Source organism: Phyllobates terribilis, unplaced genomic scaffold (genome assembly GCF_046119375.1).
Source record: "Phyllobates terribilis strain yellow unplaced genomic scaffold, ASM4611937v1 Scaffold_185__1_contigs__length_3729836, whole genome shotgun sequence".
In the NCBI taxonomy this organism is placed as follows: Eukaryota; Metazoa; Chordata; class Amphibia; order Anura; family Dendrobatidae; genus Phyllobates; species Phyllobates terribilis.
The window spans coordinates 745,915-818,003 of record NW_027362945.1 but is presented as its reverse complement, the minus strand read 5'-3'; positions in this window follow the sequence as shown (position 1 = coordinate 818,003).

The following is a 72,089-nucleotide window of genomic DNA, read 5'->3' as shown; positions in this document are numbered from 1 at the left end:
ATTAATGCTTTTTTCCTAAATGTTGAAATTTGTTTAAATCCATCAGCTCAAAAAGGCTTTCTCGGACAGACTTGGCGCAAGCTACTCCATTCTGCAGATCCCAAGGGAACCCTGGCCTTTACCATTACACCCCTGTACAGGGATAGATACTTACCATAGGCCCAGGGTTGCATCTACAGAGTAGCTGCTGGCCGGAGGAGCGAGCTTGAGGCTATAGTGGTTGATTCAACTCTAACTAAAGCTTTTTTTTCCTAAATACTGGGATCTGTTTAAGGCTGTTGGCTCAAACAGACTTCCTCGGACAGACTTGGCGCAAGCTACTCCATTCTGCAGATCCCAAGGGAACCCTGGTTTTTACCATTACACCCCTGTACAGGGATAGATACTTACCATAGGCCCAGGGTTGCATCTACAGAGTAGCTGCTGGCCGGAGGAGTGCGCTTGAGGCTTGAGTAGTTGAGTCAATCCTAACTAAAGAAAAACCTATCTAATGACACTTTCTTGTTAGGACCTGTCTGAGGCCTATGGCTCAAAAAAGCTTCTTTGGAAAAACTTGGCAAAAGCCAGTCTATCCTACAGGTTCCAAAGGAACTCTGACCTTCACTCTTACATCCCTGTACAGTGATAAAGACTTATTACAGGGCCTTGATTGCATCTACATAGTAGATGCTGACTGGAGGGGCAAACTTAAGGTTAGAATGGTTCAGCCAACCCTAACTATTGCTACTTTCTTAAATGTTAGGATATTTCTGGGGCCGTTGGCTCAAACAGGCTTCCTTGGACAGACTTGGCGCAAAACACACCATTTCTGATGTTTCCAAATGAACCCTGGGCTTCACCCTTGAACCTCTATACAGGGACCGTTTCATAGTTTTAAGGTTGAAAGACACAAGTCTGTCAAGTTCAACCTAAAAGCTAATGTGTTGATCCAGAGGAAGGCAAAAACCCCATGAGGCAGATGCTAATTGCCCCATATTAGGGGAAAAATTCCTTCCCGACTCCACATATGGCAATCAGACTAGTTCCCTGGATCAACGTCCCATAACAAAATCTAGTACGGATAACCTGCAATTTTATATTATTTAAGAAAGGCACACACATGCCCTCCTTGAATTTTTTTTAGAAAATTAAGTATTTCAATTTCATGTGGTAGAGAGTTTCATAACCTCTTTGCTCACACAATAAAAATTTGCCAACTAACTTCCTTTAGACAAAGTGAATTAGGATCTTTATGCTAGAGTAATTGAATTAACTCTAACTGAAATAGATTAATGCTTTTTTCCTAAATGTTGAAATTTGTTTAAATCCATCAGCTCAAAAAGGCTTTCTCGGACAGACTTGGCGCAAGCTACTCCATTCTGCAGATCCCAAGGGAACCCTGGCCTTTACCATTACACCCCTGTACAGGGATAGATACTTACCATAGGCCCAGGGCTGCATCTACAGAGTAGCTGCTGGCCGGAGGAGCGAGCTTGAGGCTATAGTGGTTGATTCAACTCTAACTAAAGCTTTTTTTTCCTAAATACTGGGATCTGTTTAAGGCTGTTGGCTCAAACAGACTTCCTCGGACAGACTTGGCGCAAGCTACTCCATTCTGCAGATCCCAAGGGAACCCTGGTTTTTACCATTACACCCCTGTACAGGGATAGATACTTACCATAGGCCCAGGGTTGCATCTACAGAGTAGCTGCTGGCCGGAGGAGTGCGCTTGAGGCTTGAGTAGTTGAATCAATCCTAACTAAAGAAAAACCTATCTAATGCCACTTTCTTGTTAGGACCTGTCTGAGGCCTATGGCTCAAAAAAGCTTCTTTGGAAAGACTTGGCAAAAGCCAGTCTATCCTACAGGTTCCAAAGGAACTCTGGCCTTCACTCTTACAGCCCTGTACAGCGATAAAGACTTATTACAGGGCCTTGATTGCATCTACATAGTAGATGCTGACTGGAGGGGCAAACTTAAGGCTAGAATGGTTCAGCCAACCCTAACTATTGCTACTTTCTTAAATGTTAAGATATTTCTGAGGCCGTTGGCTCAAACAGGCTTCCTTGGACAGACTGGGCGCAAAACACACCATTTCTGATGTTTCCAAATGAACCCTGGGCTTCACCCTTGAACCTCTATACAGGGACCGTTTCATAGTTTTAAGGTTGAAAGACACAAGTCCATCAAGTTCAACCTAAAAGCTAATGTGTTGATCCAGAGGAAGGCAAAAACCCCATGAGGCAGATGCTAATTGCCCCATATTAGGAGAAAAATTCCTTCCCGACTCCACATATGGCAATCAGACTAGTTCCCTGGATCAACGTCCCATAACAAAATCTAGTACGGATAACCTGCAATTTTATATTATTCAAGAAAGGCACACATATGCCCTCCTTGAATTTTTTTTAGAAAATTAAGTATTTCAAGTTCATGTGGTAGAGAGTTCCATAACCTCTTTGCTCACACAATAAAAATTTGCCAACTAACTTCCTTTAGACAAAGTGAATTAGGATCTTTATGCTAGAGTAATTGAATTAACTCTAACTGAAATAGATTAATGCTTTTTTCCTAAATGTTGAAATTTGTTTAAATCCATCAGCTCAAAAAGGCTTTCTCGGACAGACTTGGTGCAAGCTACTCCATTCTGCAGATCCCAAGGGAACCCTGGCCTTTACCATTACACCCCTGTACAGGGATAGATACTTACCATAGGCCCAGGGTTGCATCTACAGAGTAGCTGCTGGCCGGAGGAGCGAGCTTGAGGCTATAGTGGTTGATTCAATTCTAACTAAAGCTTTTTTTTCCTAAATACTGGGATCTGTTTAAGGCTGTTGGCTCAAACAGACTTCCTCGGACAGACTTGGCGCAAGCTACTCCATTCTGCAGATCCCAAGGGAACCCTGGTTTTTACCATTACACCCCTGTACAGGGATAGATACTTACCATAGGCCCAGGGTTGCATCTACAGAGTAGCTGCTGGCCGGAGGAGTGCGCTTGAGGCTTGAGTAGTTGAGTCAATCCTAACTAAAGAAAAACCTATCTAATGACACTTTATTGTTAGGACCTGTCTGAGGCCTATGGCTCAAAAAAGCTTCTTTGGAAAAACTTGGCAAAAGCCAGTCTATCCTACAGGTTCCAAAGGAACTCTGACCTTCACTCTTACATCCCTGTACAGTGATAAAGACTTATTACAGGGCCTTGATTGCATCTACATAGTAGATGCTGACTGGAGGGGCAAACTTAAGGTTAGAATGGTTCAGCCAACCCTAACTATTGCTACTTTCTTAAATGTTAGGATATTTCTGAGGCCGTTGGCTCAAACAGGCTTCCTTGGACAGAGTTGGCGCAAAACACACCATTTCTGATGTTTCCAAATGAACCCTGGGCTTCACCCTTGAACCTCTATACAGGGACCGTTTCATAGTTTTAAGGTTGAAAGACACAAGTCCATCAAGTTCAACCTAAAAGCTAATGTGTTGATCCAGAGGAAGGCAAAAACCCCATGAGGCAGATGCTAATTGCCCCATATTAGGGGAAAAATTCCTTCCCGACTCCACATATGGCAATCAGACTAGTTCCCTGGATCAACGTCCCATAACAAAATCTAGTACGGATAACCTGCAATTTTATATTATTCAAGAAAGGCACACATATGCCCTCCTTGAATTTTTTTTAGAAAATTAAGTATTTCAAGTTCATGTGGTAGAGAGTTCCATAACCTCATTGCTCACACAATAAAAATTTGCCAACTAACTTCCTTTAGACAAAGTGAATTAGGATATTTATGCTAGAGTAATTGAATTAACTCTAACTGAAATAGATTAATGCTTTTTTCCTAAATGTTGAAATTTGTTTAAATCCATCAGCTCAAAAAGGCTTTCTCGGACAGACTTGGCGCAAGCTACTCCATTCTGCAGATCCCAAGGGAACCCTGGCCTTTACCATTACACGCCTGTACATGGATAGATACTTACCATAGGCCCAGGGCTGCATCTACAGAGTAGCTGCTGGCCGGAGGAGCGAGCTTGAGGCTATAGTGGTTGATTCAACTCTAACTAAAGCTTTTTTTTTTCCTAAATACTGGGATCTGTTTAAGGCTGTTGGCTCAAACAGACTTCCTCGGACAGACTTGGCGCAAGCTACTCCATTCTGCAGATCCCAAGGGAACCCAGGTTTTTACCATTACACCCCTGTACAGGGATAGATACTTACCATAGGCCCCGGGTTGCATCTACAGAGTAGCTGCTGGCCGGAGGAGTGCGCTTGAGGCTTGAGTAGTTGAATCAATCCTAACTAAAGAAAAACCTATCTAATGCCACTTTCTTGTTAGGACCTGTCTGAGGCCTATGGCTCAAAAAAGCTTCTTTGGAAAGACTTGGCAAAAGCCAGTCTATCCTACAGGTTCCAAAGGAACTCTGGCCTTCACTCTTACAGCCCTGTACAGCGATAAAGACTTATTACAGGGCCTTGATTGCATCTACATAGTAGATGCTGACTGGAGGGGCAAACTTAAGGCTAGAATGGTTCAGCCAACCCTAACTATTGCTACTTTCTTAAATGTTAGGATATTTCTGAGGCCGTTGGCTCAAACAGGCTTCCTTGGACAGACTGGGCGCAAAACACACCATTTCTGATGTTTCCAAATGAACCCTGGGCTTCACCCTTGAACCTCTATACAGGGACCGTTTCATAGTTTTAAGGTTGAAAGACACAAGTCCATCAAGTTCAACCTAAAAGCTAATGTGTTGATCCAGAGGAAGGCAAAAACTCCATGAGGCAGATGCTAATTGCCACATTTTAGGGGAAAAATTCCTTCCCGACTCCACATATGGCAATCAGACTAGTTCCCTGGATCAACGTCCCATAATAAAATCTATTACCACTAACCTGAAATGTTATATTATTCAAGGAACATTTTTCATCAAGCAGTTTTCACCGGAAATGTGTTGCACAACTGTTTGAATCTCAGTAAATTCCTGCGCAACTTACATTTAAATACTCTGACCTTTTTACACCCACTCTTTTAACTTCTTAAATAGTGAACAGAGCTTATCTGGACCGCTTGTGGCTTAGCTTTACCTGAAAACTTATTACAAATTAGGCTGGAAAAGTGGTGTAAACTAGGACTGAAATTGACTCCATCTTTTGACTGGAGTACATTTCTTGAGGTGTAGTACGTCAGCTTTAAGGGGATATTTCAATAAATGAATGACCCTGGCTGCAGGTATAAAGAATCAAACTGTGCTGTCCTGACCCATTCCTGGGATTGTGTATGGCACTGACATCACCTCAATACTGCCGCAGCCAACAAATGTAATCAGACGGACTGCCCAGCTGAGCGCACTGAGCTGCTGCAGCTCTGAGATGGTGGAACCTCTTTTTTTTAATTAAATTACCTGCAGCTAGGGACATTCATTTATTGAAAGGGAACAACCCCTTTAAGGATGAGTCAAGTTCATTAAGAGGTTTAGTCTTTTTAATGAATTTGGTGCACGTTCCTCCAATAGGCGCTTCATGAATGCTGGTATAGAAATCCACCAGCCTTGATGAATCGGCCACCATAGGTTTACATGGCATGAGCATATACAGAACAGTTGTGTAGTATACGTTACCAGGCCCTCATGATGCTCTTGGTCCTGGATGGCCTTCCACAGTCTGCTTTCTTGCTTCATCATCTTGAAGGGCTCCACTTTCTTTTCTTCTGGCTGGCATGGTGCGGCTCTATCATCCTGCTCCTTTAACACGAAGGGACGAATGACTGTAAAGCTGCCAGGAGCGTTTTTTTATCCCCTTAGATCATTGTGACACCACAAAGTGATGACATAGACAAGTGGGTGAGGCGCCTTTATTCAGTCATCGGGTGTGGTCAGAAGAAATTAGCATATTCCGTGATGTTACTACAATGAGAACAGACATGAACATTCTATTCGGAACCCGACCGCCATTATCAGCGGAACCTTCACTGCTGTCAGATTGGCACTAAAAACAAAAAGAGACAGCGGTGAACCTGGACAGTAACAATCTACAGGGACAGTGACTGCTAAGCGGACTTCATGTCAGATGTTATGCAGTTTTGTCAGAAAAAAAAACAATAAAATATATAAAAGACAGGCTCCAATAAACCTTAAACACTGGGCTGTAGTCACAGATTCTCCTTCCACCTGCAGCACATTGCTCCCCTGCCTAACCCTCCCCGTCCTGCAGCATGTTTCTCACCGCTTAATTCTCCCACTCCTGCAGCACATCACTCCCCTGTCTAAACCTCCCCCTCTTGCGGCACATTGCTCCCGTCTAATCCTCCCCTCCTTGCAGCACATTGTGCCCTTTCTAAATCTCCCCCTTCCTGCACCACATCACCCACTGCCAAATCCCCTCTTGCACCACATCGCCCACTGCCAAATCCTGCACTTCCTGCAGCATATCGCTCCCTGCCTAATCCTCTCCTATTGCATTACATCACTCCCCTGCATAAGCCACCTCTTCCTGCAGCACATCGCTTCCCTGCCTAAGCCTCCCCCTCCTGCATTACATCACTCCCCTGCCTAATCCTCCCCTTCCTGCAGCACACCACTCCCCTGGCTAATCTTCCCCCTCCTGCAGCACATCGCTCCCCTGACCCCCTCTTACGTGACATCTTTTCTATCAGTTACATTTGTGAAGTAACTGCTGTCTCCTGTGAGCAGTGGAGAGCGAAGCTGAGAGCCAGGAGGCTCTGCCCCTCTGCCCCTTCTTGCCACATCATCATCCATCTACATCAGGGCTGTCAAACTCAAATATATAGAGGGCCAAAAGGAAGAGTTTAACTCAGAAAAATAAGTCAACACTTTATCAGATGTTTCTGTGAAAACTTGAGTACAACAAATAAGATTTTGTTATTTTCCCTCAGTTATAAAAAAAATAGTTATGAGAAAAGTGTGACAAAAAGGAGTCATAAAATGCACCAAAATGAAATATCACAATTTATGGCTCAAATTGAGGTGAAGCAAGGAAGAGGTTGAGCTTAGCTAATGAGATGCATCAAACATACAGGTGCTTCTCACAAAATTAGAATATCATCAAAAAGTTTATTTATTTCAGTTCTTCAATCCAAAAAGTGAAACTCATATATTATACAGAGTCATTACAGAGTGATCTATTTCAAGTGTTTATTTCTGTTAATGTTGATAATGATGGCTTACAGCCAATGAAAACACAAAAGTCATTATCTCAGTAAATTAGAATAATTAACAAAAAACACCTGCAAAGGCTTCTTACGCATTTAAAAAGGTCCCTTTGTCTGTTTCAGTAGGCTCCACAATCATGGGGAAGGCTAATGACTTGACAGATGTCCAGAAGGCAGTCATTGACACACTCCACAAGGAGTGTAAACCACAAAAGGTCATTGCTAAAGAAGCTGGCTGTTAACAGAGTGCTGTATCCAAGCATATTTATGGAAAGTTGAGTGGAAAGAAAAAGTGTGGTAGGAAGAGGTGCACAAGCAACCGGGATAACCGCAGCCTTGAAAAGATTGTTAAGGAAAGGCCATTCAAACATTTGGGGAAGATTCACAAGGAGTGGACTGCTGCTGGAGTCATTGCTTCAAGAGCCACCACACACAGACGTATCCAGGACATGGGCTACAAGTGTCACATTCCTTGTGTCGAGCCACTCATCACCAATAGACAACGCCAGAAGCATCTTACCTGGGCCAAGGAGAAAAACACCTGGACTGTTGCTCAGTGGTCCAAGGTGTTGTTTTCCGATGAAAGTAAATTTTGCATTTAATTTGGAAATCAAGGTCCCAGAGTCTGGAGGAAGAGTGGAGAGGCCACAATCCAAGCTGCTTGAGGTCTCGTGTGAAGTTTCCACAATCGGTGATGGTTTGGGGAGCCATGTCATCTGCTGGTGTAGGTCCACTGTGTTTTATCAAGACCAAAGTCAGCGCACCCGTCTACCAGGACATTGTAGAGCACTTCATGCTTCCCTCTGCCGACAAGCTTTTTGGAGATGGAAATGTCATTTTCCAGCAGGACTTGGCCCCTGTCCACACTGCCAAAAGTACCAATACCTGGTTTACACAACAGTATCACTGTGCTTGATTGGCAGCAAACTCACCTGACCTTAACCCCATAGAGAATCTATTATAGAGAATCTATGGGGTATTGTCAAGAGAAAGATGAGAGACACCAGACCCAACAATGCAGACGAGCTGAAGGCTTCTATCAAAGCCACCTGGGCTTCCATAACACCTCAGCAGTGTCACAGGCTGATCGCCTCCATGCCACATTGCCGCATTGATGCAGTAATTGATGCAAAAGGAGCCTGGCCAAGTATTGAGGGCATTTACTGAACATATATTTCAGTAGGACAACATTTCAGATTTTAAAAACATTTTTCAAGCTGGTGTTATAAAGTATTCTAATTTACTGAGATAATAGCATTAACAGAAATAAACACTTGAAATAGATCACTCTGTCTGTAATGACTCTATATAATATGAGTTTTACTATTTGTATTGAAGAACTGAAATAAATTAACTTTTTGATGATATTCTAATTTTGTGAGAAGCACCTATAGTATGCTATATGCCCAATTTTAACAAATGTACTGCAATTTTTGCTGAATGTGTTCAGAAATGTACAGATGTGTAAGCAGACAAATGCAGAGACTTAGGCTATGTGCCCACGATGCAGAAATGCACCGGATTTTTCCTGAGCGTTTCTGCATCTCGCTGGCAGAAAAAACGCATGCGGATTGTACATGCGGATTGTACATGCGGATTGTACACGCGGATTGTACACGCGGATTGTACACGCGGATTGTACACGCGGATTGTACATGCGGATTGTATATGCGGATTGTACACGCGGATTGTACATGCGGATTGTATATGCGGATTGTACACGCGGATTGTACATGCGGATTGTACATGCGGATTGTACATGCGTTTTTCCTGCCAGGGACATGCAGAAGTGAAGCGCTCTTCACATGCATTTCCGCATGCGGGTTGACAAGCGCTTTACAAGCGATTTTAGCATCACTTGGAAAGTGCTTGTCAACTTGGTCACACTATAGAAATCCATGAAAACGGCATGGATTTATATAGTGTGACCCCAACGACTGGTTAAAAATAAAAAAATAAATCTATACTTAACTTCCGATGGCCCCCGCAGTCTTGCTTCGCTCCGTCCTGGCTGCCGGCAGATCGCGGTACACTGAAGGACCTGCCGTCACATGACTATGACGTCAGCGCTGGTCCTTCAGTCCATCGCGAGCTGCCGGCATGGGAGGACGAGCACAGCGGGGCCGTCAGAAGGTAAATATAACATTTATTTTTTATTTTATTCTTTATTTTGACAGGTTCTATGGTACCCGGGTCCGGAGGAGAGTCTCCCATCCTCCACACCCGGGTACCATCCGCACATTGAACGCATGTATTCCGCATGTGCTTATCTAGTGAAGCGGAATCCATGCGTTCCAATGCAAGTCAATGGCCAGGAAAACGCTGCGCTTCCGCAAAATAATTGGTAGTGCTGCGTTTTTTTCCGCAATGATAATCCGCAGCGGAAATTTCCGCAGCATGTGCACAGCACATGCGGACTATCATTGGGGAACATGGCAGACCTTCTAACATGCGTCTTTAAGCGTTTCTGCAGCGTTTTTGCCATGCGGAAACGCTTAAAATACGCGTCGTGGGCACACAGCCTTAGGCTATGTGCCCACGTAGCGTTTTTGTAGCGTTTTTGCGGCGTTTTTACGGCCGCGAAAACGCTTGTAAAACAGTCTGCCATGCAAAGCCATGTGAATTCGGATGTGCTGTGCACATGATGCGCTAATTTGCGCGCCGAATTCGCATTACTTTGCAAAACGCAGCATGACCATTTCTACTGCGATTACGCTGAAGCTTATTCGCGATGCGTGTGGTATCTGGGAGGAAGACGAGACTACAACTCCTCTTCATCCCGGCTACCACGCGGTGAAAAAAAGAAATAAAAAAGTTAAAAACAAACAAAACCTGTATATTCACCTCTCCGGCGGCCCCCGGTCTGCTCTCCGGTCTCCTCCGGTCTGCTGTCTGTACTGTCAGGACCTGCGCTGACGTCATTTAGTCAGGTGATGGTCGCATGACCGCTGACGTCGGCATCAGGTGATGGTCGCGTGGCCATCAGCTGACTAAATGATGTCACCGCAGGTCCTGACCGTACAATGCGGGACGCTGAAGAGAGAAGATGCGGCCGGGAGCAGACCGGAGGAGACCGGAGAGCAGACCGGGGGCCGCCGGAGAGGTGAATATACAGTTGTTTTTTTTTATTTATTAACGTTTTGATTCTTTTTTTTACTATAGATGCTGCATTTAAAGCATCTAAGTTGTTCACACATTATAGATCCATGTCGGTTGCATGGATTTATATTGTGTGATCAACTTGTCAAGCACTTTTCCAAGTGATGCTCAAAATCGCTTGGAAAATTGCTTGAAAAAATGCATGTGAAAACGCTTCTCTCTGGCAGAAAAAACGCATGTAAATCTGCATGAGAGAGGCAAAAACGCTCTGCATTAAATCTGCTAGGTGTGCACACAGCCTTATAGCTGGTTTTGCTCTGAGCTGAGATGTCCGGGCTGAATAATGCTCTGGGAGCAGAACCCATCAGCAGAATCTGTCTGTTTCCTGCCTTGTAGCAGTGGATCCCGGCTATTTAGCTCACAGAGCATTGTCTACACAAGATACAATTGTATCCAATTTTCAGCTGGGAACAGGACTATGGACAAGTTTTTCAGCAACTGCATTTGTGATAGGAAATGTTGATCAATCTAGATTTTCTTCAGTGTTCTTATTCATTGCAGAAAATCTTAAAAAAGCCGAGGAATGTGGGCAACATGGTGGGTCAATGATTAACGCTGTGGGGCTGGGTTCATATAATAGCAAGGACAACATCTGCAAGGAGTTTGTATGTTCTCCCCGTGTTTGTGTGGGTTTCCTCCGGGTTCTCCGGTTTCCTCCCACACTCCAAAGACATACTGATAGGGAATTCATATTGTGAGCCCCAATGGGGACAGTGATGATAATGTCTGTAAGGTGCTACGAAATCTAACGGCGCTATATAAGAGAGTAAAATAAATATATAACTAAATAAAATGAATGTATTAAAAGGCTAAGATTGCAAAGAGCTTGTAAAAACAAGAAACTTTGCAATTTCCTTCTTATTCAAAATCTTCTCTGTTCTCAAGAAGGAAAAGATTTTTAATTCTGCAGTGTACAGCTCATTGCTATGGTTACTGACCACCTGAGAAGTGGCCGGTCTCCTTGGCAAGAAGCGCTCACTTGCAGACTGGTGGACTTCAGTGCCCCTGTGCCTGTCCCATTCTGCAGAGGCAAAGCCGCCTCTGCCCGCAGAATGCAAGAGGGCACAATTCAGACAAGCGGCTCAGCCAAGCCACCGGCCAGAACTGTAAATCTTCAGCTTCTGATGAGAGGAACACAAGACCACCCCTTTAATAAAGGAGTAGAGCAGAACTCATACAGTGATTAGTGGGGGTCTGACACCTGAAATCCCCAGACATCAGCTACTTCTGCAAGATGATGTACACAGTGTTAAGAGCTGGAATAGCACAGCTCCGCACACTGTGCAATGGCTGGTTTCAGGTACTACAGCTCAGATCACAATCATTTCAATAGGAGCTGCAGTACCAAGATCGGCCACTACACAGTGTACAGCGCTGTGCTGTTTGGTCTCTACGCTGAGTATTTCCAGCTGCTGTCTTATTGGTGAGGGGGCCGTGTGTTGGAACCTCACTGATCTGATATTGATGACCAGGGTCGGACTGCGGTGTCTGGGGCCCACAGGGGAAATTAACTCTAGGGGCCCACCTACAGCAAGATGCAAATATCTGTTATCCGCTCTCGCTGTTATAGTGGAGCATTGACTGGCGGCTCCTGCACATCTACTGGGCGACACTCTAACTGGGATGGACATGTTTGCATTAAAGGGCTTCTTTGGTTAAAACTAGTGTTGAGCGAGTATGTTCTGTTAACCCTTTCGGTGAGTATGCTCGGGCCGAGCTCCGAGTATTTATAGCTGCTCGGTGATATGGTTGAATCGCTCCCGTGTGCATGATTTGCGACTGTTTGACGGTTTTAATACATGTGAGGAATGTGTAAGAAATAGACATTCCTCACATGTATTAACCCCTTAAGCCGCGGAGCATTTTCCGTTTTTGCATTTTCGCTTTTTGCTCCACTTGTTCCCAGAGCCATAGCGTTTTTATTTTTTGGTCAATATGGCCATGTTAGGGCTTATTTTTTGCGGGACGAGTTGTACTTTTTAACGCCATTACTAGTTTTACCATGCCGTGTACGGGAAAACGGGAAAAAAATTCCAAGCGCCGTGAAATTGCAAAAAAAGTGCAATACCACTGAGGTTTTTTTTTATTTTTTTTACCACGTTCACTGAATGCTAAAACTGACCTACCATTATTATTCTCCATGTCATTAAGAGCTCGTAGACACCAAACATGTATAGGTTCTTTTTTATTTAAGTGATGAAAAAAAAATCCAAAGTTTGGTAAAAAAAAAAAAAAAAAATGGTGCCATTTTCCGAGACCCGTAGCGTCTCCATTTTTCGGGATCTGGGGCAGGGTGAGGGCTTATTTTTTGTGAACCGAGCTGAAGTTTTTATAGATGCTATTTTGGGGTAGATCCGATGTTTTGATCGTCCGTTATTGCATTTTATTGCAATTTTACGGTGACCAAAAAACGTAATTCTGGCGTTTAGAATTTTTTTCTCATTACGCCATTTACCGATCGCATTAATTCTATTTTTATATTGATAGATCAGGCGATTCTGAACGCGGCAATGCCAAATATGTGTATGTGGTGTTTATTTTATGATTTTAGGGGGTGATTTAAACTTTTACATTTTTTTATTTTTTTTCATATTTTTTAAAACTTTTTTTTTCACTTTTTGCTTGCTTCTGTAGTCTCCATAGGAGACTTGAAGCAGCAACTGTCCGATCGCCTCTGCTACATACAGGGGACCAGCAGTTCCCCTGTATGCAGCAGAAATGGTCCTGTCCTATGAGCGCCGACCACTAGATGGCGCTCATAGCGACAGGATCATTACAACCACTGGTGTCTGCTGCAGACCCAGGGTTGTCATGACCACACATCGCCGACCCGCGATCATGTGACGGGGTCGCCGATGGGCGGGGTAAGTGACGCGCTTCCAGGAAGCGCGCATTAAATGCCGCTGTCGGAGATTGACAGCGGCATTTAATATGTTAACAGCCGCTGGTGGATCGCGATTCCACCCGCGCCTGTTGCGGGCACATGTCAGCTGTAATAATCAGCTGACATGTGCTTGGTTCAGTGCGGGCTCAGCGCCGGAGCCCTCACTGAACCGGAGGATAACGACATGCGCGTACTAATACGTGACATGTCGTTAAGGGGTTAAAGCTGTCAAACAGTTGCAAATCATGCACACGGGAGCGATTCAACCATATCACCGAGCAGCTGTAAATACTCGGCGCTCGGCCCGAGCATACTCGGACAGAACATACTCGCTCAACACTAGTTAAAACAAGTTATCACCGATCCATGGGCTCTACAGGATAGGTGATCACTTATTGAGCATTTGTGTCCGAACATTGGAAAACGCACCTATCGGAAGAATGGGGAAGTTTTATCCCTGACAGAACACTTATCCCTATTTTAAAATGCTGCGGCAGGTGGGACGTCTGACCGCAGCTCTATTCATTCTCTTAGAGACTTGCAAAAAAGAGCAGCGCTCACAGCCACTGAGAGAATGAATGGATCAGTGGTCGCATCTCACATGCCGCTCCAGTCTAATGGGGAGAAAAGCTCCACATTCTGCCGGTGTGTGCAAGCAGTCAGACCCCCACCAATCATTATTATCAATGATCCTGTGGAGAGGTGATTACTTGTTTTCACCGGAGAACCCCTGTAAGTGCATCTCTGCCGCTCTGGTCCAAGTATTTAATCGCTAAGGCCACGGCCCTACTATCAGTATTCGGTCAGTGTCCAGTCAGTATTTTTTCTCAGGAGTGGGAGCCAAAACAGGTGATGAACAATCAGAGAAAAGGTATAATAGAAACAAGTCACCAATTCTGCATTAATCAACCATTCCTGGTTTCGGCAGCCACTCCTGAGAAAAATACTGACCAAATACTGATGGTGGGGCTGTGGCCTAATGGAAAAAAATCTTTTCCTAGTTAAGATCAGCGAGAATAAAATGACCGCCATACACAACACAGTCCACTATATCAACACCAATAATACCACATACAAAAGGGACAAATATCGCCACACCTTGACTAGATCACATATTACCACTACATAGTGACCGAATAATACCACATACAAGGAACAAATATGGCCAAACTATGACCAGACCATATATTACCACCCCAAGGTGACCAAATACTACAATACTGATCATGAATACAAAACCACAATACTAACAACACTGTTATTACCACCAGCAACATTATACACAGGAGCTCTGTATATAGTGTCAGTGTACAGGTAACACAGTGATCACCAGTGACATTATAGACAGGAGCTCTGTATATAGTGTATAGGTAATACAGTGATCACCAGTGACATACACAGGAGCTCTGTATATACTATATACACACGTGGTCAAAATTGTTGGTACCCCTCGTTTAATGAAAGAAAAACCCACAATGGTCACAGAAAAAACTTGAATCTGACAAAAGTAATAATAAATTAAAAATCGATGAAAATGAACAAATGAAAGACAGACATTGCTTTTCAACCCTGCTTCCACAGAATTTAAAAAAAAATTAAACTCTTGAAATAGGCCTGGACAGAAATGATGGTACCCCTGAAAATAATGTGACAAAAGGGACATGTTAAATCAAGTTGTGTCCACTAATTAGCATCACAGGTGTCGACAATCTTGTAATCAGTCAGTGGGCCTGTATATAGGGCTACAGATACTCACTGTGCTGTTTGGTGACATGGTGTGTACCACACTCAACATGGACCAAAGGAAGCAAAGGAAAGAGTTGTCTCAGGAGATTAGAAAGAAAATTATAGACAAGCATGTTAAAGGTAAAGGTTATAAGACCATCTCCAAGCAGCTTGATGTTCCTGTAACTACAGTTGCACATATTATTCAGAAATTTAAGATCCATGGGACTGTAGCCAACCTCCCTGGACGTGGCCGCAGGAGGAAAATTGATAACAAATCAAAGAGACGAATAATATGAATGGTAACAAAAGAGCCCAGGAAAACTTCTAAAGAGATTAAAGGTGAACTTCAAGCTCAAGGAACATCAGTGTCAGATCGCACCATCCGTCGTTGTTTGATCTAAAGTGGACTTCATGGGAGACGACCAAGGAGTACACCATTGTTGAAAAAAAATCATAAAAAAGCCAGACTGGAATTTGCCAAACTACATGTTCACAAGTCACAAAGCTTTTAGGAGAATGCCCTATGGACAGATGAGACAAAAATGGAAGTTTTTGGCAAGGCACATCAGATCTATGTTCACAGATGGAAAAATGAAGCATATCAAGATAAGAACACTGTCCCTACTGTGAAACATGGAGGAGTCTCTTTTATGTTTTGGGGCTGGTCTGCCGCATCTGGCACAGGGTGTCTTGAATCTGTGCAGGGTACAATGAAATCTCAAGACTATCAAGGGATTCTAGAGAGAAATGTGCTGCCCAGTGTCAGAAAGCGTGGTCTCAGTCGCAGGTCATGGGTCTTGCAACAGTATTATGACCCAAAACACACAGCTAAAAACACCCAACAATGGCTAAGAGGAAAACATTGGACTATTCTGAAGTGGCTTCTATGAGCCCTGACCTAAATCCTATTGAGCATCTTTGGAAAGAGCTGAAACATGCCGTCTGGAAAAGGCAACCTTCAACCATGAGACAACTGGAGCAGTTTGCTCATGAGGAGTGGCCAAAATACCTGTGGAGAGGTGCAGAAGTCTCATTGACAGTTACAGGAGTCGTTTGATTGCAGTGATTGCCTCAAAAGGTTGTTCAGCAAAATATAAAGTTAAGAAGAACCATCATTTCTGTCCAGGCCTGTTTCATCAGTTTATTTTATTTTTTTTATTCTGTGGAAGCAGAAAAGCAATGTCTGACTTTCATTTGTTCATTTTCATAGATTTTTAATTTATTATTACTTTTGTCAGATTCAAGTTATTTCTGTGACCATTGTGGGTTTTTCTTTCATTAAACGAGGGGTACCAACAGTTTTGACCACGTGTGTAGTGTAAGTGTACATGTGTGTCACCCTGGCCTGGATGCCACAAGTGTAATTAAAGCTGTGTCTGAGAGCAGGGGGGAGGTTCTCTAGTCAGGGGAACATTAGCATGCAATGCCTCCTGTCTCAGGCCAGTAGGGGGAGCAGGCTGCCCCTATAAAAGCTGGTGCTGAGGGCAGGGTTAGAGAGAACCCAGATGACCTGTCTCAGGACTGAGACGTGTCTCAGCAGAGCAGGGACAGACAGTTGCACTGCACCTAAGAGGAAGTGTGGCAGGAGGAGAGCCACAAGCCAGAGACAAGAGGCGAAGCAAGCCTGTCTTGGCAGATAACAGACTTAATCTACCAGAGTTTGGTGTCTGAGGCTGGAAGGATTCCACATCCCCCAGCAGAGAACCAGTCCGCAAGGGACTGTATATTCCTTGGCCTAAGAAGCCTGGAGGCCCTGCCACAACAGAAGGGACCAGTAAAGCCATACAAGGCTGGGAGCAGAAAGGAACCCACGTCGCAGGCCATACAGGCGAGAAAACATGGAAAGCTCGGAAACGTGGGCTGTTACCCTATCAGGAGGAGATAGCCAGAAGGAGCGCAGAAAGCACGGTAGGCCTACACCCTCACCCTGACCAAGGCCAATTTCCCCGTTGCTCTCAGACATCCAGGTCCCCTCCTAGCCGGGACTGTTTGTGGGTCAGTTTACCTGTTTAGTAAAGACCCTAGACTGCAACCTGTTGTCTGTGTGCTCCTTGCTCCTCCAGCACTATCAGCACTGGGACTCCCACTACCATCACTCCCAACATCCATTATACTGCCCTGGGGCCGCACTCTTCCCGTGGAGAGTCACACTACCCTAGCTGCACACCTCATCAGCCCCAGCGGTCTGCATGCAGCGGCGGTTCCTAATAACCGCAATCCATGGGTGGCGTAGTCGGACATTATCAGCAGAACATAGCAGACTACCATTGGCCTGACCACCCTGAGCCACGGAACCGGGTCGCCACTACTACCCCCATCGTCTCCCTATTGCCCGGATCCGAGTGCCGCACTGCCCAGGGGGCGAGTCAGCTTTGGCGTAGTCGGCAGGATTTCGTGCCCGCAACCACCGGGTACTGCGTGCCTGAAAAAGACTTTTGTAACTTACCTGTGGCAAAGTTTCCCGCCGTCCGGAGTCTTTTCCCGCCATCCGGAGCCGATTCCCGCCATCGGATGCCATCTTGGACCGTTTCCCGCCATCTTCTGCCGCCTTCCCGCCATCCGCAGCTGCTTCCCGCCATCGGACGCCATCTTCAGGACGCCGCGCGGGAAGAAGAGGGGAGTGGACGTCAAAACCGCGCGAGATCCGAAGCTCCGCCCCACGCACCGACGCTGCGCAAGGTCCTGGAAGGGAGAGAAAGCGACGCTGACGTCATCAGGACGCGACGCCAGGTCCTCGTCCATAGCAGCAGCAGCGGAGCCGCGGCCTACAGAAGAGGATCGTCGGAAGGTAGGCCACGCGTAACTAGGGGGGGAGGAAGATGACGGACACAGAGGCGCCCACTACCACCAACGCAACTGCAGCAGCGGTGATGCCCTTTTCCTTGCCCTACATCCCTGGAGCGGCCTGGCTGCCCAAATACTCAGGGAAGCCCCATGCCCTAACTGACTTCAAGGAAAGGCTATACAGTTTGTTCCACGTTTACCCCCTGACAGAGGAACAGAAGGTCAGCATATTAACAGGGCAGTTAACTGGCGCAGCCCAGCGGGAGGTAAAATCATGGCCCACTGAGGAGAAAAGGACTGTGAAGGGTATTCTGGCCCGGCTGCGGGGTACCTTTGACACACGTACCTCCGCTGAGATTAAAATGAGGTTCTATGGATGTAAGCAGCGGGCACAGGACAGCATCAGAGACTATGCCCTAAATCTGCAGGAAGCCTTGAGGGCTATTCAACAAACTGACCCTGGCAGTGTGCAGGAAACGGATAAGCTGCTAACAGAACAATTCATAGAAGGTCTGCTGTCTAGCGCCCACAGGGCCCAACTGCGCCTCATGTTCTTTCAGAACCTCGACCTGACCTTTGCCCAATTTAAGGACAGGGCCATAAGGGTGCTCCGTGAATCTGCAACCAGTGGCGCTATAAACCCCCAGCGCCCTGCTATCACTTACCACCAGGAGGCGGCGCCCTCCTCTATGGACTCCGTGGAGGCTGATGCACAGGCCCTGAACCAAGCCCCGTCGAAAGATCTGCACCAACAAGTCCAGGAGCTGACCAGGAGCGTCGCGGCGTTGACCAGGACCGTCCAGGCGTTGCAAGTGGACCCGTCAAGACCCATCGAGCTGGCTTCAAGTCCGGAGGATGTCCCATGGCGTCGACAGAGGAGGATCCCGTCGTTCCGAGGGAGGCCCACAGACCGCTACGCAGAGGATGGACAGCCCATTTGCCGTCGATGCAACCAGCCCGGACACATTTCCAGGTACTGTAATTTAAACGGGTCCAACCTGGGGCAGAGGGCCAACCCCCAGGCATAAGATCACCAGGCCCTTACAATTGGCGTAATAAGTACGTTGGGGGGCGCCCGGTTTTACCCGTGGTGCTGGACGGTATCCCCATGAGCGCCTTGCTGGATACTGGGTCACAAGTAACCACTATCCCTTATGTACTTTTTAAGCAGTATTGGACTGATGCTGATATCACACGGTATCCAGACGGTAACTTGAGCATCATCGCCAGTAATGGCTTACCCTTGCCGCAGATGGGGTTCAAGGAGATGACCATTAAGATTGGTAAAGTTGAACTACCGGCACAGGGAGTGATTATTGTGGACATTGACCGTCGTGAAAGTCACCCTAAAATAACTGTGGGTACTAATGTAATTGAAAATTGTCTTTCAGAGGTAATTGTAATCTTACAACAGGTGGCGGTGAATGCTAGTTCCAGCCAACAGAGAGTTCTCAACAAGGAGATAAAGGCCCTGATGAGACGGCAGCAGGTAGAACTGTCTGGTGGTGAGATCGGTAGCGTAAGACTGAGTGACCCATTCCCCATTTCCATGCCTCCCAAAAGTGAAATGATGATCTGGTGTCGGACTGCAATCGGGTTGAGAGGTAGAGACTACCAAGCCATGGTAGAACCCGTGTACTCAGACAGCAGGCCCACCATTTTGACAGCCCGGGGGGTGGTTGATGTCCGTCATGGGAGGGTGCCCGTCCGCATCCTCAACATTGGGGAGAGGGAGGTACACTTACCCAGGTACGCTACACTCGCCAAGCTGTTTGTGGTCGAACACAAAGCTATCAGGGCCGTGGAACCCTTGCCTCCATCTCCTCAGGCGGAGGGTAATGGCTCCCAGAAACAAAAGGAGGACTGGTGCCAGAAACTCCACGTGGGTGCTGACTCCACTCCCCTGCACCAAAAACAAGGAGTCTACCGGGTGGTACAGGAGTACGAGAGAGTCTTTAGTAAGCACCCGCTAGACTTCGGCAGAGTAAAGGGGATAGAACACCACATCCCCACAGGGAGCCACCCACCGATAAAAGAGAGGCACAGACCTGTACCCCCTGCACATTATCAGAACGCAAGGGGCATGCTAAGAGAGATGAAAGAAGCTGGGGTTATTAGAGACAGCTGTAGCCCCTGGGCAGCCCCCTTGGTTCTGGTCAAAAAGAAAGACGGCACCATGAGAATGTGCGTCGACTATAGACAAATCAACCGTATCACTCACAAAGACGCATATCCGCTGCCTAAAATAGAGGAGTCTTTAGCCGCACTAAAATCAGCTAACTTCTTTTCTACTTTGGACCTTACTAGCGGGTACTGGCAGGTTCCTGTGGCAGAGGCTGACAAGGAGAAGACCGCCTTCACCACCCCGATGGGACTGAGCGAATTCAACTGCATGCCTTTCGGGCTCTGCAACGCACCAGGGACCTTCCAGCGGCTGATGGAATGCTGTCTAGGGCACCGAAACTTCGAGACGGTCCTCCTTTACCTGGACGACGTGATCGTCTATTCGAAGACCTACGAGGACCATCTGAAGCACCTGGCCGAGGTGTTCGAAGCCCTGGCAGGCTATGGCCTGAAGGTGAAACCATCGAAGTTTCACCTGCTGAAACCAAAGGTCCAGTACCTAGGGCACGTGGTAAGCGCGGAAGGAGTGGCCCCCGACCCTGACAAGGTCACGGCAATCAAGAGCTGGCCAAGCCCCTCGAACATCAAAGAGGTGAGACAGTTTCTCGGGTTGGTAGGCTACTACCGAAGATTCATCCCCGGGTTCACCAAGATGGCAGCTCCTATGCAGGACCTCCTGATCGGACAGTCTAAGTCCAGGAGGCAAAAGCCGCCCTTCAAGTGGGATAAACCGGAAGAGGAGTCCTTCCGCCAGCTAAAGATGGCCCTCACAGGGGATGAGATCCTGGCCTACCCTGATTATGGCCAGCCTTTCATTCTCCACACAGATGCCAGTAATGTGGGACTGGGAGCCGTATTGTCCCAAAACCAACAGGGCAGAGAACGGGTGATCGCATACGCCAGCCGGAAGCTGAGGCCCACCGAGAGGAACCCGGAGAATTACAGCTCCTTCAAGCTAGAATTCTTGGCGGTGGTGTGGGCCGTGACGGAACGCTTCAAGCATTACCTGGCCTCCGCAAAGTTCACCGTGTACACGGACAACAACCCGTTGACACACCTGGACAATGCAAGACTGGGTGCCCTGGAACAGCGGTGGATGGCCCGTCTCTCCAACTATGACTTCGTGATCAAGTACCGGGCAGGCAAAACCAACTCCAACGCGGACGCCCTATCAAGGATGCCTCACTTACCTGAAGGTGACGAAGACCCAGAAGAGCTGGAGGAGGTAGAACTCCCCGCGTTTCACCGGTATGGAGCCGCTCAACACTCTCACCGCGTGAAGGAGGAGGATCTAACAACTGTGATGATGAATCCCCTACCTCACCACAGCTGGGCCGAGACCCAAGATAGTGACCCTGCAGTCCGCCTGGTGAAAGATCTGCTGACCCGGGAAGACGCCCGCTTAGATCCAGATGCCCCAGAGGAAGCCAAGCAGCTATGGAAGGAGAAGAGCAAGCTGTTCCTCTACGAAGGCAAGTTGTGCAGAAGGATTGTCAACCACCGGACGCACGAGCTGACCTGGCAAGTCGTGGTCCCAAGGAGGGATGCAGCTATGGTCCTTGGGGGCTTACCATGACAGAGCGGGACACTTCGGTTGGAAGAAACTGGAGTTCCTACTAAGAGGAAGATTCTTTTGGGTCGGCATGAGAGGAGCTGTAGAAAAATGGTGCAGAGACTGTGGCCCTTGTCACCTAAGGAGGAAGGACCGTGCCAGCCAGAAGACACCCTTGAGGCCCATCATCACCACGCAGCCTCTTGAGCTGGTAGCTCTGGACCATGTCAAATTGGCTCCCAGCCGGTCAGGATACATCTATGCCCTGACAATCGTGGACCACTATTCCCGTTTTCTAGTGGTGGTCCCGGTAAAGGACTTGACAGCCCAAACAGCGGCCAGAGCCTTCCAGCAATATTTCTGCCGTCCACACGGGTATCCGGAACAGGTCCTGACAGACCAGGGTCCAGCGTTCGAGGCTGAAATCTTCCAGGAGTTCTGCAACCTCTATGGCTGTAAGAAGATTCGTACAACGCCTTACCACCCCCAAACCAACGGGATGTGTGAGAAGATGAACAATATAGTCATTGATCTCCTGAAGACGTTGCCCCTGGAGGAACGCAGCCTGTGGCCAGAAAAACTGCCGGACCTGATAGACCTATACAACAATATCCCGGTGAATGCTACAAACTGCACCCCGGCTTACCTGATGCGAGCTAGACCAGGAAAGCTGCCCGTAGACCTGGAGATGGGAGTCCTAATACCTGAGGACACCTCCCCGGATGCGGACTGGGATACGGAAAGGCAACTGCAGTACAAGAAGGTACAGGAGAGTGTGGAGAAGAGCCTGGCCCAGGTGAGAGAGAAGCAAGAAAGACTCTTCAATCAACACGCCCCTGCTAGTCCCCTAGAACCTGGTGAGCAAGTCCTAAAGCGAAAAAGAAGGCTACATAAGTTGGACGACCAGTGGGAAAGGGAACCCTACACCGTACTGCAGTCTGACCACGACAACCCAAAGGTGTGCGTAATCACCAAGGACGGAGGAGAAACCACTAGTGTCGTCTCCAGAGACCATCTCAAAAGGTGCCCCGAGCAACTCCGTAGTGCAGAAGAGGATCAGAGTGACCTTGAACCCGCAGAGGACAAGGAAGAAATGATCAGCACCGTTCTCGGAGAGTTTCCTCAGTCCTGGACTCGCATAAATGATGCCATAGTGGTACCTGTCCTGCATTTCCTGCAACCGGCACAGCAACAACCAACACCAGAGCCGGAAGGTGAAGAGGAGCAAGCAGTTCCAGAGGCAGAAGAGCCTGTACCAGCAGCCCAGGAGAGTCAACCCTCTGCTGACAGTGAGCCTGCCATGCCTGCGGTAAGCCAAAGGACCCGCAGACAGCTGCCTGCCCTACCTGTACACCCAGCTGGTAGCTGCACCCCTAACGCTAGTGGGGAAAGCCAAGTAGGTCCACCACCAGACAGTGGGCTACGTAGGTCAACCAGGAGCACAAAGGGACAGATACCCGCTCGCTGGAGAATATAGAGTGTACTAAAATTGTAAATAACCCTGTTGCCAAATGTTGAATTGTTTGCAAAGTTACATGCATGTTTGGTAATACTCTGTTTCAGTTTCTTGCAGCTACCGTAAGGACTCACAGGTTATGGACTTTTTATAACCGGGACCTTGTATGGACTGCGTTCAGAGCCTAACCCAGGAATGAACTAAGACTGTGAAGGACTTGGGGTAGGACAGACCCCCACCTGGTTAAGGCTCCCCGTTGTGCTGGTGATATGGACACCCGGTCACAGGCCACACTGTGACCTTAAGAACTCAATTTGTGCGTCGTCTGTCTATTAATGTTTTATTGTTATGCATATTGTCTTTGTTTACTGTTTAGTCCCGGAGTACTAAATTTCACTAGGGGGGAATGTGTCACCCTGGCCTGGATGCCACAAGTGTAATTAAAGCTGTGTCTGAGAGCAGGGGGGAGGTTCTCTAGTCAGGGGAACATTAGCATGCAATGCCTCCTGTCTCAGGCCAGTAGGGGGAGCAGGCTGCCCCTATAAAAGCTGGTGCTGGGGGCAGGGTTAGAGAGAACCCAGATGACCTGTCTCAGGACTGAGACGTGTCTCAGCAGAGCAGGGACAGACAGTTGCACTGCACCTAAGAGGAAGTGTGGCAGGAGGAGAGCCACAAGCCAGAGACAAGAGGCGAAGCAAGCCTGTCTTGGCAGATAACAGACTTAATCTACCAGACTTTGGTGTCTGAGGCTGGAAGGATTCCACATCCCCCAGCAGAGAACCAGTCCGCAAGGGACTGTATATTCCTTGGCCTAAGAAGCCTGGAGGCCCTGCCACAACAGAAGGGACCAGTAAAGCCATACAAGGCTGGGAGCAGAAAGGAACCCACGTCGCAGGCCATACAGGCGAGAAAACACGGAAAGCTCGGAAACGTGGGCTGTTACCCTATCAGGAGGAGATAGCCAGAAGGAGCGCAGAAAGCACGGTAGGCCTACACCCTCACCCTGACCAGGGCCAATTTCCCCGTTGCTCTCAGACATCCAGGTCCCCTCCTAGCCGGGACTGTTTGTGGGTCAGTTTACCTGTTTAGTAAAGACCCTGGACTGCAACCTGTTGTCTGTGTGCTCCTTGCTCCTCCAGCACTATCAGCACTGGGACTCCCACTACCATCACTCCCAACATCCATTATACTGCCCTGGGGCCGCACTCTTCCCGTGGAGAGTCACACTACCCTAGCTGCACACCTCATCAGCCCCAGCGGTCTGCATGCAGCGGCGGTTCCTAATAACCGCAATCCACGGGTGGCGTAGTCGGACATTATCAGCAGAACATAGCAGACTACCATTGGCCTGACCACCCTGAGCCACGGAACCGGGTCGCCACTACTACCCCCATCGTCTCCCTATTGCCCGGATCCGAGTGCCCCACGGCCCAGGGGGCGAGTCACATGTAATACACTGACTCACCAGTGACGTCTCTAGGTGAAGTCCTTCATCTTCGCTTTTCTTCTTCATCTGGCACAGACGGCCATCACTTCTTCCAGCCAGGAATCATCTCTGCAGAAAATAACACACAGTTATCAATAACTGATCTCTTCTAGGGAATATTCCCACTCCACCCCCCGACTTCTACACTACACCAGTTGAAGAAAAAAAGCGATATAGTGCCGCCCTGCACAGTAACAGGAGCCCGCTTTTGTCCTATCCCATGGAAAACAATTTCCTAAAAAGTAAATTATATTACAGAAGTAATAATGTCTCTAATTGGACTCTAGAATAATAATGTTCCTCACTGGCCACCATAAACTAATAAAGTATGTTCCTCAATCTGGCCCCAAACAGTAATTAAGTCCCTTGTTCAGCCTGGCACCCCCATATATCCATCCTGGCCCCCCCTTCCCTGCATATATCCATCCTGACACCCCCCATATATCCCTTCTGGCCCCCATATGTCCAGTGTGACCCCTCCATATATTTATCCTAGCCCACGTGTATCGAGCCTGCCCCCTCCCATATACCCATCCTAGTCCCCATGTGGCCCTCCTGTTCCCCCCATATATCCATCCTGGCCCCCATGTGTCCAGCCTGCCCCCCCACATATCCATCCTGGCCTCCATGTTTCCAGCCTGCCCCCCCATATATCTGTCCTGGCCTCCATGTGTCCAGCCTGCCCCCTCCCATATATCTGTCCTAAAGCCCCATGTGTCAAGCCTGCCCCCCATATATCCATCCTGGCCTCCATGTGTCCAGCATGCCCCCCCTACATATCCTTCCTGGCCTCCATGTGTCCAGCCTGCCCCCCACAATATATCCATCCTGGCCTCCATGTTTCCAGCCTGCCCCCCATATATCCATCCTGGCCTCCATGTGTCCAGGCTGCCCCCTCATATATCCATCCTGCCCTTCCCCCCTGCATATATCCATCCTGACACCCCCCCATATATCCATACTGGCCCCCATATGTCCAGCGTGGCCCCTCCATATATTTATCCTAGCCCACGTGTATCGAGCCTGCCCCTCCACATATCTATCCTAGCCCCCCATGTGTCCAGCCTGCCCCCCACATATCCATCCTGGCCATCATGTGTCCAGCCTGCCCCGCCCCACATATATCCGGCCCCCCCATATATCCATCCCCCTCACATATCCATCCTGGCCTCCATGTGTCCAGCCTGCCCCACCATATAGCCATCCTGCCCACCCTTTCCCATGTGTCCAGCCAGGCTCCCCCTTATGTGTCCAGCCAGGCTCCCCCCCTTGTGTGTCCAGCCAGGGTTCCCCCTTGTGTGTCCAGCCAGGCTCTCACCCTTGTGTGTCCAACCAGTGTTCCCCCTTGTGTGTCCAGCCAGGGTTCCTCCTTGTGTGTCCAGCCAGGGTTCCCTCTTGTGTGTCCAGTCAGGGCTTCCCCTTGTGTGTCCAGCCAGGGCTCCCCCTTGTGGGTCCAGCCAGGGTTCCCCCTTGTGTGTCCATCCAGCTCCCCCCTTGTGTGTCCAGCCAGGGCTCCCCCTTGTGTGTCCAGTCAGGGCTCCCCCTTGTGTGTCCAGCCAGGGCTCCCCCTTGTGTGTCCAGCCAGGGTTCCCTCTTGTGTGTCCAGTCAGGGCTCCCCCTTGTGTGTCCAGTCAGGGCTCCCCCTTGTGTGTCCAGTCAGGGCTCCCCCTTGTGTGTCCAGCCAGGGCTTCCCCTTGTGTGTCCAGCCAGGGCTCCCCCTTGTGTGTCCAGCCAGGGCTCCCCCTTGTGTGTCCAGCAAGGCCCCCCTTGTGTATCCATCCGGGCCCCCCCTTGTGTGTCCAGCCAGGGTCCCCCCTTGTGTGTCTAGCAGGGCCCCCCCTTGTGTGTCCAGCCAGGGGCCCATCCCATTCTGCATCCACTCATATACACACAGACACACACACAGACACCTCTTACCTTCCTGCTCTCCCGTGCGGTGTCCTCCTTCTCCGGTGACGTCATACGCCGGCCGGGGAAGGGAGACGCGCAGCTTCAGCTGCTTCACTGGGACGTGTGTCGCGGCGGTTCAGGTAATGAATGCCGCGTGCGCGCGTCACTGCATACACTGTGCCTGCGCTTTTAAAGGGCCCGTGCCCCTTAAAACCGCAGGTTTTTTTATTTTTTCATTCTCTTCTCCCCCTCTCCTCTGCAGAAGGGTACCCCGCCAGCCCAGTCCCACCCTGTTGATGACTTATCCTAAAATCGGTCATTAATATATAAGTCCTGGACAGTCCCGTTAAGCTTGTTTTACCTAGTTATAAAAGCCCTTTAAGTCCTCATTATAAGGTAAGGTATGAATGGATCTAATTAAATTCTCCAAAGAGAACTATTTATACATTTTAGTCACTGTGAGCTTTCTACAAGATATTGCGGGCAGTATATAGCGAATATACGGACACAGAGCCATTCGCCGGCTCAGATTGCCAATAAGCACCTTGTAAATATGAGACCTTGACATCATAGGTTACTTGGCTTAATATGAAATTGTCCCTCATGTGTACCGCATTGTGGGCAGGGACTATATGTACATCACTGCAGAGTATGTTGGCAATAAAAAGTCAACAGAAATGAATATCATGCAGATCCTCACCAGGACTCCAGCAGTGTCACCATCCTGCCACCATACAGCTATAGAAGGACAATAAACCTGCAGGGTTCTCCCCTCAGTTATTTTTCCTTTAATTTTATTATCTGTTTCTTACTCACAGTGAAAGAACAGTCATCAGATATTTTATTGTTCACTTTTTATTTTACAGTCTCAGCTCTGAAGAATAGAACGTCTTATGAATAAATGACAGCTCACTTATTACAGTGGTGGCCAAAAGTATTGGCACCCCTGCAATTCTGACAGATAATACTCAGTTTCTTCCTGAAAATGATTGCAATCACAAATTCTTTGGTATTATTATCTTCATTTAATTTGCTTGCAAGGAAAAAACACAAAAGAGAATGAAGCAAAAATCAAATCATTGATCATTTCACACAAAACTCCAAAAATGGGCCAGACAAAAGTATTGGCACCCTCAGCCTAATACTTGGTTGCACAACCTTTAGCCAAAATAACTGCGAACAGCCACTTCCGGTAACCATCAATGAGTTTCTTACAATGCTCTGCTGGAATTGTAGACCATTCTTCTTTGGCAAACTGCTCCAGGTCCCTGATATTTGAAGGGTGCCTTCTCCAAACTGCCATTTTGTGATCTCTCCACAGGTGTTCTATGGGATTCAGGTCTGGACTCATTGCTGGCCACCTTAGAAGTCTCCAGTGCTTTCTCTAAAACCATTTTATAGTGCTTTTGGAAGTGTGTTTTGGGTCATTGTCCTGCTGGAAGACCCATGACCTCTAAGGGCGACCCAGCTTTCTCACACTGGGCCCTACATTATGCTGAAAAATTTGTTGGTAGTCTTCAGACTTCATAATGCCATGCACACTGTCAAGCAGTCCAGTGCCAGAGGCAGCAAAGCAACCCCAAAACATCAGGGAACCTCCGCCATGTTTGACTGTAGGGACCATGTTCTTTTCTTTGAATGCCTCTTTTTTTTCCTGTACACTCTATGTTGATGGTTTTTCCCAAAAAGCTCGACTTTTGTCTCATCTGACCAGAGAACATTCTTCCAAAACATAGTAACATAGTTTGTAAACATAGTTAGTAAAGCCGAATAAAGACTTGCGTCCATCAAGTTCGACCTGTTAGTTCTGTAATTGGTAAAGTTGATCCAGAGGAGGGCAAAAACCCCAAATGATTTGGCCAATCTTCACCTGAGGAAAAATTCCCTCCTGACTCTGAAACCAGCAGTCAGAATAAATCCCTGTATCAACTTACTATTTTATTTTATTTTTAAGTATATGCTGAAATCTGCCTGGTATCTAGAAATGCATCCAGTCCCCGCTTGAACTGGTGTAGTGAATCTGACATCACCGTCTCCTCACTCTGTGAATTCCATATTCTCACTGCTCTTACCGTAAAGAACCCCTCTAGTGACGCTTACCCAATCTGAGTATATTCCATTTATAACCACCCTCTGCCTTCTATCCCTTAGCCAGTTAGCTACCCACTTGCAGACATTTTCCCCCAGCCCCATCATTCTCATTTTGTATACCAACCTATTATGTGGCACGCTATCGAAAGCTTTTGAGAAGTTGAGATACACGACATCCACTGGTTCCCCCTGATCTACTCGAGAGCTAATCTCCTCGTAGAAGTCAATCAGGTTTGTTTGGCAGGAGCGATTCCTCATGAATCCATGTTGGTTCGGGATTAAAAGATTATTAGCATCAAGATGCTCCGTAATTGCCTCTTTAATGAAGCTTTCAAAAATTTTGCCCACAACGGACGTCAGACTCACCGGCCGATAGTTTCCGGCGTCACTTTTCGCTCCCTTTTTGAATATTGGCACTACATTCGCCTGTCGCCAATCAAGTGGCACAGACCCAGTCTCAACAGAGTCCTTAAATATAAGATATAACGGTCTGTCTATCACATTACTTAGTTCCCTTAGTACCCGTGGGTGTATGCCATCAGGTTCTGGTGATTTGTTTATTTTAATGTTACTGAGGCGTTTCTGTACCCCAGCTTGGGTTAGATTTGTCATACTTAGTGGAGGATTAAGCTTGTCACTTCTCATTTCTCCTGTTAGTTTGATTTCCTTTGTGAAAGTTGTCGAAAAAAAATTATTTAATAGATTAGCTTTATCCTCATCTTTCTCTATGATTTTGCCTTCCTCACTTTTTATTGGTCCAATATTATCCGATTTAATCCTTTTACTATTTATATACGTAAAGAACAGTTTGGGATTTGATCTACTTTCCCTAGCAATACGTCTCTCTGTTTCCTCCTTCGCTATTTTTATTTGTTTTTTACAGGTTCTCGTTTTTTCCTTGTAACACATTAGTGCCTCCTTACTGTTTTCCTGTTTTAATCTCTTGAATGCCTCTTTTTTGCTATTTAACGCCCCTTTTACGTTCTTGTTCAACCATATTGGTTTCCTCTTATTTCTGGCCCTTTTATTCCCATACGGTATATACCTCTCGCACTGAGTATTCAGAATTCTTTTGAAGGTTTCCCATTTACTATTCGTATTCCTTTGATTAAGAACTTTGTCCCAGTCAATAAGTTGAAGGCTTTCTTTCAGCTGATCAAACTTCGCCCTCCTAAAGTTTAATGTTTTTGTTGTTCCCTTATTGATAACCCTACTGAAGGGCATTTTGAAGTCGATAATATTATGGTCGCTATTACCTAGGTGCCCCCCTATCTGTACCTCAGTTATTCTATCAGGCCTATTAGTCAATATTAAGTCCAACACGGCCTTCCCTCTCGTTGGTTCCTGCACTAGTTGGGAGAGATAATTATCCTTAATATTTGTCAAGAACCTTTTTCCTTTCTGAGATCTACAGGTTTCTGTTTCCCAGTCAATATCCGGGTAGTTGAAATCCCCCATTACAATCACTTCATTATGTTTTGCTACTTTGTCTATTTGTCCTAATAGCAGATTCTCATTCTCCTCTGTTATATTGGGTGGCTTATAGCAGACCCCCAGTAATATTTTATTATTATTTTTAGTTCCCTCTATCTCTACCCATATGGACTCGACCCCCTCTTCTCCCTCTCCTATATCTTCCCTTAGTCTGGGTTTTAGACATGACTTTACATATAAGCAGACTCCTCTGCCTTTCCCCTGTTTCCGGTCCCTTCTAAATAAACTATAATCTAATAAATTTACCGCCCAGTCGTAGCTATCGTCTAGCCAAGTCTCTGTTATACCTACGATGTCATACCTCTCCTCCCATATAAGCGCCCGCAGCTCATCCGCCTTATTGGTCAGGCTTCTTGCGTTGGTCAGCATGCAAGATAAAACTTTGGGGTTATTTAGCATCCTATTCTTCTCTAACGATCTAACTGTACTATCCCCACCCCCCTCTCCACCCTCATTATATTCACTTCTCCCCTTCCCCCTTGCTTGCCTCACATCCCACCTATTTCCTTGGTTCCCCCCCCGTCTCTAGTTTAAAAACTCCTCCAACCTATTAGCTATCTTCTTCCCCAGCACCGCTGCACCCTCCCCATTGAGGTGCAGCCCGTCCCTACGGTAGATCCTGTATATGACCGCGAAGTCGGCCCAGTTCTCCATGAACCCAAACCCTTCTGCCTTGCACCAACTCTTTAGCCACTTATTCACCTCCCTAACTTCCTGTTGGCGCTCCTGTGTGGCTCGCGGGATTGGTAGTATTTCTGAGAAAACTACCTTGGAGGTCCTTGCCCTAAGCTTCCTACCTAGGTCCCTGAAATCATTTTTAAGGACCCTCCATCTACCACTCACTTTGTCATTGGTGCCGATGTGGACCATGACCGCTGGGTCTTCGCCAGCCCCACCCAGTAACCTGTCAACCCGATCCGCGATGTGCCGGACTCGAGCGCCAGGGAGGCAGCACACCGTTCGGCGATCCCGGTCTTTGTGACAGATTGCCCTGTCTGTCCCCCTAATAATAGAGTCACCCACTACCAGAACCTGTCTTGCCTGCCCTACACTTCCCCCCTCCCCCTCATTACTGGAGCATACACTCCCCCGGCGGTCAGAGGATCTGTCATGCTCCAATAATGCCGGTTCTGAACCAGCCTTCCTATACTTCTTCCCTCTATCCCTCCTTACTGTTATCCAGCTCTCTTCCTGTTCAGCCTGCACTTCCCCTCTATGCTCCACCCCCAGTATTGACCCATTGAGTGTCTGCTCGGTGAGCAGCAAACTCCGTTCTATGTTGTCGATGCTCCTCAGTACCGCTATCTGAGCACTTAGATCCAGAATTTGGGCTTCCAAGTGCACGATATGCTCACATCTCTCGCAGCAGTATGGATCCTCGAGTGGGTGCTCACGGAATGCATACATTGCGCAAGATGTACACTGCACGGCTCCGTCCAACATGGACGTCATTCTAAATATGGGGATACAGTCAGTATATATATACAAGTACAAAACACAATTATTTATATATAGGTGTATGGACGGGGATCAATTAGGGATGTGCAAGTGTATCAATTAGATATTGGCAGGGGATCAGTTAAGTATGGACGGGGGATCAATTAAGTATCAAGTATGGACGGGGGAATCAGCTAAGTAGGTCAGGTGGATTAATTAAGTAAAAAGTAAAGTAAAGAAAGAATGAAATACAGTCAGCAATTCAGTCCTAAGTCCTCCCTTCCAAACTCCCTGAATCCAAAGTCACTGAAAAACAAGTCACACACTTACTTTCGTTCTCACTTACACTCCGGACACACGCAGCTCGTTCACACTCGCAAACTAAGAGATTTAAAGTGTTTTTTTTTTTTTCCTTTTCCAGCAATGTACCCTTCACCTCAATGCACTTCCAAAGGACTTTATGCCCAACCAGCTGCCCCTTATAAACCCTTAATTATGACCCCTTCCCCTTAATTAACCCCTTGTGAGTAAATCTACACCTCAGGATTTTAGTGCAATGTAGTTAACCTTTAAATACACAGGTAGTAAACTAAGAAACTAAAACTGTAGTGAGAAAATAGATTTTAAAAAGCCCAATAAATCTAAACAGGTAGAAAAGCACTCAGCAGATCACAATGCAGCACTCACCGCAATTCACACAGGTATTTTCTGCAGGATTCCCAATACCTCTTCACGCAATTCACACAGGTATTTTCTGCAGGATTCCCAATACCTCTTCACGCAATTCACACAGGTATTTTCTGCAGGATTCCCAATACCTCTTCACCTTCACCTCAATGCACTTCCAGTTCTAGGCTTTATCAGGTAAGTTTTGGCAAACTCCAGCCTGGCTTTTTTATGTCTCGGGGTAAGAAGTGGGGTCTTCCTGGGTATCCTACCATACAGTCCCTTTTCATTCAGACGCCGACGGATAGTACGGGTTGACACTGTTGTACCCTCAGACTGCAGGGCAGCTTGAACTTGTTTGGATGTTAGTCGAGGTTCTTTATCCACCATCCGCACAATCTTGCGTTGAAATCTCTCGTCAATTTTTCTTTTCCGTCCACATGTAGGGAGGTTAGCCACAGTGCCATGGGCTTTAAATTTCTTGATGACACTGCGCACGGAAGACACAGGAACATTCAGGTCTTTGGAGACGGACTTGTAGCCTTCAGATTGCTCATGCTTCCTCACAATTTGGTTTCACAAGTCCTCAGACAATTCTTTGGTCTTCTTTCTTTTCTCCATGCTCAATGTGGTATACACAAGGACACAGGACAGAGGTTGAGTCAACTTTAATCCATGTTAACTGGCTGCAAGTGTGATTTAGTTATTGCCAACACCTGTTAGGTGCCACAGGTAAGTTACAGGTGCTGTTAATTACACGAATTAGAGAAGCATCACATGATTTTTCAAACAGTGCCAATACTTTTGTCCATCCCCTTTTTTAGGTTTGATGTGGAATTATATCCAATTTGGCTTTAGGACAATTCTATTTGTGTTTTTTCATTGAAGACAAATTAAATGAAGATAATAATACCAAAGAATTTGTGATTGCAATCATTTTCAGGAAGAAACTGAGTATTATCTGACAGAATTGCCGGGGTGCCAATACTTTTGGCCACCACTGTATTTCATGCGGCAGAAGTTAGCCTCCAGCAATGGAAGAGGGAACCGAGAAAGTGTAGAAAATGCTCTATCATGGCAGCAGTGGTAAGAGACATTGGAAATGCACGATCAAACCTATCATATCATAGGATTATCTATCATCTATCTATCCTTATATACTCTATTTCATATCTATCTATCCATCTATCTATCCATATATGTATCTATCTATCTTTCTATCTATCCATGTATGATGGATGGATAGATAGATGGATAGATGAATAAATAGATGGATAGATAGATGGATAGATAGATAAATAGATAGATAGATAGTGTAGGGATTTGTACTCACTGAGCCGCGTTGGAGGTAGGCACAGGTTCACACAGTGATGCAGTCCACGGGTTCAAACAAACTGGTGGCTTATTTTAGTGTCCATACACCAGTTAAGAAACAAAAGTTACAGCCTTTTCCTGGCACAAAAAGGAATAACAGAACAAAGCTCAAAATAACAAGTCCATGCAGCACGGCTTCAGCCGTTTAAACAAGGTGCTTTTCTCTGCCTCCTGCAGAATCTAAGAAGCACCTGCAAGGTCTGCTCACCTTGCCCAGCAAACACAGACAGACAGAGACAGGCGCAGCTGTCTTAAATTAGCCTTCCAAGACCTGGACTGGAGGTAAGTGAGCAGCTGTTCCCCCCAGCTCTTTCAGCTGCTCATAAAACCCGGCCCTGTAATCCGGACCCATTAAATTCCTCTCAGCACTATGTGTGCTGGAGCCTGCTTCTCCGGATCCTACATCACCGAAGCATGGCACTTCGAGGACACATACCTCCCGTCCACGATCTGTCCGGCAGCAACCTTACATACACCCCCCCTCTGTCCAAAGCCGTAGGGCTTGGCACCTTCTGTCACCATACAATAAATCCTTGACAAGGCAGCGGCATTCCCATGTTGTTTCCCAGGCCTATGCTCTACCCGGAAACTAAAATCTTGTAGAGCCAGGAACCACCTAGTCACTCTGGCATTGTTTCCCTTCTTTTCTCGCATCCACCTCAATGGGACATGGTCTGACACTAACCTGAACCTTCTACATAATAGGTAATACCTCAGAGTGTCTAACGCCCACTTAATGGCCAAACATTCTTTTTCTACAATGGAGTAGTCCTTCTCACAAGCGGAGAGCTTCAGACAGAGGTATTTTACAGGGTGTTCTTCTCCGTTAATCTCCTGGGACAAGACTGCTCCCAGCCCGACATCCGATGCATCCATCTGGACCACAAACTCCTTGGAGAAGCTGGGTGCCACCAAGACTGGTTGTTTACAGAGGACCAGTTTCAATTCCTGGCAGGTCGCTTCTGCTTCCGGGGACCACTTGGCCATAGCTGACTTCATCCCTTTCAGAAGATCCATCAGTGGGGCTGCTATCAGGGCAAAGTTAGGGACAAATCTTCGATAGTAGGCCACAATGCCTAGAAACGCCCTGACCTGCTTCTTCGAGAGGGGCTGTGGCCAGTTCAAGATCGCCTCGACCTTATTTATTTGTGGTTTTATTTCCCCTCTACCAACCACGTACCCTAGGTACTTGGCTTCCTCCATCCCCATGGCACATTTCTTTGGGTTGATAGTAAAGCCCGCCTTCCTTAGGGCATCAAGTATGGCTTGAACTTTGTCCAGATGACTTTCCCAGTCCTGGCTAAATATGACGATAGCATCTAGGTAGGCCGCTGCATACTGTTTGTGGGGTGCTAAGATCCGGTCCATGGCTCTCTGGAAGGTGGCCGGAGCTCCCTTCAACCCAAACGGCATCCTGACGTATTGGCGTCGAGAAGGCTGTCTTCTCCTTAGCCTCTTTGGACAGGGGAATTTGCCAATATCCTTTGGTGAGGTCCAGAGTGGTGATGTACCGAGCGGGTCCTAGCCTTTCGATAAGCTCATCTACCCTAGGCATTGGGTAGGCGTCGAACTTTGAGACCTCCTTCAGCTTCCTATAGTCATTGCAAAACCGCCATTCCCCATCTGGTTTCGGCACTAAGACTATAGGACTGGACCATCCACTTTTGGACTCTTCAATGACTCCCAGGTTTAGCATCCGCCTTACTTCTTTAGAGATCACCTCTCTGCGGGCTTCGGGGATCCGGTATGGTTTTAGATTGACGCGAACATGAGGCTCTGTGAGAACCTCATGCTCTATGACCTGAGTGAGTCCTGGCAACTCCGAAAACATGTCTTTATTTCGCTGTAACAACTCTTTGCACTGTTGCTTTTGGGCATGTGACAGTGACTCTGCCACCTTGACCTCTTTCACATCGGCCTCAGCCTCAGCCACTAAACAGGGAGCTTCCGCAGGCTCTCTATCTTGCCATGGCTTAATCAAGTTAACATGGTAAATTTGGTAGGGCTTCCTCTTCCCTGGTTGGTGGATCTTAAAGTTGACTTCCCCCACTTTCTCTACCACCTCATAGGGGCCCTGCCACTTGGCCATGAACTTGCTCTCCACTGTGGGACTAGCACAAGCACTCGATCTCCTGGGTTGAACGATCTCACCCTGGCCGACCTATTATACACCCTGGACTGTGCCTCTTGTGCCTTGAGGAGGTGCTCCCTCACAATGGGCATCACATGGGCAATCCTCTCTTGCATCTGGGCAACGTGCTCCACCACTCTCCTATAGGGAGTGGTCTCAGCTTCCCAGGACTCTTTCTCCACCTCCAGGAGTCCTGAGGGTGTCGTCGATAGAGTGGTTCAAACGGGGAGAAACCTGTGGAAGCTTTGGGAACTTCCCTCATGGCGAACAACATATAGTCCCAGTCTCGGCCATCCTTTTCCACTGCTTTCCTCAACATTGCTTTCAAGGTTTTGTTAAACCTCTCTACCAGTCCGTCCGTCTGGGGAGAGTACACGGAGGTTCTCAGTTGTGCAATCTGCAGTGTCTTGCACAATTCTCTCATGACCTTCGACATAAATGGAGTTCCTTGGTCTGTTAGGATCTCGTTAGGCAACCCGGTTCTTGAAAACATGTGCACTAACTCCCGGGCTATACACCTGGTGGAGGAGTTTCGTAGTGGTACGGCCTCCAGATACCATGTAGCATAATCTAATACCACCAGGATATACTGATGCCCTTGGGCGGACTTGACCAGAGGCCCCACTAGATCCATTGCTATGCGTTCGAATGGAACCTCGATGACTGGTAGTGGCACTAGGGGACTGCGGAAGTGGGCCACTGGGGAGGTTATCTGGCATGTGGGGCAGGAACGACAATAACTCTATATTTCTCTATAGCAACCTGGCCAGTAGAATCTTTGGAGGATCCGTTCTTGAATCTTGTCTGCACCCAGGTGACCACCCAACACATGAGAATGAGCCATGTCTAACACCCTGCGTCTATAGGGCCCTGGCACCAGCAACTGTTCTATTACCTCACCCCTTGGCTTGGTTATTCTGTACAGCAAATCCCCATTCACAGCAAAATGAGGGAACCGAGTGTCAGCCCCCGGTTCCTGAGGCACCCCATTTAACACAGTAACATTTTCAAAGGCCCCTTTCAGAGTTAAATCCCTGAGTTGGGCAGTTCCAAAGTTTCCCTCGGACACCTCCAGCTCAGGGATATTGGACTCAGGGGATGCTACTTCATCCTCATTGCCCACCAGCACACACATGGGAAACTCATCTACTATGTTCTGCGGGTAAGTTTCCTTAGGGGCGATCTGGCTGTCGTCCAAGCAACCAGGTGTCCCCGCTTTCCCCCACATTTCCCAGAATAATGCAAAGTAACGTCCAATTATTATGGGATGCAATAGGTCCTTAACGACCGCCACTTCATGAGATGTGGTGCCACAGTCTGTGTTTACATCCACCTGGGCCACAGGATAGTTCTTAGCGTCCCCATGGATACACCGGACATCCACCACCTTCCCAGAAACCGGCCGATGAGGGAGTGTGGCCCTTATCAGGGTCACCAAACTTCCTGAGACCAATAGTCCAGAGACTTGTGCCCCGTTAACTGACACTGAGCATGCCTGAGGGCCCTCGCCATGTTGACGAACCGCGCTGCAGGCGGGGTAGGCAAAATAAGAGCAACGCCGGCCCATGTTACAGTCCATTGGTTCAGAGGTTATGGGACACCGGGAGGCAATATGGCCAGGGGTATGACATCTCCAACACACTATATTATGGGGTGGGACCTTGGGCAGCAACTCAGACCCCTCCTGAACTCTAGGATGCCCCCCAGGTGTGGCGCTAGCTCGCTTCTTTTGGGTGTCCGCCACCTTTTGGGAACCCCAGTATTGAGAGGCTACGACCCCTTGTTTTCCCAACGGACTCTCAACCGCCTGGTATCTTTCCACCAACCCCACCAAGTCATCAGCATTATAGGGATCTCCCTGGGCAACCCAGGATTTTACCGACTTCGGGAGAGAGTGTATAAACCTGTCTATAACGACCTCTATCTCATATCATAGGACTATCTATCATCTATCTATTATCTATATGACGCGCCCCCTGGGCCATGGGGCACCCGGGACCGGACTTCAGGGCAATGCTGGGAGTAGTAGTGGCGACCCGGTCCCGTGGCTCAGGGTGGCCAGACCAATATTGTGGCAGTCTCTGTATCAGTATAATGCAATGTCCGACTACGCCACCCGTGGATTGCGGTCAATAAGAACCGCCGCTGCTGAGCAGACCTCTGAGGCTGATGTTGTGAGGGCAGCAGAGTGTAGTATAACTCCCCACGGGAGGAGTATAGCCTCAGGCTAGTGAGTGTGGATGATAGGAGTGATGGTGCACGAGCGCAGCAGGAACGACTCAGAGGCTTTGCAGTGCAGTTCAGGGTCTTTACTGATGGTGATAAGGCAGACCCTCCCGGGAGTACTGGCTAGCGTAAGAGGCCTGGTCAGTCTGTGAGCAAACTGGAGTTCCCCTGGCCAGGTGGAGTTGTAGGCCTCCCTGACTATCTGCACTCTTCCTGGCTACCTTGCTGTAAGCGAGTGGAAGTAGCCCACGTCCCTGAGTGTTCCGTGTGGTGCTCACCTGTATGGCTGGTGACTTGGGGCCTTCTGATAGCCCCCGCTCCTCGATTGCAGTGCTGGTCCCTTGCTCGTGACTGAGCCTCCGGGCTTCTATGGCCAGAGGACTTGAAATCCCCTGCCGGCGGGTTTCTGCTGCTGGGTATATATAAGTCCCCGCAACCTCGGACTCCTGTGTCCGGTTCTCAGAGTCTTCTGCCAGGACGAACTCCGCTTAGCTCAAGTCCCTGGTCTTCAGCTCCTGCTCCTACAGAGCTCCTCGCTGTTACTTTCCCTGTGTCTGGAACTAACTCCAGGCTCTGACTTCACTAACCCCGCCCCAGATCCAGTTTATATAGGGCAGGTTCCTCCCCTATCTGGTCTGGGACAGGAGGTGTTGCATGTTTAAGGGCTCCGAACCAGGAAACCTCCCACTTGCTCTCAGAATATTTCTATTACAGTGGTAACCAGACCCTGGGGTGCCACATATCCATCTATCTATCTCATATCTATCTATCTATCAATCTCATATCTATCTATCTTCTCCACTTTTTATCTGGTCTCAGGTATGACTTTCATATTACCCACGACTGTTAGTTGCCACAGGTGAGTTTTAACGAGCATCACATGCTTGAAGCAAAGTTGTTTTTCCACAATTTTGGAAAAGTGCCAACAATTTTGTCCGGCCCATTTTTGGAGTTTTGTGTGAAATTATGTCCAATTTGCCTTTTTTTCCCATTTTTTTGTGCTGTTTCAATACACACAAAGGAAATAAATATTATAACAAATGTATAACAAAACATGTGTAATTGTAATAATTTTCTGGGAGAAATACTTCACTTTCTGGAACAATCTCAAGGTTGCTAAACACTTCCGGCCATGACTGTGTGTATATATGGGCCCTCAATAAACCATCCCTCTCAACGAAAAGGCCACAGCAAGGGTCAGGAATCGGTGGCCTTCCCTCTCCGAATCTTAGGGAGAGACGGTTGTGCTTCCAGCATCCACCTAGGCTGCCACCCCAGTGGAACTAATAGCAGGGTTGCCAACTGTCCAGAAATTCTTGGACAGTCCATAAAAATAGGGCACTTTTTTCCCTGTCCGTAAAAAAAAATGTGATGCGTCCATAATCTTTCTGAAGCTGGAGAGACTTGTTCAGATGGAGGGAGATGTAGGGGCATCATATTGTGTATAGGGAGGTGTAGGGGCATCATATTGTGTATAGGTATCATATTGTGTATCTGCATGTGTGGGGACATCATACGGTGTATATGGAGCTGTGAGCACATCATACTGTATTTAGGGAACAATGAGGGAATCATACTGTATACAAGGAGCTGTGGAAACATAATGCTGTGTAAAGGGTCTGTGGGGTCATCATCTAATATACAGTACAGCAATATTGTCGCCGCGACCAATCAGCAATATTGGTGCCAAATTTAAACACCGCTCTGCTGATTACGCCTGGTCGGCCGCATACAGAATCTAGAATACCCGATGCGTTAGAATCGGGCCACCATCTAGTACTGTATATAAAGAGCTGTGGGAGCCATCACACTATATATAGAGACCTGTGAAAAGCTAATGTGTTGATCCAGAGGAAGTCAAAAAACCCCATGAGGCAGATGCTGCTTGCCCAAAATTAGGGGAAAAATTCCTTCCCGACTCCACATATGGCAATCAGACTAGTTCCCTGGATCAACGTCCCATAACAAAATCTAGTATGAATAACCTGTAATGTTATTCAAGAAAGTCACACAGGATCTTCTTGAACTTTTTTTAGAGAATTAAGTATTACAAGGTCATGTGGTAGAGAGTTCCATAACTCACACAATAAAAAATTGCCATCTAACTTCCTTTAGACAAAGCGAATTAGGAGCTTGATGCTAGAGTAGTTGAATTAAAACTGAAAAAAATTATTAACACAGCAAAAAAGAGGAACAGTATTTATTCACCTGCCCAGGTCTCAAAACTAATGCACTAATCAGGATGAAGCAAACCATATAATAAAGGCAGGGGCAGCACAGGTGCAAAATACTGATGAGACAACCAACTCATAACCTACCAATTCTTGGAGGGAGTCATTGCTTAGTATTAAAACTGCACACAAAAAATGGCTTGTATAGGGCACTGGTCACACACAGATTGTTAGGGGAATGGTTGCAAACAACTTTATTAAATAATGGAAAGCAAACGAACCCGGGGTCTGCGATGCAGCCTGGAGGACTGCGGACGAACACCTTCCGGGTAAGAAGGTAAAACAACCAACTGAAATAACAATCTCCCCCGTGTTACTGCACACCGGAACGGGAATAGGGATTCGCACTATCTCCGTTAACTGCACGAGAGATGTGCGACACATAATGTAGCTGTAGCCCTGTTAACTGCACAGAGGCTACGCAGCAGGCGCTAGGATTCACGCCGGCGTATACATGCTCCCAGCCAGCGTGCTACCGGACTGAGGAGTATCTCTCCACGTGGCTAACAGGCGGTGCCGGTAATACGGAGTCCGCAGTCTGCTCGGGGTGTATAGCGACCCCCTTGTTGGAGCCAGACTGTCAGACGAAGCTACCTGCCTCCCTCCATCTAAGGCTGCCTATCCCCTGCTAAACCTGCCTGTCAGAAGCTATAACAGCAAAAGTACACGTGGAGCCGAAACGACCAAGCGTCCACACAATAACACCAACTCAGCTCAATGATCAGAGTGCGCAGCCATGTTTGTGGGCGTGCTATTTAAATATTAAGCCCTGCCCACCCTCATATTATTGGTGACGTCACCCGCGACCAATCAGGCGGTGCCAGGTCACCGGATCAGCCGACTCCCAAACCACCAATCACGGTCCGCCATGTCACGGGCATGCTCAGTGCAGTGTATCCTGGACTTAGGCTGTAACAGCCATGTTTCCCTCCGCAACCTATCCTTCATGTTGCTAGGAACAAAGACCTGAGAGACAGCTTGTACATCTCGTGCACCAGCTAGGCGTTGGGACTGATGATGATGCTGAGCAGCATCAGCCCTGGCTGGACCAGAATGGGAGACCACAGAATCCACTGATGATTCTGAACCCATTTCAGATCCAGAAAACACCTAACACAGATAGTGCTCAATATAGGGCTTACAGCCTATTAGTGACACTCATACTATTAGATTAGGTGGGTTGCAAAGCACTATCTAAGTGCACCCCATGAGGACAGACCCCCTAGTTTACAAATCCAACATTGATGGGCTTGGCTGCACCCTGAATAAAAATAATGTGCAAAATCTATATATGAGGTTCTGGTAGATATTTTGGCGCTGGTCACGCACAGTGTCTGGTTTACAGCCTATTAGTGACGCCCATACTATTAGATTAGGCAGGCTATGCTCCCCTCATACACCTTACCACGGTGTGTAGTGTGACATGGAGCTAAACCCCCTGTCTTCTTAAGAATAAGGCTGCGAAAACCCTTCTCTTTATTGATAGTAGAGAAACCTCCATACAGTAGATGCGGAAAACATACGATGAACCCCAGTATTGTACCACATTGTGCCTTTCCAAATCAAGTCCTATCAGTTTAATTAAACACAGCTGGACTCCAATGAAAGAGTAGAACCATCTCAAAGAGGATCACAAGGAAATGGACAGCATGTGACTTAAATATGAGCAAAGGGTCTGAATACTTATGACCATGTGATATTTCAGTTTTCCTTTTTTAATAAATTTGCAAAAATTTCTACATTTCTGTTTTTTTTCAGTCAAGATGGGGTGCACAGTGTACTTTAATGAGAAAAAAAAAAGAACTTTTTAGAATTTACCAAATGGCTGCAATGAAACAAAGAGTGAAAAATGTAAAGGGGTCTGAATGCTTTCCGTACCCACTGTATATAGTACTCAATGGGTGTGGCCTGCCTCTGATTGAGAAGTGCCTCTTCCCGCAGTCTGAATAAGGGTCTATCATTAGGGGTGTGACTAATTTGTTTTCACTTAAGGTGATATATGTCCCGCTTTTAATGAGATTTAATAACATTTGTATTTTAGGGTTTCTATTATAATTCTGGGATTTCCTAATTTGTTTATAGAATTTTTGAATTGCATAACACATAGGATAAGGATAATAGGTTTAGTATATGAGATAGGAAATAGTTATTGATAGAACTAGTGCAGTGGATGGGCACTAGTGTTAATAAAAAGAGGGGCACTTCCTGATAGTGTGCGCCATGTCCCATGATTTGGGAATCTTACAGACCATATTGCACTATCATTAACCCCTTCCCGACCCGTTTCACACCGCCTGTGACATGGAATTCAGTTCGTTCCCGACCCGTTTCACAGCGTCTGTGACATGGAGGGATCGCTCCCCTTCAGTGCCTGCGAGCAGGGTCGCTCAGGTGTCACAGTTGCTACTGCAACTGTGACACCTGTAGTTGACCCCACAGGTGGTGGATTAACCCTCCCGTGCCTAAAACCCCCCCAATTGGCAGTTTCACTTTCACTTTAGTGAAACTGACAATCGGAATGAATTAAATATTTCACCAATGGAAATTGGTGAAATATTTACTATCTGGGCATGGATTGATGCATATAGCATGAGCCATTGGCTGGGGGGAGTGTCACCTCTGTCCCCCCCTCCCCCCAGATCTGATTGGGGGGCTAGCGTCACATGGACACTAGACCCAATCAGATGTGGAGGGAGTTGTTCACGATGGCTGAAACTCCCCAGCTCCATCATGTCCCTGGATCGTCTGCTGCCGCCGTGGATCGTCCTGCTGCCGCCGCCATGGATTGTCCTGCTGCCGCCGCCGTGGATCGTCCTGCTGCCGCCGCCGTGGATCGTCTGCTGCCGCCGCTGATCCGCCACCGCTGATCCGTAGCAGGTAGTATTGCCCCCACTTCCCCCCGACCCCCCCCACCTCCACTACCCCCTCCCAATTTCTTACCTGCACCCCGACCTCCGCTCCCAATATCTTCCACGTCTTCATCCACCGGCTGCTGCTCTCCTTCTGACAGCCGGTGGACTGTGATCACAGGCAGCAGCAGGCTCAGTATAAATGCCCTGCGCCTGTGATCACACCCACCATCCCCCAGTCCCAGTGATCTCACCCACCATCTCCCCCTCCCAGTGATAACCCCCCGTCCCAATGATCACCCCCTCCCAATGATCACCCCCTCTCCCCAGTGAACACCCCCCCTCCCAATCATCACCCCCTCCCCCCAGTGATCACCCCCCCATCCGAGTGATCACCCCCCCTGCTGCTGCCAGCTACTGCCTGCCGGCTCCTACCCCCGCTTGCTGCTGCTGGCTCCTGCCCCCCTTTCTGCCCCCTTTTGCCCCAGTGATCACCCCCCCCCTGCTGCTGCTGGCTCTTCCATCTCCTCAGCCCCCTCCTGCTCCCCGTGTGCCTGAGCGTGCCCCCTCCTGCACCACGTGTGCCTGAGCGTGCCCCCTCCTGCGCCGCGTGTGCCTGAGCGTGCCCCCTCCTGCGCCGCGTGTGCCTGAGTGTGCCCCCTCCTGCGCCCCGTGTGCCTAAACATTGAAGCTCCCCCACAAGTGACCCCATTTTGGAAACTAGACCCCCCAAGGCACCTATCTAGATGCATAGTGAGCATTTGGTACCCCCAGGTGCTTCACAAATTGTTTCATAAAAATGAAAAAGTGGAAAAAAAATATACTTTTTCATTTTTACGGATTAATTTGTGAATCACCTGGGGGTTCAAAATGCTCACCACCCATCTAGATAAGTTCCCTGGGGGGTATAGTTTCCAAAATGGGGTCACTTGTTGGAGAGCTCCAATGTTTAGACACACAGGGGCACTCCAAACGCAACATGGTGTCCGCTAACAATTTGAGCTGATTTTCCATTCAATTTGTTAGCAGACACCATGTTGCGTTTGGAGAGCCCCTGTGTGCCTAAACATTGGAGCTCCCCCACAAGTGACCCCATTTTGGAAACTAGACCCCCCAAGGCACCTATCTAGATGCATAATGAGCACTTGGAACCCCCAGGTGCTTCACAAATGTTGATGATTATGGCTTACAGCGAATGAAAACACAAAAGTCATTAACTCAGTAAATTAAAATAATTAACAAAAAACACCTGCAAAGACTACTTAAGCATTTAAAAAGGTCCCTTAGTCTGTTTCAGTAGGCTCCACAATCTTGGTGAAGACTGCTGACTTGACAGATGTCCAGAAGGCAGTCATTGACACACTCCACAAGGTCCCAGAGTTCCAATTTTCATTTGAAATCAAGGTCCCAGAGTCTGGAAGAAGAGTGGAGAGGCCACAATCCAAGCTGCTTGAGGTCTAGTGTGAAGTTTCCACAATCAGTGATGGTTTGGGGAGCCGTGTCATCTGCTGGTGTAGGTCCACTGTGTTTTTTCAACACCAAAGTCAGCGCAGCCGTCTACCAGGAAATTTTAGAGCACTTCATGCTTCCCTCCGCCACAGTATCATAGCTACCAGGGGGGCAAAGGGGGCGGTGGCCCCGGGCCCCGCGCTCTTAGGGGGCCCATCCAGGGCTACGCCAGTGTAACTGTATCTGGCATGCCCCTGGTGCCAGCATCGGGCCCCACCGCCTGTCACCGCCGCAAGTTTACTGATGAGAGAGGGAGCGCGGATCTCTCTCCCATTAGTCCCTTCTGTGTCTGACGTCTCTGACATCATCACTTGGCGCCCGGCCCGCTGTGCTGAAGATGTGTGCGGCTGGGTGCTCTGAGCAGTGAGGGAACCAGGAGGAGAGGTGAGTACTGTTTATTTATTTTTTGCCGGGAGGGGGGCGGCATTATATTACAGACTCTGCCTATGGGAAGGGGGAGGTGCATTATACTACAGACTCTGCCTATGGGGAAGCATTATCCTAAAGACTCTGCCCACAGAGAGGGGGGGGCATTATACTAAAGACTCTGCCTATGGGGAGGGGGGGCATTATACTACAGACTGTCTATGGGGAGGGGGGGAGCATTATACTAAAGACTCTCTCTATGGGGGGGCATTATACTACAGGCTCTGCCTATGGGGGGCATTATACTACAGACTCTGTTTATGAGCAGGGGAGAGCAGTATACTACAGACTCTGCCTATGGGGGGGACATTGTACTACAGACTCTGCCTATAAGAGGGGGAGCATTATACTATGGACTCTGCCTATGAGATGGGGGGGCATTATACCACAGACTCTGCCTATGAGGAGGGGGGGCCCATTATACTACAGACTCTGCCTATGAGATGGGGGGGCATTATACTACAGATTCTGCCTATGAGGAGGGGGGGGCATTATACTACAGACTCTGTCTATGAGGAGGGGGGAGCATTATACTACAGACTCTGCCTATGGGGGGGGGGCATTATACTGCAGACAATGCCTATGGGGGGGCATTATACTACAGACTCTGCCTATGAGGAGGGGGGGAGCATTATACTACAGACTCTGCCTATGGGGGGGGAGCATTATACTACAGACTCTGTCAATGGGGGGAGCATTTTACTACAGACTCTGCCTATGGGGGCGCATTATACTATACGAAGGACTATGGGGAGTGCATTATACTATATTGAGGACTATCTGGTGCATTATACTATATGTAGGCTATTTATACAGTGTGGGAGATAATGTGGGTTTTTTGAACAGTGTGGGGGCCATCATACAGTGTGGGAGATAATGTGGGGTCTTTGTATAGTGTGGAGGCCATCATACAGTGTTGGAGCCATCAGCTTGGGGGCTACTAAGGGGTCAGTATACTGTGTGGGGGTACTATACAGAGAGGGGGAATTATATCGTGAATAGGAGAACATCATACTGGTTAGAGCGGAGCTCTACATGGGGGGAGACTCAGGACATTATTAAATCTTTGGTGGGCACTTATTGTTATAGGAGAACTCAGGTTATCGTGACTGTCGAAGGGGCACTATTACTTTCTAGGGGGCACAATGCGGGCACTGTTTTCTAGGACACTTGCACACGGCATTACTTTATTTTAGAGGTTTGTTTTACCATCTAGAGGGCACACAGTAGGTGCAGTAATAGGGACACATTTTGCAGCAGAGGCTCAGTATTGGGGTATCAGCAGGATGAGAAGTTTGTGCAGGTTGGGGATAGATGTGGTCAGTGCCTGAAATGTAAGGAGTCAAATGTGTCTTTGTTGTGATCTCTGCAGACCTGAGACTCTGAGTCCTGGCTGGAGAAGTTGTCGTGTCGGTCTGGGCCAGAAGGAAAAGACGGGAAAAGTGAACAATTTAATCAGAAAGAACGTCCGCTGTAAGGTACTATATATAACTGAGCTGTGATCTCTTATATGTTCTGCAGGACTGGCATCTATCAATATATGTCACCATATGGCGGTAATATCAGTGCTGGTCTTTGTATAGAGATTATTTTTAGTAACAGCGCGGTCATCTGCTGAGGTTTTCCTACATCCACTATCTGGGTGCGCCGCTATAGTTGTAATCAGGGTTACCTGGTTAGAGGCCCACTCAGAAGTTTCGGCCCCCTGAACCAAAACCTTAGCTACGCCAAGCTTTTTGGAGATGGAAATTTCATTTTCCAGCAGCACTTGGCCCCTGTCCACACTGACAAAAGTACTAATACCTGGTTTAAAAACAACAGTATCACTGTGCTTGATTGGCAGCAAACTCACCTGACCTTAACCCCATAAAGAATCTATGGGGTATTGTCAAGAGGAAAATGAGAGACACCAGACCCAACAATGCAGACGAGCTGAAGGCTGCTATCAAAGCCACCTGGGCTTCCATAACCCCTCAGCAGTGCCACAGGCTGATCGCCTCCATGCCACATTGCCGCATTGATGCAGTAATTGATGTAAAAGGAGCCCCGACCAAGTATTGAGGGCATTTATTGAACATACATTTCAGTAGGATAACATTTTGGATTTTAAAAACATTTTTCAAGCTGTTATAAGGTATTCTAATTAATTGAAATAATGACTTTTGAGTTTTCATTGGCTGTAAGCCATAATCATCAACATTAACAGAAATAAACACTTGAAATAGATCACTCTGTGTGTAATGGCTCTATATAATATATGAGTTTCACTTTTTGTATTGAAGAACTGAAATAAATTAACTTTTCTGGTGATATTCTAATTTTGTGAGATGCACCTGTAAATGGGCTTGGCTGCACCCTGAATAAAAATAGCATGTAAAAAATATATATGATATATATGAGGTATTGGTCGATATTTTGGCCAAAATATACAAGCTCGCAACCTGCTCAAGGGTCCTCATACTTGCGAGTCCCTACACTAACATTAAAAGCAAAGTCACAAAAACAAGGAATTAAAGTTCCCACCAAAATTCAAGAATTAACACCGCAAATACAGCAACAATAATTACAAGGATGCAGCAAACCCATATAATGAAGAAGTCAGCAGCACAGGTGCAAAATACTGATGAGACAACCACTCACAACCTACCAATTCATGGAGGGGGTGATTGCTTAGTATTAAAACTGCACACAAATAAAGCCTTGTATAGGGCACTGGTCACACACAGGTAGTGCACAATGTCTGGCTTACAGCCTATTAGTGAAGCCCAAACTATTAGATTAGGCAGGCTGCCCAGCACTTTTTAAGTGCACCCCATGAAGATAGACACCCTAGTTTACAAGGCCAACATTGATGGGTCTGGCTGCACCCTGAATAAAAATAACGTGCAAAAAATATATATGATATATATGAGGTATTAGTAAATATTTTGGCAAAAATACACAATCTCGCAACCCGCGTCAAGGGTCCTCATACTTGCGAGTCCCTACACTAACATTAAAGCAAAGACAAGTTTAAATTCCCACCAAAATTCAAGAATTAACACAGCAAGAAAAGGGCAACAGTGTTTACCTGCCTAGGTCTCAGTACTAATCATACCATATAATAACGATGACAGCAACACAGGTGCAAAATAATGATGTGACAACCACTCACATATTACCAATTAATGGAGGGGGGTGATTACATAGTATTAAACTGCACATAAAATTATATGGGATTGCTACATCCTAATAGTGCATTAGTTCTGAGATCTGGGCAGGTAAATGCTATATTAATAATTGATTTTTTGGGGAAAGTTAAATTCTCTTTTGTTGGCTTTACTTTTAATCTAACTGAAATACACATAAGCTTTTTTCCTAAACATTAGGATCTGTGTAGAGCCATCAGCTCAAAAAGTCTTCCTCGGAGAGACTTGGCATAAGCAGCTCAAAAGGAACCCTGACCTTTACCATTACACCCCTGTACAGGAATGGAGACTAACCAAATGCTCTGGGTTGCATCTACAGAGTAGCTGCTGGCCAGAGGAGCGAGCTTGAGGCTATAACTCTAACTAAAGCTTTTTTATTACTAAATAATGGGTTCTGTCTAAGGCAATTGGCTCAAAAAGGCTTCCTCGGACAGACTTGGTGCAAGCTACTCCATTCTGCAGATCCCAATGGAACCCTGGCCTTTACCATTACACCACTGTACAGGGATAGATACTTACCATAGGCCCAGGGCTGCATCTACAGAGTAGCTGCTGGCTGGAGGAGCGAGCTTGAGGCTGTAGTGGTTGATTCAACTCTAACTAAAGCTTTTTCTTCCCTAAATACTGGGATCTGTTTAAGGCTGTTGGCTCAAACAGACTTCCTCGGACAGACGTGGCGCAAGCTACTCCATTCTGCAGATCCCAAGGGAACCCTGGTTTTTACCATTACACCCCTGTACAGGGATAGATACTTACCATAGGCCCAGGGTTGCATCTACAGAGTAGCTGCTGGCCGGAGGAGTGCGCTTGAGGCTTGAGTAGTTGAATCAATCCTAACTAAAGAAAAACCTATCTAGTGACACTTTCTTGTTAGAACCTGTCTGAGGCCTATGGCTCAAAAAAGCTTCTTTGGAAAGACTTGGCAAAAGCCAGTCTATCCTACAGGTTCCAAAGGAACTCTGGCCTTCACTTTTACAGCCCTGTACAGCGATAAAGACTTATTACAGGGCCTTGATTGCATCTACATAGTAGATGCTGACTGGAGGGGCAAACTTAAGGCTAGAATGGTTCAGCCAACCTTAACTATTGCTACTTTCTTAAATGTTAGGATATTTCTGAGGCCGTTGACTCAAACAGGCTTCTTTGGACAGACTTGGCTCAAAACACACCATTTCTGATGGTTCCAAATGAACCCTGGGCTTCACCTTTGAACCTCAATACAGGGACAGTTTCATAGTTTTAAGGTTGAAAGACACAAGTCCATCAAGTTCAACCTAAAAGCTAATGTGTTGATCCAGAGGAAGGCAAAAACCCCATGAGGCAGAAGCTAATTTCCCCATATTAGGAGAAAAATTCCTTCCCGACTAGTGTTGAGCGATACCTTCCGATATCGGGAAATATCGGATCGGATTGGATCGGACCGATACCGAAAAAGTATCGGATATCGCCGATTCCGATACCGGAAACCAATGCAAGTCAATGGGACATAAATATCGGAATTAAAATAAACCCTTTCTTTCCTTGTAGGTTATTTCTACATGAAGGAAAACAACTAAGAATAATGTAGAATGTATTGGGGGAGGTGGGGGAGACAATAAAGGCATAGAGGTTTAGCCCAGTCAAATGGAATAGCAGGAATTAATATTTTTTTATTATGTTCTGAGTTACGGAAATATTAACTATGTTAAGTATTTTTATATTTTGTCAGATATTTATGTTTCACTACTTCCATGCTCTTCACCTTCTTTTTTACTTCTCCCACACTTTCTCCTTCATCATCCTCAGCATCTTTTTCATCCACTTCTTCTTCACCTTCTTCTTCTTCACCTTCTTCGTATTATTCTTTTTTTTACATTCTTCATATTCTACTTCTTCATCTTCTTCATATTCTTCTTCTTCATCATATTCTTATTTGTGACAGGCATTCCTGTAGTTGTTATCTATAAAAGGTTGGACATTACACCTTTCGTTCTGCCCGTCACAAAAGATTTACAACAGGATTTGTCCGCGTTCAGTTTGGCCTGCAGCAGCAGGTCTTTTCCAGGGGCACCACGAGGAGGAACGGACTCACCCCCATACACTGCTTAGTCATCTTCTGCTTATAATTTAGATATTATCTTTTGCTCTGATTTTTAGTCTTATGCTTAATGTTCTTCCGCTTTTTGTTCTGCAGCTTCTTGTATTTCTGCTTCTTGGTTTTCTGTCTCTTGTTTTTCTGTATCTTGGTGCTTGTCTTCTCTTCTTTGTCTTCTTGGTCAACTTCTTCAGGGTCATCTTCTTGGTCTTCTTCGGGGTGGTCTTCAGGGTCGTCGTCTTCGGGGGTCCTCGTCTTCGGGGTCCTCGTCTTCTTCGGGTTGGTCTTCTGGGTCCTCGTCTTCGGGGTCCTCGTCTTCTTCGGGGTGGTCTTCAGGGTCCTCGTCTTCTTCGGGGTGGTCTTCAGGGTCCTCGTCTTCTTCGGGGTGGTCTTCAGGGTCCTCGTCTTCAGGGTCATTGTCTTCGGGGTCCTCGTCTTCTTAGGGTTGGTCTTCAGGGTCCTCGTCTTCAGGGTCCTCGTCAGGGAGATCCAGAGTGATTACCAAGAACCATTTCAAAAAGCTTGAACTTGGAAATGTAGCAGAAGGTACAAGAAATCTGAGGAACTACCGAGGACCAGCTGACGGTACTGGAACCCGGATGGATAGCAGAAGGTACAAGAGCCAATGGAACTACCGAGGACCAGCTGATGTTACTGGAACTCGGTTACTAAGCAGGAGGTACCTGTGCCAGAAAGCACTACCAAGGACCAGCAGACGTTGGTGGAACTTGGATACCGAGAAGGAGGCACCTAATCCAAAGGCACTGCCGAGAACCAGCTGACGGTACTGGAACCCGGATGGGTAGCAGAAGGTACAAGAGCCAATGGAACTACCGAGGACCAGCTGATGTTACTGGAACCCGGATGGGTAGCAGAAGGTACAAGAGCCAATGGAACTACCGAGGACCAGCTGATGTTACTGGAACTCGGTTACTAAGCAGGAGGTACCTGTGCCAGAAAGCACTACCAAGGACCAGCAGACGTTGGTGGAACTTGGATACCGAGAAGGAGGCACCTAATCCAAAGGCACTGCCGAGAACCAGCTGACGGTACTGGAACCCGGATGGGTAGCAGAAGGTACCCATGTAAAAAAAAAGTTCAAGGCCGCGAGCCGGCCGCAGTTACCAAAACCCACAGTCCTACAGAGGGTGCTTGTCCTATTGGCACTATGGAACCAGCCTTCATTGCCAGATCCCGCAGCCCACATAGGAGTCACCTAAACTGCAGGCACCATAGAGTCGGCTAACCCGACCGCAACACGACAGGACAACGCATTGGAGGCAAAGTGACGTTGACACTACCCGGAAACAGCTGGCGTGCTGGAACCAGGCTGGGCAGGAGGGAGTACCCGTGCCAAAGACACTGCCGAGAACCAGCTGACGGTACTGGAACCCGGATGGGTAGCAGAAGATACAAGAGCAAATGGAACTACCGAGGACCAGCTGACGGTACTGGAACCCGGATGGGTAGCAGAAGGTACAAGAGCCAATGGAACTACCGAGGACCAGCTGATGTTACTGGAACTCGGTTACTAAGCAGGAGGTACCTGTGCCAGAAAGCACTACCAAGGACCAGCAGACGTTGGTGGAACTTGGATACCGAGAAGGAGGCACCTAATCCAAAGGCACTGCCGAGAACCAGCTGACGGTACTGGAACCCGGATGGGTAGCAGAAGGTACCCATGTAAAAAAAAAGTTCAAGGCCGCGAGCCGGCCGCAGTTACCAAAACCCACAGTCCTACAGAGGGTGCTTGTCCTATTGGCACTATGGAACCAGCCTTCATTGCCAGATCCCGCAGCCCACATAGGAGTCACCTAAACTGCAGGCACCATAGAGTCGGCTAACCCGACCGCAACACGACAGGACAACGCATTGGAGGCAAAGTGACGTTGACACTACCCGGAAACAGCTGGCGTGCTGGAACCAGGCTGGGCAGGAGGGAGTACCCGTGCCAAAGACACTGCCGAGAACCAGCTGACGGTACTGGAACCCGGATGGGTAGCAGAAGATACAAGAGCAAATGGAACTACCGAGGACCAGCTGACGGTACTGGAACCCGGATGGGTAGCAGAAGGTACAAGAGCCAATGGAACTACCGAGGACCAGCTGATGTTACTGGAACTCGGTTACTAAGCAGGAGGTACCTGTGCCAGAAAGCACTACCAAGGACCAGCAGACGTTGGTGGAACTTGGATACCGAGAAGGAGGCACCTAATCCAAAGGCACTGCCGAGAACCAGCTGACGGTACTGGAACCCGGATGGGTAGCAGAAGGTACCCATGTAAAAAAAAAGTTCAAGGCCGCGAGCCGGCCGCAGTTACCAAAACCCACAGTCCTACAGAGGGTGCTTGTCCTATTGGCACTATGGAACCAGCCTTCATTGCCAGATCCCGCAGCCCACATAGGAGTCACCTAAACTGCAGGCACCATAGAGTCGGCTAACCCGACCGCAACACGACAGGACAACGCATTGGAGGCAAAGTGACGTTGACACTACCCGGAAACAGCTGGCGTGCTGGAACCAGGCTGGGCAGGAGGGAGTACCCGTGCCAAAGACACTGCCGAGAACCAGCTGACGGTACTGGAACCTGGATGGGTAGCAGAAGATACAAGAGCAAATGGAACTACCGAGGACCAGCTGACGGTACTGGAACCCGGATGGGTAGCAGAAGGTACAAGAGCCAATGGAACTACCGAGGACCAGCTGATGTTACTGGAACTCGGTTACTAAGCAGGAGGTACCTGTGCCAGAAAGCACTACCAAGGACCAGCAGACATTGGTGGAACTTGGATACCGAGAAGGAGGCACCTAATCCAAAGGCACTGCCGAGAACCAGCTGACGGTACTGGAACCCGGATGGGTAGCAGAAGATACAAGAGCAAATGGAACTACCGAGGACCAGCTGACGGTACTGGAACCCGGATGGGTAGCAGAAGGTACAAGAGCCAATGGAACTACCGAGGACCAGCTGATGTTACTGGAACTCGGTTACTAAGCAGGAGGTACCTGTGCCAGAAAGCACTACCAAGGACCAGCAGACGTTGGTGGAACTTGGATACCGAGAAGGAGGCACCTAATCCAAAGGCACTGCCGAGAACCAGCTGACGGTACTGGAACCCGGATGGGTAGCAGAAGGTACCCATGTAAAAAAAAAGTTCAAGGCCGCGAGCCGGCCGCAGTTACCAAAACCCACAGTCCTACAGAGGGTGCTTGTCCTATTGGCACTATGGAACCAGCCTTCATTGCCAGATCCCGCAGCCCACATAGGAGTCACCTAAACTGCAGGCACCATAGAGTCGGCTAACCCGACCGCAACACGACAGGACAACGCATTGGAGGCAAAGTGACGTTGACACTACCCGGAAACAGCTGGCGTGCTGGAACCAGGCTGGGCAGGAGGGAGTACCCGTGCCAAAGACACTGCCGAGAACCAGCTGACGGTACTGGAACCCGGATGGGTAGCAGAAGATACAAGAGCAAATGGAACTACCGAGGACCAGCTGACGGTACTGGAACCCGGATGGGTAGCAGAAGGTACAAGAGCCAATGGAACTACCGAGGACCAGCTGATGTTACTGGAACTCGGTTACTAAGCAGGAGGTACCTGTGCCAGAAAGCACTACCAAGGACCAGCAGACGTTGGTGGAACTTGGATACCGAGAAGGAGGCACCTAATCCAAAGGCACTGCCGAGAACCAGCTGACGGTACTGGAACCCGGATGGGTAGCAGAAGGTACCCATGTAAAAAAAAAGTTCAAGGCCGCGAGCCGGCCGCAGTTACCAAAACCCACAGTCCTACAGAGGGTGCTTGTCCTATTGGCACTATGGAACCAGCCTTCATTGCCAGATCCCGCAGCCCACATAGGAGTCACCTAAACTGCAGGCACCATAGAGTCGGCTAACCCGACCGCAACACGACAGGACAACGCATTGGAGGCAAAGTGACGTTGACACTACCCGGAAACAGCTGGCGTGCTGGAACCAGGCTGGGCAGGAGGGAGTACCCGTGCCAAAGACACTGCCGAGAACCAGCTGACGGTACTGGAACCCGGATGGGTAGCAGAAGATACAAGAGCAAATGGAACTACCGAGGACCAGCTGACGGTACTGGAACCCGGATGGGTAGCAGAAGGTACAAGAGCCAATGGAACTGCCGAGAACCAGCTGGCGGTGCTGGAGCCCAGGGTAAATACTAAAAACAGAAGAGCCAGAGGTGTATTTGGAGGAGGTTTTAAATCCGTACTACAGTGGATGTGGACAAAGCAGGAGAATTTGCCGGACACACAGCTGGGGATCAGCTGACGTTACTGAATCCCAATAACACTGGAGCAAGCGTTGACTGTGCAGACGGCACTTCTGAGCAGCAACTAGCGGTATTGGAGCCCAGGGTAAATACTAAAAACGGAGGAGCCAGAGGTGTAATTGGAGCAAGTTTTAAATAAGTAGCACAGTGAATATGGACAGAGCAGGAGAAATTGCCGTGAACACAGCAGGGGAACAGCTGACGTTACCGAACCCCAATAACACCGCAGCAAGTGTTGACTGTGCAGACGGCACTTCCGAGCGCCAACTGGCGGTGCTGGAGCCCAGGGATAAGAATGAAAACAGAGGAGCCAGAGGTGTAATTCGAGCAACTTTAAAATGTGTAGTACAGTGGATGTGGACAAAGCAGGAGAAATTGCCGTCCGCACAGCAGGGGAACAGCTGACGTTACTGAACCCCAATAACATGGTAGCAAGTGTTGACTGTGCAGACAGCACTTCCGAGCGCCAACTGGCGGTGCTGGAGCCCAGGGATAAGAATGAAAACAGAGGAGCCAGAGGTGTAATTGGAGCAACTTTAAAATCTGTAGTAGTGAGAATGTGGACAGAGCAGGAGAAATTGCCGTCCGCACAGCAGGGGAACAGCTGACGTTACTGAACCCCAATAACATGGTAGCAAGTGTTGACTGTGCAGACAGCACTTCCGAGCGCCAACTGGCGGTGCTGGAGCCCAGGGATAAGAATGAAAACAGAGGAGCCAGAGGTGTAATTGGAGCAACTTTAAAATCTGTAGTAGTGAGAATGTGGACAGAGCAGGAGAAATTGCCGTCCGCACAGCAGGGGAACAGCTGACGTTACTGAACCCCAATAACACGGCAGCAAGTGTTGACTGTGCAGACAGCACTTCCGAGCGCCAACTGGCGGTGTTGGAGCCCAGGGTAAATACTAAAAACGGAGGAGCCAGAGGTGTAATTGGAGCAAGTTTTAAATAAGTAGCACAGTGAATATGGACAGAGCAGGAGAAATTGCCGTGAACACAGCAGGGGAACAGCTGACGTTACTGAACCCCAATAACATGGTAGCAAGTGTTGACTGTGCAGACGGCACTTCCGAGCGCCAACTGGCGGTGCTGGAGCCCAGGGATAAGAATGAAAACAGAGGAGCCAGAGGTGTAATTCGAGCAACTTTAAAATGTGTAGTACAGTGGATGTGGACAAAGCAGGAGAAATTGCCGTCCGCACAGCAGGAGAACAGCTGACGTTACTGAACCCCAATAACACGGCAGCAAGTGTTGACTGTGCAGACGGCACTTCCGAGCGCCAACTGGCGGTGCTGGAGCCCAGGGATAAGAATGAAAACAGAGGAGCCAGAGGTGTAATTCGAGCAACTTTAAAATGTGTAGTACAGTGGATTTGGACAAAGCAGGAGAAATTGCCGTCCGCACAGCAGGAGAACAGCTGACGTTACTGAACCCCAATAACACGGCAGCAAGTGTTGACTGTGCAGACGGCACTTCCGTGCGCCAACTGGCGGTGTTGGAGCTCAGGGATAATACTGAAAACAGAGGAGCCAGAGGTGTAATTGGAGCAACTTTAAAATCTGTAGTAGTGAGAATGTGGACAGAGCAGGAGAAATTGCCGTCCGCACAGCAGGGGAACAGCTGACGTTACTGAACCCCAATAACATGGTAGCAAGTGTTGACTGTGCAGACAGCACTTCCGAGCGCCAACTGGCGGTGCTGGAGCCCAGGGATAAGAATGAAAACAGAGGAGCCAGAGGAGTAATTGGAGCAACTTTAAAATGTGTAGTACAGTGGATGTGGACAAATCAGGAGAAATTGCCGTCCGCACAGCAGGAGAACAGCTGACGTTACTGAACCCCAATAACACGGCAGCAAGTGTTGACTGTGCAGACGGCACTTCCGAGCGCCAACTGGCGGTGTTGGAGCTCAGGGATTACAGTTCAGGTGGTAGAAACATGAACAGAACAGGAGACCTGGATACTGTTGCCAACCAATTATTTATTCTGGAAGAGGACTGGCAAATTCATGAGAGATCCAGGCCTTGTTCATTTTGAGAAAAGTAAGCCGGTCAACGTTATCGGAGGATAGTCGCATGCGACGGTCTGTTAGTACACCACCTGCGGCACTAAAGACGCGTTCCGATAATACACTAGCAGCAGGGCAAGCTAGCACCTCCAGTGCATACTGACTAAGCTCTGGCCATGTATCCAGCTTACAGACCCAAAACTTGAAGGGAGAAGAGCCGTCTGGGAGTACACTAAGAGGGCAAGACATGTAGTCTGTCACCATCTGACGGAAACGTTGCCTCCTGCTGACTGGAGCTGTCTGTGATGGTGTAGACATTTGTGGCGGCGGGGACACAAAACTTTGCCACATTTCGGCCATACTGGTCTTGCCTTGTGCTGAGGCGCTGCTTCTGCTCCCTCTTTGTGCAGAGCTTCCTCCACTGCCTCGACGCACTGAGCTGCTTTGTAAAGCACTAGCAGCACTGCTCTCGGTTGGAATGGAGAACATGATGGAATGCACCAGTGCGTCTTGGTACTCCCGCATTTTACGCTCCCGGTTCAATGGTGTTATGAGGCTTTGTAAGTTGTCCCGGTAGCGAGGATCTAGGAGGGTGGACACCCAATAATCAGCCGTGTTGAGAATGTGGGCGATGCGGCGGTCGTTTCTGAGGCACTGCAGCATGAAATCAACCATGTGCTGCAGACTGCCAACTGGCCAAGAAACGCTGTCCCCTGCTTGAGGCGTGATCTCTGCCTGCTCTGCATCACCCCACCCTCGCTCTAGATACTGACTACTAGAGCATTGTGTACCTCCCTCCTCTGGACAGATGTCTTCCTCATCCATTGACTCCTCCTCATCCTCCTCACAAAGTGTCCCCTGCCTAGGCCTTTGTGAGGAACCACGTTGCGCAGACTGTAGAGAAGCAGATGGCATTTGTGACTCCTCATCCTCCACCTCTTCCAAAACCTCGTCCCTTAGTGCTTGCAGTGTTTTTTCAAGCAGGCAGATAAGGGGGATAGTCATGCTGACTAGTGCATCATCTGCACTCGCCATCTGCGTGGAATAATCGAAGGCACGCAAAACGTGGCAAATGTCCTTCATAGAGGCCCACTCAGTGATGGTGAAGTGTGAACGGCGCGCACTGCGACTTGTTTGCGCCTGCTGCAGCTGGTACTCCATTACTGCTGCCTGCTGCTCACACAACCTCTCCAACATATGTAACGTTGAATTCCACCTGGTGGGTAGGTCACATATGATGCGATGTTCCGGAAGACATAATCGGCGCTGCAGAGCTGCAATGCGTGATCTTGCATTGCTGGAACGCCGCAAGTGAGCGCACTCTATGCGGACCTTGTGAAGCAGTGCATCAAGATCCGGATAGTCCCTCAAAAAACTCTGCACGACCAAGTTGAGCACATGTGCCAGACATGGGATGTGAGTGAGGTTGCCTAGGCCCAGAGCTGCCACCAGATTTCGGCCATTGTCACACACTACCATGCCTGGCTGGAGATTCGCTGGCACAAACCACACGTCACTCTGCTGCTTGATGGCATTCCAGAGCTCCTGCGCTGTGTGGCTTCGATTCCCCAAAGAAATTAATTTTAATACGGCCTGTTGACGTTTGGCCACGGCTGTGCTCATATCGGTCATCATAACAGGTAACCGTTCACGGGTCGATGTGGAGGTAGACCGTGACGGCTCCTGCAGCGCTGATTCAGAGGAACTGGAGTATGAGGAGGAGTCAATGTGTACAGACTGGATTCCTGCAATCCTTGGAGTTGGCAGAACACGTACAGCGCCACTCTCAAGATCTGTACCCGGCTCCACAACATTTACCCAATGGGCAGTGAGGGAAAGGTATCGTCCCTGTCCATGCTTACTGGTCCACGCATCAGTGGTCAGGTGGACCTTGCTACTGACGACGTTTTGTAGCGCATGTTTAATTTTTCCCTCCACATGATGTTGCAGGGCAGGGACGGCTTGCCTGCTGAAATAAAAGCGGCTGGGCACGTTGTATTGTGGGACTGCCAATGCCATAAAGTTACGGAATGTGTCAGTCTCCACCAGCCTGAATGATAGCATTTCAAGGGCCAGTAGTTTAGCAATGCCAGCATTCAGAGCCTGTGCTCGGGGGTGGTTTGCCGAGTATGGGCGCCTTTTCTCCCATGCCTGTGCTAACGATGGCTGTAGACTGGCCTGGGAGTGTGAGGATGACTGGGAAAGTGGTGCTGTGGGTGGAATTACACTGTGTCTCTGTACAACAGTGCCAGAGATTCTTCCATGGCGATCCTGTGAGGAAGCCGAACCAGCTGTGTGTGAGCTGGAGGAAGAGGCTACAACACGAGCTGAAGAGGTGGTAGGTGGCGCTGTAGGTTGGCCTAGGTCTTCAGTGTGTTTGTGTAACTCCACCACGTGCTTGGTCCGCACATGTTTCCACATATTTGTGGTATTGAGGTTGCTGACACTTTTCCCTCTTTTCACCTTCTGATTACACAGCTTGCATTTGACAAAGCAAATGTCATCTGCAACTGTGTCAAAAAAGGACCAGGCACTGCAAGTCTTGGGAGCGCCCGCTTTGGATTTTGGAAGAGCCATGCTCCTAATGGGTGCCGAAGTGGAGGCTACAGGCAACCAAGTCTGCCCCCTCCCTCTCCCTCCTTTTTGGGCCGTTCGGGGAATCTCTTCCTCAGAGCTGCTCCCACCACCTTCCTGTCCCTCACGCCATGATGGGTCAAGGACCTCATCATCTACACCACCCTCTTCAAACAACTGCTTCTCCTGGGTAGTCTCGACAGCACAGTACGCACCAGAAAGTGGCACCTGAGTCTCATCATCAGATGCGTACTGAGGTGTGCTGCTGACCATAGGCACTGGCCCACCCGCCTCTTCAGATTCAGAGAGACAAAACGGTTGCGCATCACTGCATACTACCTCTTCTTCAAATTCTCGAATTCTGCTTGGCTGGCCCCCTCTTTCCAAGCCAAGAGATTCAGAGAACAGAAGTAGAGATGGCTCCTGTCCAGGGCTCTCTGACTGCCTGGGCAATTTGGCAGGTGGTGAAGAGACAGATGGGTGCTCTTCAGTGCTCAGGACCTGAGAGGATCTGGAACTAATTGAAGTCGATGCGTTAGCTGCCATCCATCCGACAACGGCTTCAATTTGGTCCTCGCGCAGCAGTGGGGTACGGCTAGCTCCTACAAAGCTGCGCATAAAGGACTGTTCCCTGGTAAAACTGGGGGATGCTGAGTCACTGGTGCCCGCAGCAGGCACAGAATCCCCACGTCCTCTCCCTGCAGGCACAGAATCCTCACGTCCTCTCCCTGCAGAAACTCCACGCCCACGCCCACGACCACGACCACATGCCTTACTCCCTGCCTTCTTCATCTTGGTAGACTGATAAAGATAGGCAGAAAAGTACTAAGGGCTTAGTGTGCTTATTCCTGAACAGCTGCTAACAGGTATAAGAAACACTAATTTTATAAAGTGTGGACTAGACTTTAATATGAGCTAATGTGGCCTACACAACTGTAAAGTGGAGTGTTTGGTGAACTTTATTTAGGTTTTTTTTGTCACAAAAAGACACTGGATGTGCCTAAAGATGTAATAACGATAGTATCACAAACTTTTTGTAGCTATTACAATGTAGGAAGGTAACCTACAATGCAATAGATGAGGCTGCAAAAAATAGGCTAATACTAATCTGGCTGGGGCTGCAGGGCCCAATGCTGCAGAAAGGCTCCTCTATCTACTCCTATATAGTGTGTTTGGAATCAATTTAGCTGAATATGGATGGAACCACCACACTAATAGGAGATATCAGGAAAAATTATGAATTGGCAATAAAGGACAATGTATGAGGCAGTGACACACACTGAGTGCACTACAACCAGACGGGGTTGAAGCACACACTACAGGGTGAGCTGCACTCACACACCAGACCTTGCAGACAGCGGTGAACAGTACAGATGCAGAGCACTGTGCACTAGTGCTGCAAGACGGAAAAAAAATTCTCTATCTACTCCTATATAGTGTGTTTGGAACCAATTTAGCTGAATACAGATGGAACCACCACACTAATAGGAGATATCAGGAAAAATTATGAATTGGCAATAAAGGACAATGTATGAGGCAGTGACATACACTGAGTGCACTACAACCAGACGGGGTTGAAGCACACACTACAGGGTGAGCTGCACTCACACACCAGACCTTGCAGACAGCGGTGAACAGTACAGATGCAGAGCACTGTGCACTAGTGCTGCAAGACGGAAAAAAATTTCTCTATCTACTCCTATATAGTGTGTTTGGAACCAATTTAGCTGAATACAGATGGAACCACCACACTAATAGGAGATATCAGGAAAAATTATGAATTGGCAATAAAGGACAATGTATGAGGCAGTGACACACACTGAGTGCACTACAACCAGACGGGGTTGAAGCACACACTACAGGGTGAGCTGCACTCACACACCAGACCTTGCAGACAGCGGTGAACAGTACAGATGCAGAGCACTGTGCACTAGTGCTGCAAGACGGAAAAAAATTTCTCTATCTACTCCTATATAGTGTGTTTGGAACCAATTTAGCTGAATACAGATGGAACCACCACACTAATAGGAGATATCAGGAAAAATTATGAATTGGCAAAAAAGGACAATGTATGAGGCAGTGACACACACTGAGTGCACTACAACCAGACTTGGCTGAAGCACACACTACAGGGTGAGCTGCACTCACACACACAGACCTTGCAGATAGCGGTGAACAGCACAGGGAACTGTGCACTAGCACTGCAAGGCACAGTGATTTAGAAAGTAGCTTGGGTAAAGCAGTATAGAGCAAATAGGTAGCTAAAACTGTCCCTCAGAACAACAGCGTCCTATCCCTAACTGAATTCACAGCAGAGTGAGCTCAAAATGGCGGCGGTGGCTTTTATAGTGCATCATGACATCATTTCAGCAGCCAATCACAGCCATGCCATTAGTTAAGATGCCTACATGCCTAACAGGATGTGCCCACACTTCTTAGGATCCTCATTGGCTGAATAAAATGAAAATGTCTCATTGCATTATGGGAACTTCCGATTCCGGTATACGATATTGCAATAGTATCGGAATTAAGTATCGGAATTCCGATACCGCGAATATCGGCCGATACCCGATATTTCAGTATCGGAATGCTCAACACTATTCCCGACTCCACATATGGCAATCAGACTAGTTCCCTGGATCAACGTCCCATAACAAAATCTAGTACGAATAACCTGCAATTCTATATTTTTCAAGAAAGGCACACACATGCCCTCCTTGAATTTTTTTTAGAAAATTAAGTATTTCAAGTTCGTGTGGTAGAGAGTTCCATAACCTCATTGCTCACACAATAAAAATTTGCCAAATAACTTCCTTTAGACAAAGTGAATTAGGATCTTTATGCTAGAGTAATTGAATTAACTCTAACTGAAATAGATTAATGCTTTTTTCCTAAATGTTGAAATTTGTTAAAAATCCATCTGCTCAAAAAGGCTTTCTCGGACAGACTTGGCGCAAGCTACTCCATTCTGCAGATCCCAAGGGAACCCTGGCCTTTACCATTACACCACTGTACAGGGATAGATACTTACCATAGGCCCAGGGCTGCATCTACAGAGTAGCTGCTGGCCGGAGGAGCGAGCTTGAGGCTATAGTGGTTGATTCAACTCTAACTAAAGCTTTTTTTTCCCTAAATACTGGGATCTGTTTAAGGCTGTTGGGTCAAAAAGACTTCCTCGGACAGACTTGGCGCAAGCTACTCCATTCTGCAGATCCCAAGGGAACCCTGGTTTTTACCATTACACCCCTGTACAGGGATAGATACTTACCATAGGCCCAGGGTTGCATCTACAGAGTAGCTGCTGGCTGGAGGAGTGCGATTGAGGCTTGAGTAGTTGAATCAATCCTAACTAAAGAAAAACCTATGTAATGCCACTTTCTTGTTAGGACCTGTCTGAGGCCTATGGCTCTAAAAAGCTTCTTTGGAAAGACTTGGCAAAAGCCAGTCTATCCTACAGGTTCCAAAGGAACTCTTGCCTTCACTCTTTTACAGCCCTGTACAGCAATAAAGACTTATTACAGGGCCTTGATTGCATCTACATAGTAGATGCTGACTGGAGGGGCAAACTTAAGGCTAGAATGGTTCAGCCAACCCTAACTATTGCTACTTTCTTAAATTTTAAGATATTTCTGAGGCCGTTGACTCAAACAGGCTTCTTTGGACAGACTTGGCTCAAAACACACCATTTCTAATGGTTCCAAATGAATCCTGGGCTTTACCCTTGAACCTCAATACAGGGACAGTTTCATAGTTTTAAGGTTGAAAGACACAGGTCCATCAAGTTCAACCTAAAAGCTAATGTGTTGATCCAGAGGAAGGCAAAAACCCCATGAGGCAGATGCTAATTGCCCCATATTAGGGGAAAAATTCCTTCCCGACTCCACATATGGCAATCAGACTAGTTCCCTGGATCAACGTCCCATAACAAAATCTAGTACGGATAACCTGTAATTTTATATTATTCAAGAAAGGCACACACATGCCCTCCTTGAATTTTTTTTAGAACATTAAGTATTTCAAGTTCATGTGGTAGACAGTTTCATAACCTCATTGCTCACACAATAAAAATTTGCCAACTAACTTCCTTTAGACAAAGTGAATTAGGATCTTTATGCTAGAGTAATTGAATTAACTCTAACTGAAATAGATTAATGCTTTTTTCCTAAATGTTGAAATTTGTTTAAATGCATCAGCTCAAAAAGGCTTTCTTGGACAGACTTGGCGCAAGCTACTCCATTCTGCAGATCCCAAGGGAACCCTGGCCTTTACCATTACACCCCTGTACAGGGATAGATACTTACCATAGGCCCAGGGCTGCATCTACAGAGTAGCTGCTGGCCGGAGGAGCGAGCTTGAGGCTATAGTGGTTGATTCAACTCTAACTAAAGCTTTTTTTTTCCTAAATACTGGGATCTGTTTAAGGCTGTTGGCTCAAACAGACTTCCTCGGACAGACTTGGCGCAAGCTACTCCGTTCTGCAGATCCCAAGGGAACCCTGGTTTTCACCATTACACCCCTGTACAGGGATAGATACTTACCATAGGCCCAGGGTTGCTGAGTAGCTGCTGGCCGGTGGAGTGCGCTTGAGGCTTGAGTAGTTGAATCAATCCTAACTAAAAAAAAACCTATGTAATGCCACTTTCTTGTTAGGACCTGTCTGAGGCCTATGGCTCAAAAAAGCTTCTTTGGAAATACTTGGCAAAAGCCAGTGTATCCTACAGGTTCCAAAGGAACTCTGGCCTTCACTCTTACAGCCCTGTACAGCGATAAAGACTTATTACAGGGCCTTGATTGCATCTACATAGTAGATGCTGACTGGAGGGGCAAACTTAAGGCTAGAATGGTTCAGCCAACCCTAACTATTGCTACTTTATTAAATGTTAGGATATTTCTGAGGCCGTTGGCTCAAACAGGCTTCCTCGGACAGACTGGGCGCAAAACACACCATTTCTGATGGTTCCAAATGAACCCTGGGCTTCACCCTTGAACCTCAATACAGGGACAGTTTCATAGTTTTAAGGTTGAAAGACACAAGTCCATCAAGTTCAACCTAAAAGTTAATGTGTTGATCCAGAGGAAGGCAAAAACCCCATGAGGCAGATGCTAATTGCCCCATATTAGGGGAAAAATCCCTTCCCGACTCCACATATGGCAATCAGACTAGTTCCCTGGATCAACGTCCCATAACAAAATCTAGTACGGATAACCTGCAATTCTATATTATTCAAGAAAGGCACACACATGCCCTCCTTGAATTTTTTTTAGAAAATTAAGTATTTCAAGTTCGTGTGGTAGAGAGTTCCATAACCTCATTGCTCACACAATAAAAATTTGCCAACTAACTTTCTTTAGACAAAGTGAATTAGGGTCTTTATACTAGAGTAATTGAATTAACTCTAACTGAAATAAATGAATGCTTTTTTCCTAAATGTCAAAATTTGTTTAAATCCATTAGCTCAAAAAGGCTTTCTCGGACAGATTTGGCGCAAGCTACTCCATTCTGCAGATCCCAAGGGAACCCTGGCCTTTACCATTACACCCCTATACAGGGATAGATACTTACCAAAGGCCCAGGGCTGCATCTACAGAGTAGCTGCTGGCCGGAGGAGCGAGCTTGAGGCTATAGTGGTTGATTCAACTCTAACTAAAGCTTTTTTTTTCCCTAAATACTGGGATCTGTTTAAGGCTGTTGGCTCAAACAGACTTCCTCGGACAGACTTGGCGCAATCTACTCCATTCTGCAGATCCCAAGGGAACCCTGGCTTTTACCATTACACCCCTGTACAGGGATAGATATTTACCATAGGCCCAGGTTTGCATCTACAGAGCAGCTGCTGTCCGGAGGAGTGCGCTTGAGGCTTGAGTAGTTGAATCAATCCTAACTAAAGAAAAACCTATGTAATGCCACTTTCTTGTTAGGACCTGCCTGAGGCCTATGTCTCAAAAAAGCTTCTTTGGAAAGACTTGGCAAAAGCCAGTCTATCCTACAGGTTCCAAAGGAACTCTTGCCTTAACTCTTACAGCCCTGTACAGTGATAAAGACTTATTACAGGGCCTTGATTGCATCTACATAGTAGATGCTGACTAGAGGGGCAGACTTAAGGCTAGAATGGTTCAGCCAACCCTAACTATTGCTACTTTCTTAAATGTTAGGATATTTCTGAGGCCGATGGCTCAAACAGGCTTCCTTGGACAGACTGGGCGCCAAACACACAAACTGAAATATCACATGGTCATAAGTATTCAGACCCTTTGCTCATATTTAAGTCACATAGTTACATAGTTACATAGTTTATAAGGCCAAAAAAAACAAGCGTCCATCCAGTTCAGCCTATTTCTTGTGCACTGCAGCTATTCCGCAGCCTTGATCCAGGGGAAGGCAAAAAAAACCATGCGGTATAGGCCAATTTACATCATTGAGGAAAAATTCACTTCCCGACTCCAATCTGGCAGTCAGATTAAATCCCTGGATTAATTAACTATCACTAAGCATAAGATGTAATTTTATTGTTCTCAAGAAAGGCGTCCAGTCCTCTCTTGAACTCATTAAGTGAGTTGGACATCACCACTTCCTCTCCGAGAGAGTTCCAGAGTCTCACAGCTCTGACCGTAAAGAATCCCCTTCTATGCTGGTGCAGGAACCTCCTTTCCTCCAGACGCATAGTGTGCCCCCTCGTCTTTGTCACCATCCTTGGTATAAACAGGTCATGGGAGAGATCTCTGTACATCCCCCTGATGTATTTATACATGTTTATGAGGTCTCCCCTAAGCCTTCTCTTTTCCAACGTAAATAGGCCTAATTTGGACAACCTCTCTGGGTATTCTAGTCCCTCCATTCCCTTTATTACCTTAGTCGCCCTCCTTTGTACCCTCTCTAGCTCCAATATGTCTTTCCTGAGCACCGGAGCCCAGAACTGTGCACAATATTCTAAGTGCGGCCTTACCAGCGCTTTATACAGAGGAAGAACAATGTTCTCATCATATACCCCTATTCCTCTTCTGATGCATGCCATGACTCTATTTGCCTTCGCAGCTGCTGCCTGACACTGGGCACTCCAATTTAATTTGCTGTTAACCAAGACGCCCAGGTCCTTCTCCATGTCAGATTTCCCCAACGGTTTCCCATTTAATATGTATGGAAGACTGCTGTTTTTCTTTCCCATGTGCATGACCTTACATTTATCGGCATTGAACCCCATTTGCCATTTTTTGGCCCAACTCCCCAATTTATCTAAATCCTCCTGTAGCTGTGCCCTATCCTCATCTGTATTAACTACGTTACAAAGTTTAGTATCATCTGCAAATATTGCTATTTTACTATGCAACCCTTCCACTAGATCATTAATAAGTATATTAAATAATATAGGGCCCAAGACAGACCCTTGAGGCACCCCGCTAGTCGAGACGCAGTTATAAAAGGAATCCAATTTGTCCGCATTAATCAACTGCAGGGCATCTTGATTGGCAAATAGATTGATCACTTTGGGGTACCAAGTGTTCAGCAACTTTTCTTCTGTCTTGGCACAAGCCAAGGATACGCTGTTCCTTAGGGATTCACATTCTACAGGACCCCTGGACCCGACAAAGAATAAAGCACTTTATCATATTAAACCTGACAGGGCACACCTGTGAGGTGAAGACCATTTCCGGTGACTACCTCTAGAAGCTCATCAAGAGAACGCCAAGAGTGTGCAAAGCAGTCATCAAAGCAAAAGGTGGCTACTCTGAAGAACCTAGAATATAAGACATATTTTCAGTTGTTTCACACTTTTTTGTTAAGTATATAATTCCACATGTGTTAATTCATAGTTTTGATGCCTTCAGTGTGAATGTACAATTTTCATAGTCATGAAAATACAGAAAAATCTTTAAATGAGAAGGTGTGTCCAAACTTTTGGTCTGTACTGTATATATCCACCCATATACAGTATACATATATATACACACATATACAGTATACATATATACACACCCATATACAGTATACATATACACACACATATACAGTATACATATATACACACATATACAGTATACATATATACACACATATACAGTATACATATATATACACACATATACAGTATACATATATACACACATACAGTATACATATATATACACACACATACAGCATACATATATATACACACTTATACAGTATACATATACACACCCATATACAGTATACATATATATACACACTTATACAGTATACATATATACACACATATACAGTATACATATATACACATATACAGTATACATATATACACACATATACAGTATACATATATACACCCATATACAGTATACATATATATACACACATACAGTATACATATATACACACATATACAGTATACATATATATACACACACATACAGCATACATATATATACACACATATACAGTATACATATATATACACACACATATACAGTATACATATATATACACACTTATACAGTATACATATATACACACATATACAGCATACATATATATACACACATATACAGTATACATATATATACACACACATATACAGTATACATATATATACACACTTATACAGTATACATATATACACACATATACAGTATACATATATACACATATACAGTATACATATATACACACATATACAGTATACATATATACACCCATATACAGTATACATATATATACACACATACAGTATACATATATACACACATATACAGTATACATATATACAGCCATATACAGTATACATATATATATACATACAGTATGCATATACACATATACAGTATACATATATATATATACATACATATAGAGTATCTATAATATAACGCTACAAGCGTCCCTCTGTCTGAAGCCTTTATAGTCTGCGCTAGTGCGACACGCCTGCACAGTCTGGCTCCAGACTGAAGAACGCATGGAGCCGTTACAGGTAAGAGGAGTGTATGGTGCTGGAGATCATGGTATGCGTATACACTGAACACATACCGCGATCTCTGGCGCCATACTTACATACTTACCTGACCGGGATGAGCGCTACCGCGGCGCCTCTGTTCGGTCCAGAGTCCGGGGGAAGAGGGTAGCGTTGAAATTGGCGCATGCGCATAGCGCTATCTGGTGCCATTTTACTGAAGATACATTTGCAATGTGTCTTCAGCAAAATGGAGCCGGACAGCGTGGTATGAGCACACGCGTACTTCGGCGCCGCACTCCTCCCCCGGCCTCCAGCAGAACGGGAAACAGCGCTGGAGCACAGGGAAGAAAGGTGAGTATAAGTGTTTCTTTTCTTGTATGTGTGTGCAGCATGATAGGGATGAGGGGTGCCATACATACCAGGATTGGGGGGTGAGGGGTGCCATACATACCAGGATTGGGGGGTGAGAGGACCATACATACCAGGATTGGCGGGTGAGGGGACTATCCATACCAGGATTGGGGGGTGAGGGGTGCCATGCATACCAGAATTGGGGGTGAGGGGACCATGCATAACAGGATTGGGGATGAGGGGTGCCATGCATACCAGGATTGGGGGTGAGGGGTGCCATGCATATCAGGATAGGGATGAGGGGTGCCATGCATACCAGGAATGGGGATGAGGGGTACCATGCATACCAGGATTGGGGATGTGAGGGGGTACCATAGATACCAGGATAGGGATGAGGGGGTACCATGCATAACAGGATTGGGGATGAGGGGTGCCATGCATACCAGGATTGGGGGTGAGGGGTACCATGTATACCAGAATTGGGGGGTGAGGGGACCATGCATACCAGGATTGGGGGTGAGGGATGCCATGTATACCAGAATTGGGGGAGGGGAACATGCATACCAGGATTGGGGATGAGTGGTGCCATGCATACCAGGATTGGGGGATGAGGGGACCATGCATTCCAGTATTGGGGGTGAGGGGTGCCATGCATACCAGGATTGGGAAATGAGGGGTGCCAAGTATACCAGAATTGGGGGTGAGGGGTGCCATGCATACAAGGATTGGGGGGTGAGGGGTGCCATGTATACCAGGATTGGGAGGTGAGGTGACCATGCATACCAGGATTGGGGAATGAGGTGTGCCATGTATACCAGGATTGGGGAATGAGGGGTGCCATGCATACCAGGATTCGGGGGTGAGGGGACCATGCATACCAGGATTGGGGGGTGAGGGGTGCCATGCATACCAGGATTGGGGGGTGAGGGGACCATACATACCATGATTGGGGGGTGAGGGGAGCCATGCATACCAGGATTGGGGAATGAGGGATGCCATGTATACCAGGATTGGGGGGTGAGGTGACCATGCATACCAGGATTGGGGAATGAGGTGTGCCATGTATACCAGGATTGGGGAATGAGGGGTGCCATGCATACCAGGATTCGGGGGTGAGGGGACCATGCATACCAGGATTAGGGGGTGAGGGGACCATGCATACCAGGATTAGGGGGTAAGGGGACCATGCATACCAGGATTAGGGGGTGAGGGGTGCCATGCATACCACAATAGGATGGGGGCAGCACAAATACCAGGATGGGAGACCATATACCAATAAAAATGCTCGCCACCTGGGCGTAGAACGGGTTCAATAGCTAGTACATATATACACGCATATATACAGTAATACAGCATATACATACACATATATACTGTATATACACACACACACATATATACAGTAATACAGCATATACATACACATATATACTGTATATACACACACATATATATATCTGGCGACAGGGCCCCGCTGCGTCCTCTGTGTCTCTGTACAGATATAAGTGTAACACGTACTGGATCCAGCACAGGTGACAGTCTGCCATAGAGCTGACGTGCAGTACATACACTGTGTTATGGGGGCGCTCACCTGTGCTAACCCCGCGCTCCGGCCGCTACTTCTCTGCTCATATAAGGTCTCTCTTTCTGCCATTAAATAATTCGGTTGTCATGGCAGTGGAGGCGGGGCGTTGGTAGGGGGCGTGTCTGGTATAGGGCAGATTGGGGCGGGGCTGTCATGCAGTGCTTGTCTCATCGCTGTAATTTCCTGCTGATGCCACCTGGTGGACAGCATTGGTCAGTACGCGCTGAGAATGCTCACATGGTGGGGGAGGGGCAGCTTATATATGTATATACACAGTCACAATGCAGTTAGGGTTATGTTCACACAGTGTTTTTTTAAACGTTTTTTTCCACATTATAAAACTCAGTGTTGTCAGGAAAAGCATTGCCTGTATTTTTGATGTATGCCTCATACAAAATACATTTTTGAAGATTTTTTTTAATCTTCCATCCTATACTCGGGCACTGGCTGTATATTGTTGAGGCCCCGGGACTTGCTTAGATCCGCTGGGTGGCATTGCCAGCTGCATTGCAGTAAATGGGTGACCTGAAATCCCACATTTATCCTGTGATCAGTTAGGGACTGTTTTTTCTTAAAGAAGGGGCTCATGTTATTAATCCCAGACAATCCATTAATGGAGTTTCCAGTAGTATAATAATGATGATTTATCCTGGGGATGGGTTATCAATATCAGATCGGTGGGTCTCCGACACGCGGCACTGGCTCTACCCATCAGCTGATTGCAGCGCTCAGATGTAAATAGTGTGAAGATTGAACATCACCGCTCCATTCACTGTACTGCGGGTCCTGCAGATCAGCTAATATTCATGTAATAGGAGCTGATCTGCAGCACCAGGGAGCGGCCACTACACAGTGACCAGAGCTCTGATGTTCAGCTCCTCAACAATGTTTACATCTGACCTCGGCCAGAGTTTCAAACAACTGAGTAGTGGAGGAGCCACGTGCCGGACCCCCACAAATCTGATATTAATGAGCTAACCAGGGTATAGGCCATCAATATGTTTGTCCTGGAAATTCCCTTTAAGGCCCACCTGCACATACTATGTATATAATATATATATATATGGCAAAGAGTGGGAAGGGGTTAATAAAAGGCTCATAAAACGGACAAACAACACAAATATTGGTTCTATCTTTTACACATTTGGGGTAGCCCTTAAGAGGGCCGTTGGGTCAAAGAGAGAGAGAGAGAGAAGAGAGAGGGGAGGGAGAGATACCGGGAGATACCAAGAGAGAGAAAAAAAGAGAGACCCAACCAGTGCAAAGCTAAGCCGGGCAGGCGGCAGCGGCTATTTATACCCACTGCTGATCTCTGATTGGTGGAAAATCTGGGTGTGGCTGCTCTCTGATTGGTGGAAAATCTGGGTGTGGCTGCTCTGTGATTGGTCAGCATTATGACCTCACAGTGGCGATGACTCATACCTCCTGGGTGGTTCTTCTGGGCGGTTCTGTTTTCTGACTGGTGGAAATTCTAATCAGCATTATGACCTCACAGTGGCCGTGACTCATGTTTCATGGACTGTTCTATCTGGGTGACCTGAAACATGCTGATCTCTGATTGGTGGAAATTCAAGTCATCTTCATGACATCACAATCAGCATGTTATTACTGCTGAGATGTTCAGTTTTTTCCTAAATTTCCTACGTTTTGTCCTAATTTATTAGCACATATATACCACTCATTCCTACAAGCAAAGGGTCAGGAAACCCCTCTGAAATCAATATCCTACAATTTACCCCAACAGCAAAAAAACAACTATACACAAAATACCAAAAGATATATCAGATTATTAATATCCCCCATGCTGGTGTAATGCTCCCAATTCTGCTATAATGTCCCCAAAGCTGGTATAATGCCCCACATCCTGGTATAGTATCTCCAGTTCTGGCATAATGTCCCCCATGCTGCTATAATATCCCCTATACTGGTATAATATTATCATTGTGATATAATATCCCCCATCCTGGTGTAACATCATCATTGTGATATAATGTCCCCATTCTGATATAGTGTCACCCATCCGGGTATGGTGTACCCCTTTCTGGTATAGTGTCCCTTATTCTGGTATAATGTCCCCCTTCCTGGTATATTGTTCCTATTCTGATATATTGTCCCCATTCTTATATAGTGTCCTTCATCTTGGTAAAATGTCCCCATACTAGTATAATGTCCCCATCCTGGTATAATGCCCCCCATTCTGGTTTAATGACCATCATACTGGTATAATGTCCCCCTTCCTGGTATATTGTTCCCATTCCTACAATCAAAGGATCAGGAAACCCCTCTGAAATCAATATCCTACAATTTACCCCAACAGCAAAAAAACAACTATACACAAAATACCAAAAGATATATCAGATTATTAATGAGCAAATAAAAGACACAATCACATAAAAATAATTTTTAGAAAGGTGTAGAAAAAATGCTGTAAAGTAAGAACGCT